Raw genomic sequence first — 65,196 nt, 5'->3', positions numbered from 1 at the left:
GGCAGATGTTAAAGGACCTCAGTCTCCCCAGGAAATAGTGACGGCTCTGGACCTTCTTGTAGACAGCCTCAGTGTTCTTTGACCAGTCCAGTTTATTGTCAATTCGTATCCTCAGGTATTTGTAATCCTCCACCATGTCCACACTGACCCCCTGGATGGAAACAGGGGTCACATGTGCCTTAGCCCTCCTCAGGTCCACCACCAGCCACATCCTTCCTGTAATGAGGTGACCAGAACTGAGCACAATATTCCAAGTGGCTCTGGCCGAGGGCTTATATCGCTGTAAAATTTCCTCCCGGCTCTAGAAATCAATCCCACGGTTGATGAAGGCCAACACACCGTACGCCTTCTCAACAACACTGTCAACCTGCGCAGCAGCTTTGAGTGTCCTATGGACAGGAGGGAAAATGTCTTTACTCAGAGGGTGGTGAGGGTGGGACGAGCTGCCAGCACAAGTGGTGCACACGAGCTCAATTTCAATGTTTAGGAGATGATTGAATAGGAACATGGATGGTAAGGGTATGGAGGGCTATGGTGCAGATCGATGGGAGCAGGCAGTTTAAATGGTCTCAGCATGGACTAGATGGGCCAAAGGGCCTGTTTCTGTGCTGTACTTCTCTGTGACTCTCTGACCAGGCTTAAGGTCAAAATCAGGTTTATCATCACTGACATATGTTGTAAAATGTGTTATTTTGCCGCAACAGTACAGAGCAAAGACATTTAAAATACTGCAAGTTACAATAGAGATATGTTTTAAAGGTAAAGGTACATTTAATGTCAGAGAAATGTATACAATATACATCCAGAAATGCTTTTTTCTCGCAACCATCCATGAAAACAGAGAAGTGCTCCAAAGAATGAATGAGAGTCAAATGTTATAACCACAAAGTACCCCCCCCAGCTCCTCTCCCTCCCGCGCGTAAGCAGCAGCGAGTAACAATCCCACATCCCCCACCAGCAACAAAAATCCATCGGCACCCCTACCAAGCACTCAATCACCAGCAAAGACACAGACTTGCAGTTACCCCAAAGACGTCACGTTTCACCCAGTATTCGACATACCGCAGGCTCTCTCTCTCCCTATTAAGGGAGAAAGAGATGTCTCCATTTCCCAGCGAGCGGGGAGACACAACAAACACTGTTACTAGGCTTTTGAGCAGTCCCATAGTACAATAAGATGGAGTCTTGAGTTCACAATCTACGTCATCGTTTACTTTCTCTGTAACTGTTACACTCTATTCTGCATCGTTATTGTTCAACCTCAATGCACTGTGCAATGATTTGATCTGTAGGAGCAGTTGGCAAAACAAAATGTTTCACTCTGCCTTGGTACATGTGACAATATTGAACCAATTTAACAATTTATTTGCATTCTGTTATTGTTTTACCATGTACAACCTCACTGCACTGTCGTAACTAAATGATCTGTATGGGTGGCAGGTGAAACAAAGCATTCTACTGTTCCTCAGCACGTGTGAGAGTAATACACCAATTATGTGGCTAGTTTAAGTTAAGATTAACTTAAATGAGCATAAATTATACATAATTTACATGACTCATGCTGAAATCCAGGACTGGAAGAGCTCTCTCTGTGCTTTTATACAACCATAAGACAGAGGAGCAGAAATAAGCCATTCAGCCCATCGAGTCTGGTCCACCATTTGATCATGACTGATTTATTACCCATTTCAACACCGTTCGCCTGACTTCTCCCCATAACCTTTGATTCTCTTACTAATCAAGTATCTATCAGCCTCTCCTTTACCAAATGACTTGGCCTCCACAGCCGTGAGGTTCAAAGGTTCTTGATTAGTAAGATGTCAAAGGTGACAGGGAGAAGTAAGGAAATTGGGATTGAAGAGAAATCAGCCAAGGGGGAGCAGGTTCAATGGGCTGAATGGCCTTAATTCTGCTCCTATATCTTGCGGTCCTATGGAAACACGACGGAAACTTTCAATTTTCCATGTCATCCAGACAGATTATTCTGCAAGCAAATACATCCAGGTAGTAAGTCTTCTTCGTCTTCAGTTGTCCATCGAAATCTGTTAACGACGTAGTGAGTAATGTGATTAACACGCACCAACTGCTGGAGGAACTCAGCAGGTCAGGCAGTGCCTACGGAGGGAAATAAGTAGTTAATATTTCAGGCGGAGACCCTTCATCAGGAGTCACGGTCTCAACCTGAAATATTGACTGTTTATTCCTCTCCAGAGATACTGCTGAGATCCTCCAGCATTGTTCCGTGTTCCTCTGTGTTCAGCAGCTGCAGAATCTCTTGTGATTGTAGCAAGTGGGCGGCAAGGGCAGGTTTATGCTGGTGCGGGGTAGCTGCTGGGAAGGCAAATGGCTCTCCAGACAGTTCTGCTGGGATGAAAAGAAGAGTGACATGTGATGCTGGCCCACACACCCTGAGATCGTTGGGAGGGTGAAGAGAGAGCTATGGTGGGTAACACCAAATTATCAAGATCTCTGTTATAAGCTTAAGCTCCTGAGGCCTCGGAGTTATAGGCATCCGTTAGTCTTATGAGACCATGGATCTGTGCCTTGGAAGGTTTCCAGGGTGCAGGCCTGGGCAAGGTTGTATGGAAGACCGGCAGTTGTCCATGCTGCAAGTCTCCCCTCTCCACGCCACCAATGTTGTCCAAGGGAAGGGCATTGGGACCCATACAGCTTGGCACCAGTGTCGTCGCAGAGCAATGTGTGATTAAGTGCCTTGCTCAAGGACACAACACACTGCCTCAGCCAAGGCTCGAACTAGTGACCTTCAAATCACTAGACGAACACCTTAACCACTTGGCCTCAGAGTTAGAAATACGATGCAAGTACAGATCTAGCTGGCACAGGAGTATCACAGGGTGCTGGAAGGGATCAGTCGTCCCAGGCGGAACCTGTCCGTCCTTTCCTGAGGCTCCCACCCCCATCCCCAACTCCTGGTCCCCAGCTCCGACAACAGTGGTATCACATTTTGTTCTTCAAGGTACACTAACACCAATAAACTGGTCACCACCAGAGCCAATCTATGCACAGCAAGATGCCACAAACAGCTGCGTAGTGCCCTGAATCAGATCGTTTATTGCTGCTGACTGCGACACACAAGCCACTGCAGATGCTGCAGAAACACCTCACACTTGGTACAGTAGCACAGCGGTTAGAGTAACACTTCACAGTACCAGAGACCTGGGTTCAATTCCCACCACTGTCTGTAAGGAGTTTGTACGTTCTTCCCGAGGCTGCGTGGGTTTCCTCCAGATGCTCTGGTTTCCTCCCACAGTTCAAACATGTGGGTTAGTCGGTTAATCGGTCATGCGGGTTAGTAGATCACATGGGTGTAACTGGGGGCGTGGGCTCGTTGGTCTGGAAGGGCTTGTTATTGTGCGATATCTCCACATATAAATAAATCTAACCTGATCTGCTCATCACTCACTTGCTCCCTGTTACCACCACCCCACCCCTTCCCCGGCACTGTTTCCCACCTCCTTTTATCTGGTTTCACACTCCACCTTCCTCTGCTATCAGGCTCCACAATCTGCAAACAGTTGTCATCTCCACCCATCACCTCCCAGTCTCTGTCACTATTCCCACTCTCCCCTCCTCTGTCCATCACTCCCCCTCACCTACATCCACCCGTCACCTCCCAGCCTCTGTCACTATTCCCACTCTCCCCCCCTCCGTCCATCACTCCCCCTCACCTACATCCACCCATCCCCTCCCAGTCTCTGTCACTATTCCCACTCTCCCCTCCTCCATCTGTCCATCACTCCCTCTCACCTGGATCCACCCATCCCCTCCCAGCCACTGTCACTATTCCCACTCTCCCCCCTCCATCTGTCCATCACTCCCCCTCACCTTGATCCATCTATCCCCTCCCAGCCTCTGTCACTATTCCCACTCTCCCCTCCTCCGTCTGTCCATCACTCTCCCTCACCTGGATCCACCCGTCACCTCCCAGTCTCTGTCACTGTTCCCACTCTCCCCTCCTCCATCTATCCATCACTCCCCCTCACCTGGATCCACCCGTCACCTCCCAGTCTCTGTCACTATTCCCACTCTCCCCTCCTCTGTCCATCACTCCCCCTCACCTACATCCACCCGTCACCTCCCAGCCTCTGTCACTGTTCCCACTCTCCCCTCCTCCGTCCATCACTCCCCCTCACCTACATCCACCCGTCACCTCCCAGCCTCTGTCACTGTTCCCACTCTCCCCTCCTCTGTCCATCACTCCCCCTCAGCTGATCCACCCATCACCTCCCAGTCTCTGTCACTGTTCCCACTCTCCCCTCCTCTATCTGTCCATCACTCCCCCTCACCTGGATCCACCCATCCCCTCCCAGCCTCTGTCACTATTCCCACTCTCCCCCCCTCCATCTGTCCATCACTCCCCCTCACCTTGATCCATCCATCCCCTCCCAGCCTCTGTCACTATTCCCACTCTCCCCTCCTCCGTCTGTCCATCACTCCCCCTCACCTGGATCCACCCGTCACCTCCCAGTTTTTACTCCCCACCCCCATTCTCCTCTCCTCTTTTTACCAGCTATCACCACCACCATCCCCGTCTATCCAATTTGCCGTTACAAAACAGTGCTTCCAGGTGAGGTGACAGCTCGTTTGCAAGTGAGTTTGAGTCAGCTAGTGTATCTGGTAGCTCCCAGTGTGGTCTCATCTACACTGGTGAGACTGGAGCGTACGTTCAGCAAGCACCTTCACTCCATCTGCCACAAAGGTGGAACTTCCTGGTGGTCACCCATTTCAGCCTGCCCTCCCATTCACATTTGTCTATCCATGACGCCTTCTACTGCTAGAATGAGGTCACTCTCAGGTTGGAGGAGCAACACCTCATATTTCGTCAGGGTAGCCTCCACTCTGATAGCATGAACATCGATTTCTCTAATACCTGGTAATTTCTCCCACTTCCCCTTTTGTCTTTTATCATTCCTCATTCTTGTTACCTTCTCACCTCCACACTCATCTCTTCCCCATCACCTCCCTCTGGTTCCTGCTCCTTCCCTTTCTCCCATGGTCCACTCTCCTCTCCGATCAGATTCCTTCAGCCTTTTACCTCCTTCAGCCCTTTACCTCCTTCAACCATTTGCCTTTTCCACCTATCATCTCTCAGCTTCTTACTTTATCCCCCTTTCCCACTCACCAATCACCTGGCAGCTTGTATTCCCTCCCTCCCCCCTCGTTCTGGCTTCCTCCCCCTTCCTTTCCAGTCCTGATGAAGGGTCTCAGCCTGAAACATCAACGGTCTATTCCTCTCCGCTGATGCTGCCTGAGCTGCTGAGTTCCTCCAGCATCTGCCGTCCGTGCTGCTGAATTCTGACTCCACCTCGTCCAGCCTGCAAGTGACCTCAGGCCCTCTAAATCAAGGGCAAGTAGATCGAGGACTGCACTCAGTGACCACGTTCTTAGGTACAGGAGTGGCAGCTGGTATGGTTATCTGCTGCTGTAGCCTGTCCACTTCAGGATTCAACGTGTTGTACGTTCAGCGATGTTCTGCACACTACTGTTGTGGTTGTTCATCCTGTCTGACAGTGACAGGAACCTGTGCGGGAGAGTGTGTAAAGTGGAAAAGCCGCCGCCTTGGGGCAGTTCCACTCTCCCGACCTCAGAAGTTCAGCTCCAGTGGTACAAACAAGAGTCACAAACTGGGATCTTCCTTGGTTGCAGTGGATGACCATGACGTCTTCTGTGCGTTGTCCTGCCCTTCACTCTCCCCAGAGTGTTGTAGAACCATCTTCCTGGTCGTTGGATCTCCCTCTAGATGTCATCCACCCAGACCACCAATCAGAGCTGACTTTGGATGCTCAGACAGGCATGTCCTCGTGTCACCAGGGTATGAGACCGTCAGCTACCCTCACCTGCTGTAGCCCACCAGTCGAAGTGGTGTGCACCTGTCACATGCAGCCACCTGGAGCCACAGGTGAGATCTCAGTGTCTGGCGGGGAGGGAAGGTGAGTGAGCCTCAGTTGAGATCTCAGTGTCTGGCGGGGAGGAAAGGTGAGCGAGCCACAGGTGAGATCTCAGCATCTGGTGGGGAGGGAAGGTGAGTGAGCCACAGGTGAGATATCAGCATCTGGCGGGGAGGAAAGGTGAGTGAGCTGGCCCAGAATGGACACGACAAGCCCTTCCCCCAGTGGTGCTACCTCTCCCTTGACACCTCATTCACCCCATCACTGTTGTAACACGTGGTTATTTGAGTTACTGTCTCCCTCCTGTCATCTTGAACCAGTCTGGCCATTCTCCTCTTCCCTCTCTCATTAACAAGGTGCTTTCACCCACAGAACTGCTGCTCACTGGATGTTTTGTGTAAACTCTAGAGACTGTAGTGTGTGAAAGTCCCAGGTGATCAGCAGTTTCTGAGATACTCGAACCACCCCGTCTGGCACCAACAATCATTCCACAGTCAAAGTCACTTAGATCACATTTCTTCCCCATTCTGATGTTTGGTCTGAACAACTGAACCTCTTGACCATGTCTGCATGCTTTTATGCATTGAGTTGCTGCCACATGATTGGCTGATAAGATATTCGCATTGATGAGCAGGGGTAGAGGTGTACCTAATAAAGTGGCCACTGAGTGGGTGGCCGGTTGGAGATACGTCTCTACCAAAGGAGGAGAAAGGCTCTCCTTCCCTCCTCTAGCCTGCAGGTCACCCTTGGTCAAGGTGAAACACCTGCCAGCAGCCCCCTCCCCACCCCATTGTCGCATCAGCAGCCGGTGCAGATCACAAGTCCTGGTGATGCGACCACTGTCGCCAGGGAGACGATGTCTGAAGAGTATTGAGGTCACCCATCTTGTAAAAACACTGCCCAGAAGAAGGCGATGGCAAACCACTCCTGTAGAAAAATCTGCCAAGAAAAATCATGGACCCGGAAAGATGATCATACGACATGGCGCAAAACAAATGAATGAACTGAGTTTAAATGTCTGCAACAACTGTGGTATCGGGAAGTCGGTTACCCGTACCCTGTGGTTAAATGGTCACGGTTGCATCTCAGTTAGAGGTATCTCTGCGCATCGCAGTATTTCCACTACTGTAACGCTGTCTGCAGGGCGATCGGACTCGATGAGGCAGGTGCCATAGAAATGCAGCCTCCTGGGAAACTTGTCAATCACTGCAGCGGTTGCGTAGCAACCGGCAAACACACTGTTTCCCGGGGTCGACCATCAATCACGAGCCAAGAGACGCGTTGATTGGTGGCGATGCAGGTTGGAGTCCCGCCTATACGCCGGCCTCCGCCTGCCATTGGTGGGAAGGCCGCTGTCAGTCAGAACGGAGCCGGCGGCCGGCGGGGCAGGTTCGGTTTGGCGGCTGCGGTGCGGAGCCGGCAGGGACCGGAGCCGGGCAGCTGCAGCGTATAGGGACATCCAACAGGTGAGGCAGAGCTAGCGAACATCATCGGTCGGTTTACAGGTAGAGGGTTAATAGACTATGTTCAGGGTGTGGTGTATAGAGAGCAAAGGGTTAATGCACCGTGCATGGCTTGGTTTATGGGGGAAAGGGGTTAATTGACACAGGGTGTGAGCAATAGGAGGGAGAAAGGAGTTAATGGCCTTATAGGGTGTGAATTACGGGGGGAAGGGGCTAAGAGACTTTCAGGGTGTTTGTAAGGACAAGGCTGTGAACTATGGGGGCACGGAGTTAATACACTGTGTACAGGATGTGGTTTATGGGAAGTAAGGGGTTAATAGACTACGCAGTGGTATATGGAGGTGAAAGAAGTTAATAGACTTCAGGATGTGCTTTATGGAGGGCAAGGGGTTAATAGATTATGTTCAGTGTGTGGTTTATGAGGAACAAGGTGTTAATAGACTATAAACAGAGTGAGGTTTATGGGGTGAATGGGGTTAATAAACTGTATACAGGGTATGACCTCTTGATGGCAAGGGGTTAGTTGGCTCTACAGAGTGTGGTCTATTGAGTGCAAGGAGTTAATGGACTTTGTACAAATCTTTTGAGTAGATTTGCAGGGTTATAATATTACTGGATCAGTCTATTGAAGTGGATCAAGGGTTAATAGGACATACGTATTCGATAGAATTCTTTGAGGGGATCAGGGGTTAATTGACAGTATGCACAGGGTGGAATCTGTTGATGAGATTCAGGGGTTAATAACCTCTTTCAATAGAGGAGATTCAGGGGTAAATAACCTGTTTCAATAGAGGAGATTCAGGGGTAAATAACCTGTTTCAATAGAGGAGATTCAGGGGTTAATAATCTGTATCAATAGAGGAGATTCGGGGTTAATAACCTGTAACAATAGAGGAGATTCAGGGGTGAATAATCTGTATCAATAGAGGAGATTCAGGGGTTAACAACCTGTATCAATAGAGAAAATTCAGGAGGCTAATGATGTGTGTAAGATTCAATCTACTGAAGATGTTCAAGTATAGACTGAGAGTGCTCTGTATTGACTGGACTCGATAGTTAATAGACCGAACAGGTTGAAGATGATTGATCGAAGGTGATCACTGGTTAATGCATGGTATTCAGGACACCTGCTGGTAGAATCTCAGCAGATGAATACTCAGGAGTGTTATAATGCTAAAGATTAATGATTAGCTTTATTTGTCCACGCGTACAATGAAATGCATCGTTTACTGTCTGAGGATGTGCTGCATGCATTGTGCTTCTCACACCAACACAGCATGCCCAGAACTTCCTAACCCTAACTTGTACGCCTTTGGGATGTGGGAGGGACCTGGAGCACCTGGGGGAAACTCACGAGGTCACGGAGAGAACGTACAAACTCCTTACAGACAACGTCAGGAATTGAACCCAGATTGCTGGCCCTATAAAGTGTTGTACTAACTGCTACACGACCATGTTATCCCTGAGCTCAAATGCACTTATTGCAGAGTCTCAGTGCGTGATGTTATATTCACGGATGGGTTAAATCACTCAGTGTGAGGAATATGATGGTGCGGTCTCACTCGGTGATGAATTTACCGGACTAGTAACCTATGCTGGCACACACCAGGGTAATGGTTAGCGTAACACTTTATAACAGCACTGAGCAGGGGTCAATTCTTGCTGCAGTCTGTAGGTTTAGGCTAGCACAAGAGGACACAGGTTTAAGGTGCTTGGAAGTAGGTACAGAGGAAACGTCAGGGGTAAGTTTTTTACACAGAGAGTGGTGAGTGTGTGGAATGGGCTGCTGGTGATGGTGGTGGAGGCAGATACGATAAGGTCTTTTAACAGACTCCTGGACAGGTACATGAAGCTTAGAAAAATAGAGGGCTATGGGCAACCCTAGGTAATTTCTATAGTACGTACATGTTCGGCACAGCTTTGTGGGTCGAAGGGCCTGTATTGTGCTGTCGGTTTTCTGTGTTTCCATGTTCTCCCCCGTGACTGCGTGAGTTTCCTCTGGGTGCTCTGGTTTCCTCCCACATTCCAAAGACGTACGGTTAGGGTTAGTGAGTTGTGGTGGGCTATGTTGGCACCAGATGTGTGGTGACTGTTGTGGGCTGCCCCCAGCACATAACTGGAGTGTGTTCATCATTGATGCAATAAAAAAGGTGGATTTTAGTGGCTGTTTGGATTAGTATTGGTAACGATCGGCATGAAAATGAGCAGATTGTGATGAGAGTGACCTACTTGGTCCCCATTACACTGCTGCCGTTTAGAGCAACAATGAAGTCTCTTTGCTGTTTCTGTAACAACTTTTTTTTTTGACTAGCGAGAGTTGTTAGCCCTGAGCCAAACTGCCAAACCTGGAGGATCAGTGGACCATTCTTACTCTGGCCTCTATCCTTTGACCTATTTGGCATGGGTGACCCTACCAAGAGCCAAAGCACAAAGCCCTAACTCCAGCCAACGTAGCTCTCCGGGTCATTGAGGCACACCAGCCTCCAAACCCTATGGCAAAGTTGTGTCCTCTTGGAGGATAAGACTAACTAGTTGTCTCATATCCTCAGGGAAGGGATCTGGTGCCCTCGGCCAGATTAGTTGTGTGAGTGTGAAATAAACAAGTGAGGCCCTCAGTTGTATTGGTTTATTGTTGTCAGTGAAAAACTTGTCTTGTTCATACAGGTCAGATCATTACACAGTGCATTGAGGTAAAACCATAACAATGCAGAATAGAGTGTAACAGTTACAGAGAAAGTGCAGGCAAACAATAAGGTGCAAGGGTCATCATGAGGTCAAAAGTCCAGTTTTATCATACAAGACGTCCATTCAGTAGCAATAAGAGTGGGGTAGAAGTTGTCCTTGAGCCTGGTGGTACATGCTTTTGTTCTCTTGTATCTTCTGTGCCCGTGGGCATGTGGCCAAGTGGTTAAGGCATTGAACTAGCGACCTGAAGGTTGTGAGTTTGAACCCCAGCTGAGGCAACGTGTTGTGTCCTTGAGTAAGGCACTTAATCACACATTGCTCTGCGACAACACTGGTGCCAAGCTGTATGGGTCCTAATGCCCTTCCCTTGGACAACATTGGTGGAGAGGGGAGACTTGCAGCATGGGCATCTGCTGGTCTTCCATACAACCTTGCCCAGGCCTGCGCCCTGGAGAGTGAAGACTTTCCAGGCGCAGATCCATGGTCTCGCAAGACTAACGGATGCCTTTATTTTTTTATTTTTTTTTATCTTCTGTGCAACGGGAGGAGGGAGAGGCGAGAATATTCAGGGCTCATTGACTGGCCCTGCTGGTGTACCGAGGCAGCGAGAAGTGTAGGGTCGAAGGAGGGGAGGCTGGGTTCTGTGAGGTGCTGAGCTGTGTCCGTGACTCTGCAAGTTCCTGTGGTCACGAGCAGAGTTCCTGTACCAGGCAGTGCTGCATCCAGATGGAATGCTTTCTACAGTGCATCAGTAACAGCTGGTAAGGGTCATTGGGGACATGCTGAATTCCTTTAGCCTCCTGAGGAAAGGGGTGTTGGTGAGCTATCTTGGCCATGACCTCTATGCTGTTGGACTCGGGATAGACTATTAGTGACACTCACCTCCAGGACCTGAAGCTCTCAACCCTCAGCTCCATTGACCAGGCGGGAGCAGGTGCACTGCCCCCTTTCCAAAACCAGTGGCCCAGCTCTTCCGTCTTGTTCACACCGAGGGAAGTGTTGTTGTCATGACAACATGCCTCGATGCTGTCCATCCCCTTCCTGCACTCTGACTCATCCTCATTTGAGATTTGCCCCTCTCCCTCTCCGTGTTGGAGCATGCACCTTGTAACAAGTTACTGTTTGTCAATCTGTCCATGAACTTGAAGACTGTTCCGACACGGCGGACTCCCTCCCTGCCCAGTGACCTGCCAAGCACACCTCGCAAACAGCTGGGCACGAGGCCCTGCATCGGCAGAGTGTCCCTGAGACAAGACAAGCCACAACCTGATACATTCACAGCTTCACACCTTGTACTGAGGGGTGGCATAGAGGGATACAGGTGTGAGGGGGTAGCCCTGGGGTCCTCAGAATGTCTGGAAGCTTCAGGAAAACTTTGGTAAGGAAAGTTCCTCCCCAAACTATTGCTTCGTATTCCTCCCTCAGCTGATGGATACGTGTTCCTTCATGTAGGTCAGTGGATAGTGAAAACTCAGGATTAAAGAATCGTACAGCGTGGACTTGGCTCCCTCTACACTGTCCCATCACAGGCTCCCGGGGTCAGACACAGAGTGAAGCTCCCTCTACACTGTCCCATCACACACTCCTGAGGTCAGACACAGAGTGAAGCTCCCTCTACACTGTCCCATCACACACTCCCGGGGTCAGACACAGAGTGAAGCTCCCTCTACACTGTCCCATCACACACTCCCGGGGTCAGACACAGAGTGAAGCTCCCTCTACACTGTCCCATCACACACTCCTGGGGTCAGACACAGAGTGAATCTCCCTCTACACTGTCCCATCACAGGCTCCCGGGGTCAGACACAGAGTGAAGCTCCCTCTACACTGTCCCATCACACACTCCTGAGGTCAGACACAGAGTGAAGCTCCCTCTACACTGTCCCATCACACACTCCCGGGGTCAGACACAGAGTGAAGCTCCCTCTACACTGTCCCATCACACACTCCCGGGGTCAGACACAGAGTGAAGCTCCCTCTACACTGTCCCATCACACACTCCCGGGGTCAGACACAGAGTGAAGCTCCCTCTACACTATCCCATCACAGGCTCCCGGGGTCAGACACAGAGTGAAGCTCCCTCTATACTGTCCCATCACACACTCCCGGGGTCAGACACAGAGTGAAGCTCCCTCGACACTGTCCCATCACACACTCCCGGGGTCAGACACAGAGTGAAGCTCCCTCTATACTGTCCCATCACACACTCCCGGGGTCAGACACAGAGTGAAGCTCCCTCTATACTGTCCCATCACACACTCCCGGGGTCAGACACAGAGTGAAACTCCCTCTACACTGTCCCATCACACACTCCCGGGGTCACATTCATAGAACAGTACAAGCCCTTTGACCCCTAATGTTCTTCTGACCTTTTTAACCTAGTCTAAGATGAATCTAACCCTTCCCCCCCCCCACTGCCCCACGTAGCCTGCCATTTTTCTATCGTCCTTAAATGTCCCTAATGTAACTAAATCTACCACCACCCTGGCAAGGCACTCCACACTCCCACCTCTCTCTCTCTCTCTCTCTCTGTAAATAAAAACTTACCTCTGACTTTCCTCCAATCACTTTAAAATGTCCATTATGCCCTGGGAAAGTCTCTCTGGCTGTCCATTTAACCTCTGCCTCAATATCTTGCACACCTCCATCAAGTCAACTCATGTCGTCCTTCGCTCCAAAGTGAAAATCCCTATTTCGCAAAGAATAAGTTTCCTCCGGCATTTTGTGTGTGTTTGCTCAAGATTTCCAGATTCTGCAGAATCCTCAAGATTCAAGGTTGTTTATTGTCATTCGTCAGTACGCCAGTGTAACGGAGAATGAAATCATTGTTACTCTGGATCCGAAGCAGCTCAAAAACACACAAAAAACATAAAGAACACAATAGAGAAACAGAGAAAAATGCAATAAATATTAAAGCAACCCTCTCAAGCACAATGTCCAAGTAACTCTTTGACTTTGATTGTGTATACTCTCAGTGGTGAGGAAAATGATCCCATATTACATGTATTTGTTGGAAAAAGTATGTGAACCTTTGCTGTCAGTAGCTGGTATGACCCCCCCCCCCCCCCCCACCCGTACAACAATAATTTCAGCCAAACATTTCCGCTGTTGATCACTCCTGCACATCAGCTTGGAGAAATTTTGGGCCATTCGTCCTTACAAAACTGCTTCAACTCTGGGATGTTGGTGGGCTTCCTTGCATGAACTGTTTCCTTCAGGTCCTTCCACAACAATTCTATAGGACTAAGGTCAGGACTTTGACTCCGCCATTCCAAAGAACAAATTTTCTTCTTTTTAAACTATTGTTGTTGATCTACTCTTGTCTTTCAGCTCATTGTCTTGTTGCATTGTCCAATTTCTATTAAGCTTCATGTGACGGACTGCTGCCCTGATATTCTCCTGTAAAATGTCTTGTTACAGTTTTGAATTCATTGTTTCCTCAATAATTGCAAGCAAAGCAGCCCAAAGCCATGATGCTCCTTCCACCATGCTTCACATTTGAGATGAGATTTTGGTGTTGGTGTGCAGTGCCGTTTTTCCTCCAAACATAGCAGTGTGTACTTCTGCCAAAAATTTCAACTTTTGTCTCATCTGTCCACAGAACATTGCCCCAGAAGCATTGTAGAACATCCAGGTGGTCTTTTGCAAACTTGAGACATGCAGCAAATTTGTTTAAAGAGAGCAGTGGTTTCTTCCATGGTGTCCTTCCATGAACACAATTCTTGTTCAGTGTTTATACATGAACAGAGACTTTAGCAAGTTCTAGAGATTTCTACAGGTCTTTTGCTGTTACCCTTGGGTTCTTGTTCACCTCCTTCAGCATTGCAGGATGCAGGATGTGATCTTTGCAGGATGCCCACTCCTAGGGAGAGTAGCAATCGTACTGAGTCTCCTCCATTTGTAGACAACTTCTCTTATTGTGGACTGATGAACAGTCATGTCTTTAGAAATGCTTTTGTAGCCTTTTCCAGCTTCATGCATCTCTACAATTTTTCTTCTAAGGTCCTCTGAAAGTTGTTTTGATCGAGGCATGGTGCACAAAAATGGATCTTTCTTGAGAGCAGGCTCTGTCAGTAACCTGACTTTGTGTGTCGTTTTTATATGGCAGGGTAACTCTGCAATCCACACCTCCAATCTCATCTTATTGATTGGAACACCTGACTCCAAATAACGTTTGTAGAAGGCATTACCTCAGAGGGTCACATACATTTTCCAATAAATACATGTAATATTGGATCATTTTTCTCAATAATTAAAAGAACAAATATAATGTTTTTTGTGTTATTTATTTAATTGGGTTCTCTTTATTTAGTTTTAGGACTTCCATGAAGATCTGATCACATTTTAGGTCATTTATGCAGACATAGAGAAAATTGTACAAGGTTCACAAACTTTCTAGCACCACTGTACGATTAACCTATACAGTGCCTATAAAACGTATTTCTCCCCCTCCCCCGAAAGTTTTGATGTTTTATTGTCTTACAACATTGAATCACAGTGGATTTAATTTGACTTTTTTGACACTGATCAACAGAAAAAGATTCTTTCATGTCAAATTGAAAACAGATCTCTATAAGGTGATCTAAATTAATTACAAATATAAAACAAAATAATTGATTGCATAAGTATTCACCCATTTCAAGCCAGTATTTAGTAGATGCAACTTTGGCAGCAATTACAGCCTTGAGCCTGTGTGGATAGGTCTCTATCAGCTTTGCACACTCGGATATTGCAATTTTTCCCCATTCTTCTTTACAAAACTGCTCAAGCTCTGTCAGATTGCTCGGTGATCGTGAGTGAACAACCCTTTTCAAGTCCAGCCACAAATTCTCAATTGGACTGAGGTTTGGACTCTGACTTGGCTACTCCAGGACATTAACTTTGTTGTTCTTAAGCCATTCCTGTGTAGCTCTGGCTTAATGCTTGGGGTCATTGTCTTGCTGGGAAACAAATCTCCCAAGTGGCAATTCTCATCAGATTTTCCTCCAGGATTCCCCTGTATTTTGCTGCATTCATTTTACCCTCAACCCTCACTAGCTTTCCAGGGCCTGCTGCAGTGAAACATCCCCACAGCATGATGCAGCCACCACTATGCTTCATGGTAGGGATGGTGTGTTTTTGATGACGTGCAGTGTTTGGTCTGATGGCCCAAAAGCTTAATTTTGGTTTCATCAGACCACAGAACCTTCTTCCAGCTGACTTCAGTCTCCCACCTGCCTTCTGGCAAACTCAAAGCCAAACTTTCATATGGGTTTTTTTTTCAACAGTGGCTTTCTCTTTGCCACTCTCCCATAAAGCTGTGACTGGTGAAGCACCTGGGGAACGGTTGTAATATGTACAGTCTCTCCCATCTCAGCCACTGAACCTTGTAACTCCTCCAGAGTTGCCATGGGCCTCTTGGTGCCCTCCCTCACTAGTCCCCTTCTCGCACGGTCACTCAGTTTTTGAGGACGGCCAGCTCTAGGCAGATTTACAGCTGTGCCATATTCTTTCCATTTCTTGATGATTGGTTTAACTGTAGTCCAAAAGATATTCAGTGGCTTGGAAATTTTCTTGTATCCATCTCCTGGCTTGTGCTTTTCAATTATGTGATTTCTAAAATGAATTACCTGCCATCTGTGATGATTTGGTGTGTCATATTAAAGGGGGTGAATACTTATGCAATCAATTATTTTGTTTTATATTGTTACGTACCCCATAACTGGGTTGTCAAACCAGCAGAAATGGAACACTTGTTGGAGTTTGTGATTACTAGGAACTAATAAAGTTTTATTAAAGAAATAAGTAATACAGTACACTAATCACAAGGATATAAATGTAACAGGTTAGCAATGATAGTATACACATATACACAGAAATAGGGTAATAGGAATCAACCAAGCTCTATTGCAGTCTAGGGGTAAAATGATCAGTCTTAAGTGAAGCCGAGTTCAGTTCAGTCTAACACAGTTTGGAGTAATCGCTGTTGTCGTACCATTGGAGAGAGAGAGAGAGAGAGAGAGATGCAGTTGGTTTCAGGCAAACCTTTCGATGCCTTCTGATCCAGCTGTGGTCACCGACTGTGACCCCTCCATCCCGGATGCGATCGTTCTTCCGTGGTGAACCCGGCACCCAGGCAAGGGCGGACACACACCAGGTTCCCACCGATTGTACCTTTACACCCTGTGAGCCTCTGACCGATTCCCACAAACTGGTCCTCTAAACTCCCACCACCTTGTGGGGCACACTGCTCTTTCCAGGGCCTCGTGGCATGTGTGTCCCGTGCCTTAGCAAACCTGCTATTTTTATCCCACTGCTGGGGTATCACCTGTCCATCAAAATTCAAACAGTTCAGGTTCAAAGCAAATGGCCTGTCACAGACGCCAACATCAGAATTGTGTTTCTTTCTCGTTAATCTCTTCTCTCTTATTAGCATTTTGAATATTTCTCCATTGTCTTCCGTTATCTCTCTCATTAGCATCATCCGTCCGGTAGCTCTGCTTGGCGTCACACATGACAATATTATTTGTAATTTTGTGGATCACTTTGTGGAGATCTGTTTTCTCTTTCACACAAAAGAGTCATTTTTTTGTTCAGTGTCAAAAAAGCCAAATTAAAACTAACACAGAATGCTGGTGGAACTCAGCAGGTCAGGCAGCATCTACAGAGGGGAATAAACAGTGGAAATTTCGTGCAGAATTTTGTTTTCATGAAATATCTCCTTGTGTTGCATCTCTGGTTGCTGACGTTAGTTAAATTTTGCTGGTTTATTTTAATTTAATCTTTAGTAGCTTTCAAGTGTTTCCCTTCAAAGAAATTCATGTACCACATCCTGAATGACAAAGTAAGGCAGCTTTAAAGGAAGCCTTCGGCAACTGGCTGCATTGACTCGCAGATGTGATGCTGTAAACACCTGGTTACGAAAGCTCCCATCAGTCCCCAGCTCCACACTGTTCACTAATTGGCTCATCTACATATGAATGTCTTCATGGAGTGTCCATCAGCTACGCGAATGTGCAAACTCGGGATGTTTGGTGTTTTATTGGAATCGGGGGATGGAAGTGCTACAGCTGCCCATTCACCTCCTCCCTCACCTCCATTCAGGGCCCCAAACAGAGAGGCAACACTTTCCCCGTGAATCTGCTGGGGTCCGTTATTATATCCAGTGCTCCCGATGCGGCCTCCTCTACATTGGTAAGACCGGCCAGAAATTGTGGGACTGCTCCTCTGAGCACCTCCACTCCATCCGCCAAATGGAGCCAAACAATTTAATTCCATTTCCCATTCCCATTTCCATCCCAACATGTCAGTCCATGGCCTCCTCTACTGCCACGATGAGGCCACACTCAGGGTGGAGGAGCAACACCTTGTATTCTGCGTGGGTAGCCTGCAACCTGATGGCATGAACATCATATAACCATATAACAATTACAGCACGGAAACAGGCCATCTCGGCCCTTCTAGTCCGTGCCGAACGCTACTCTCACCTAGTCCCACTGACCTGCACTCAGCCCATAACCCTCCATTCCTTTCCTGTCCATATAACTATCCAAATCGATTTCTCCTTCTGGTAAAAATAATTTTCCCTACCCCTCTCCTCCTCATCTTCTATTCCCCACTCTGGTCTCTTACCTCTTCTCACCTGCCTATCATCTTCCCCTGGATTCCCTCCTCCTTCCCTTTCCCCTATGGCCCTATCAGATTCCTTCCTCCAGGCCCATTACCCTTCCTCACCCAGCTGGCTTTATCTATCACCTTCCGCTCCCCCCCCCGCTTCCTTTTTATTCCGGTGTCTTCCTCCTTCCTTTCCAGTCCTGCAGAAGGACCTCGGTCTGAAACGTCGACTGTTCATTCCCCTCCTGCCTGGCCTGCTGAGTTCCTGCGGCATCTTGTGTGCGTTGCTCTGGACTTGCAGCTCCTGCAGAATCTCTTGCGAGGTCACCACCTGCTGTGGGGTTGGTCAAGGGCGACCTTGTTGCAGTTAGTAAAATCACAAAGTTGTTGGGCTGTCCCAGGTCGGTGAGTCAGTGAGTTCAAGGGTCCCACCTTCGGCTCGTCTGGGGGACGACACAAAGGTCAGAGTGCGAAGGTCAGGAGGCTGAAGTACAATAGCTGGAGACTGGAGACCAGTGGCTTGGATGCCTGTCCTGGAGTTGAAGGCGTGTGGTGTGTGTGGGGGGGGAAGGGGTTTTGCTCTTCGGCTATTGTTTTGTTGTGTTCTATGTTGTGCGGTCCAGCACTGTGCGTTTTCTAAGTTGGCACAGGGATGTGTGACGACTCTTGCAGGCTGCCCCCAGCACACCGTTGGTTTTATTGGTTATTAATTCAAACGATGTATTCCTTGTGTCCATGCAATGTATGAATCTGAATCTGAAATCCTGGGGAGCTCAGATAAGGTAGTTGTTCCCGATCTTTCCCTCGAGGTAGGGGGGCCTAAAGCTCGAGGCCGTGGGTTTAAACAGAGACAGCAGGCATTTACAAAGCACTTGAGGTTTTCACCCGGTATATGGAGGTAGACCATGAGACTCAGCAGAATTCGGCCATTTGCGCATCACACCTGCTCCGCCATTCAGAGTCCAAAGTACATTTATTGTCAAAGTCTGTATCAATTATACAACCTTCAGATTCATCTCCTAACTAGCAGCCACAAAACAAAGAGACCCAGAAGGACCCTTATTTTAAAAAAGACTGTCAAACACCTAGTGTACACAGAGAAAAAAAGACATTGTGCCCATAAAAAAAGCCATAAAAAGTAAAAGAACCCATAAAAAAAGACTGTCAAACACCCAACATGCAGAGGAAAAAAAAACACAAGCAAATAGTGTTCCAAACTGAAGTCCTCGAGAGTCACAAAGTTCAGCAGAGATCAACACAGAGCCGAGTAAACCTCATGAAGTAGTGATCTGAACTGGCCTGCCCTCGTCTCGGGCCCTGATACCCTGAGCCTTTCAATCTGACCCTGACCCTTTCAATCTGACCTGGGGCCTGAATCGATCTCCAAACACTGGGTTCAATCGCCTCGATGCGCTGATCCTTCTGATTTGATCATGGCTGATTTATTTTCCCTCTCAACCCCATTCTCCTGCCTGTTCCCTGAAATCTTTGATTAATCAAGAAACTATCAACCTCTGCCTTAAATAAACCCCATAACTTGGCCTCCACAGCCGTCTGTGGCACAGATTCACCACCCCATGGTGAAAGAAGTTCCTCACATCTCTGTTCTAAAGGGACGTCTCTCTAGTCAGAGATTGTTCCCTCTGGACCTACGCTCCCCCACGATAGGAAGCATCCTCTCCACATCCACTCTGTCTAGGCTTTTCAATATCTGATAGGGTTCAATGAGATTCCCTCGTTCTTCTAAAATCCAGCGAGTACAGGCCCAGAGCCATCAAATGCTCCTCATGCATTAACTCTTTTGTTCTGGGGATTATTCTTGTGAATCTCCTCTGGACCCTCTCCAATGCTGGCACATCTCTTCTTAGATAAGGGCCCAAAACTGCGCACAATACTCCAAGTGCAGTCTGACCAATTCTTTATAAAGCCTCAGCATTACATCCTTGTTCTTTTATTCTAGTCCTCTTGAAATGATGCTAACATTGCATTTTCCGTCCTCACCACCGACTCAACCTGTGGGAGTTGAGGCAGGTACATTAACAGGATTTAACAGGTACATGCGTTGGAAAGGTTTGAAGGGCGATGGGCCAAACACGGTCAATCGGACCAGCTTAGATAGGAATTTTCAAGATTCAAGATAGTTTAATATCATTTCCTGTGTAAAAGTAGAAAGAACAAAATAATTGTTATTCCAGATATGATGCAACACAAAAACACACAATAAGATAATTAACACAATAATAAAAAAAACACAATAAATGTAAATACATAAAATAGTTTACATTGATTATATTCATGGGTTGTACACGTACATAGGTTGGCAGATAATAAAGTCATGGTGAAGTTAATGGATGGTGGTGTTGATCAGACTTGCTGCTTGGGGAAAGTGACTGCTTATGTGTCTGGTGGTCCTGGTGTCGATGCTATGTAGCCTCCTCCCTGATGGGAGTGGGGCAAATAGTCTATGAGCAGGGTGGATGAGACCCTTCATGATGTTACTGGCCCTTTTCCAGAACCCCTCTGTGTAAATGTCCTTGCTGGGGGTAGAGCGGTGCTGGTGATGCGTTGGGCAGTTGTGACTACCCGTCGTAGAGCCCCCTTGTCCGCTGTGGTGCAGTTTCCGTACCAGTGGTGATGCCCTGTAGATCTGTAGAACTTTGGTCAAAGTGGACCAGTCGCTGTCAGAGTTCTGAAAGGTCCCTTCTCATTCATCCTTTGCTCTGGTTATTGATTTTTGTAAACGGCGGTCTCTTCGATGCTTTGCACCGTGCTGATGTTCCAAAGCAACAGCTTCTTATTCGATGCAAAAAACACATTAGATTAGATTATGAGGACACTCAGTCCTCATTTATTGTCATTTAGAAACACATGCATTAAAAAATGATACAGTGTTCCTCCAGTATGATATCACAAGAAACACAAGAGAGACCAAGACTAAACCTGACAAAAGCCACATAGTTATAACATACAGTTACAACAGTGCAAAGCAATACCATAATTTGATAAAGAGCAGACCATGGGCATGGTTAAAAAAAAGTCCCGATAGCCCTAAGATCTCACGCAGACGGTTGAAGGGAGAAACCCTCTCTGCCATGAGCTTCCAGCACCGCAAACTTGCCGACGCAGCACCCTGGAAGCACCCGACCACAGTCCGACTCCGAGTCCATCCGAAACTCACTGTATTTCACTGTCTGTTTCGATGTACATGTGACAAATAAAGCTCCTCTAAATAAAAGGGAAGATTTAATCTTTAAATCTTTCTCTTTCTTTCACGGCATATGTCACTGATGATAAACCTGGCTCTGACTCTGGCTCTGGGGAGATTTCTCTTGGTCCTGGTGAATGGCGGCTCAGGAAGAGGAGCCGAATGAGTCCTTGCCGCGCTGCTCTCTACTGGGGGAGGCTGTCGAGGGGACTGGGGGTACAGTGGCCAGGGACATCAGCCATGACATTATTCAATGTCCTTACTGGGATAGGTTCAAAGGGCAGAATGGCACATCTGAACTCTCCACATCCCTCACTCTCTCTCACCCCCTCTCCTTCCCTCAGTCTCTCTCTCCCTCAGTTTTTCTCTCTCTCCCCTTCCTCAGTCTCTCCCTTCCCTCCTTCCCTCAGTCTTTGTGTGTGTGTGTGTCTCTCTCTCTCTCTCTCTCTCTCTCTCTCTCTCTCTTACCCTCGATCTGTCTCTCTCTTCCCCCGTCCCTCCCTGTTTCTCTGTCTCTCTCCCTCAGTCCCTCTCTTGCATCCTCTGCACGTCTCTCTCTGTCTCCCTGTCTCACTACTCTGGCCCTTCTCCCCCCTGTCTGTGCCATATCCTGTACTCTGGGACAGTGCGGTCGTTGGGATTATCGCATTATTTACTGACCATTCCCTTGCCAACGGTGATTCCTCTGTCACCTCACTAACCACTGTTATCCACTGGAGATTAACCTGTGCTCGGAGCAGGTCGATGAGGGATTGTCTAACACGGCTGAATGTGAACCTTCAGATCCTCATCCCCTCGAATCCCCCTGCCTTGTCAAGGAACAAGCAGAGGTCAGGGGTCAGGGGTCACTGTATGGTGACCCATGACACGCCTCTGTCCTCGGCCTCACGTGGGTCAGGGGAGAGAACAGTCGGAGCTTCTTGCTCGTGCAAGCAGACAGGCGAGGGTTAACCAGCAACTCCTCATGGCCCTGTGTGGCCAATGGATTAACAGACAGCAGAGGGAAGCATCTGATCTCCCTCACAGAACCACCCCCCAAGGTACAGAATCGTTTTATTTGTCGCACGTGCATCGAAACATTGGCACATACAGTGAAATGTGCCGTTTGCATCAAGGACCAAGGATGTGGTGTGGCAGCCCGCGAGCGTCTCCGTGCACCCCTTGCCTGCAACATAGTGACCCTAACCTGTGTGTCTGTGGGACGTGGGAGGAAACCAGGGCACCCGGAGGAAACCCACACGGTCACGGGGAGACCATACAAACTCCTTACAGGTAGGGATGGGAACTGAACGGGTTGCTGGTGTGTTAGCCGCGACCCCGCTGTGCTGTCCCATTTGTAAAGTAGTTATTAACAGGAGGCTTTATTAATGTGGGATATCATCAATACCGGACCGTCATTGATATGAGGTTATCACTGATACGGGAATCATTCACGTTGGAGAGTCACTGCTGTTGTACAATGGGAATGAGGAACAGGGCTGTTTTGTTTTAGATCATGAGAACACTCAGTCCTCTTTTATTGTCATTTAGAAATGCATAGATGCATTAAGAAATGATACAATGTTTCTCCGGAGTGATATCACAGAAAACAGGACAAACATAGAAACATAGAAACATAGAAAATAGGTGCAAGAGTAGGCCATTCGGCCCTTCGAGCCTGCACCGCCATTTATTATGATCATGGCTGATCATCCAACTCAGAACCCCGCCCCAGCCTTCCCTCCATACCCCCTGACCCCCGTAGCCACAAGGGCCACATCTAACTCCCTCTTAAATATAGCCAATGAACTGGCCTCAACTGTTTCCTGTGGCAGAGAATTCCACAGATTCACCACTCTCTGTGTGAAGAAGTTTTTCCTAATCTCGGTCCTAAAAGGCTTCCCCTCTATCCTCAAACTGTGACCCCTCGTTCTGGACTTCCCCAACATCGGGAACAATCTTCCTGCATCTAGCCTGTCCAATCCCTTTAGGATCTTATACGTTTCAATCAGATCCCCCCTCAATCTTCTAAATTCCAACGAGTACAAGCCCAGTTCATCCATTCTTTCTTCATATGAAAGTCCTGCCATCCCAGGAATCAATCTGGTGAACCTTCTCTGTACTCCCTCTATGGCAAGGATGTCTTTCCTCAGATTAGGGGACCAAAACTGCACACAATACTCCAGGTGCGGTCTCACCAAGGCCTTGTACAACTGCAGTAGTACCTCCCTGCTCCTGTACTCAAATCCTCTCGCTATAAATGCCAGCATACCATTCGCCTTTTTCACCGCCTGCTGTACCTGCATGCCCACTTTCAATGACTGGTGTATAATGACACCCAGGTCTCGTTGCACCTCCCCTTTTCCTAATCGGCCACCATTCAGATAATAATCTGTTTTCCTATTTTTGCCACCAAAGTGGATAACTTCACATTTATCCACATTAAATTGCATCTGCCATGAATTTGCCGACTCACCCAACCTATCCAAGTCACCCTGCATCCTCTTAGCATCCTCCTCACAGCTAACACTGCCACCCAGCTTCGTGTCATCCGCAAACTTGGAGATGCTGCATTTAATTCCCTCATCCAAGTCATTAATATATATTGTAAACAACTGGGGTCCCAGCACTGAGCCTTGCGGTACCCCACTAGTCACCGCCTGCCATTCTGAAAAGGTCCCGTTTATTCCCACTCTTTGCTTCCTGTCTGCTAACCAACTCTCCACCCACACCAATACCTTACCTCCAATACTGTGTGCTTTAAGTTTGCACACTAATCTCCTGTGTGGGACCTTGTCAAAAGCCTTCTGAAAATCCAAATATACCACATCCACTGGTTCTCCCCTATCCACTCTACTAGTTACATCCTCAAAAAATTCTATGAGATTCGTCAGACATGATTTTCCTTTCACAAATCCATGCTGACTTTATCCGATCATTTCACCACTTTCCAAATGTGCTGTTATCACATCCTTGATAACTGAAACCAAAGACTAACACTGACAGAGCCACATAATTATAACATATAGTTACAGCAGTGCAAAACAATACCATAATTTGATGAAGAACAAACCATGGGCACAGTAAATAAAGTCTCAAAAGTCCCCGAGTCGATCGACTCCCGAGTCCCCGATAGCAGGCGGCAAAAGGGAGAAGCTCCCTGCCATAAACCTCCAGGCACCGTCAACTTGCTGATGCCTTGGAAGCAGCCGACCCTGAGTCCATCCGTCCGAAAACTTCGAGCTTCCATCCAGCCTCTCCGATACAGCCTCCCGAGCGCCATCCTCTGCCGAGCGCCTTTGACCTCTCCCCGGCCGCTGAAACACGCAAAGCGGAGGATTTCGGGGCCTTCAGCTCCGGAGATTCTGGTTAGCACACAGTAGCAGTGGCAGCGAAGTGGGCATTTCAGAAGTTTTCCAGATGTTCCGCTGTGCTCTCACATCTGCTCCATCAAATCAGGATTGTGCACACTAATAAATAGCCCATTTGCCTCAGAAGCACACTGGGTAACCCGGCCTCTTACAGCACAGGGCGTTGGAATTTGGAGTTTAATTCCAGCGCTGTCCGTATCCGTAAGAAGTTTGTACGTCCCTCCTGTGAGTGCATGGGTTTCCGCCCACAGACCAAACTGATGTACTGTACAGGTTAGTAGGGGTGGCATTGTGAATCGTCCTGTGACCAGGCTGGGGTTAAACAGGTGGGTTTCTGGGCAGTGCGGCTGGGTTCGTTGGGCTGGTTTGTTCCACATCATATCTCTAAATCAATATGATATTGACAGGCGACAGTTAACAGTCCGGACGAAGGGTCTCGACCCGAAACGTCAACTGTACCTCTTCCTACAGATGCTGCCTGACCTGCTGCGTTCACCAGCATTTTGTGTGTGTTGACAGTTAACAATAATCACAGAGCACTCCGGTTCTGAATCAGGTTTAATATCACCGGCACAGGTTGTGAAGTCTGCCGTTTTGCAGCAGCACTACATTGCAATACGTAATAATAAAAGCTGTAAAGTATAACATGTGTAACTTAAAAAAAATAAATAATGCAAAAAGAGAGGGCAAATTAGTGAGGTAGTGTTCATGGGTTCAATATCCATTCAGAAATCTGATGGCAGAGGGGAAGAAGCTGTTTCTGAAATATCAAGTGTGTTTCTTGGGGCTCCTGTATCTCCTCCCTGATGGTAGCAATGAGAAGAGGGCAGGTCCTGGGTGATGGGGATCCGTAACGATGGACGCTGCCTTTTTCAGGCATCACTGCTCTATGAAGCTGTCCTGGATACTGGGGAGCCTAGTGCCGATAGTTAACAAATTTCACGACACACACCATTGATAATAAAGCTGACTCTGATTCTGATGATGGAGCTGAATGAGTTTGCAACTTTCTGCAGCTTTTTCTGACCCTGAGCGGTGGCCCCTCCAGACCAGATGGTGCTGCAGCCAGTTAGAACGCTCTCCACTCATTAGTGATAAAGTTAACAATTTAGATGTTGTCATCAAAGGGCTGAAACACACACAAAATGCATCTGTGGGGAAAAAGCACAGGTCCTGCCGAAGGGTCTTGGCCTGAAACATTGACTGGTTAATCTTTTCCATAGATTCTGCCTGACCTGCTGAGTTCCTCCAGCATTTTGTGTGTGTTGCTCTGGATTTCCAGCATCATCGGATTTTCCCTTGTTTATTAATGAAGGGCTGTCATTAATACAGGAGGGTGATTGGTGCTGGCTGTTATTTAAACAGTGGCTCATTAACAGAAAATTGTTATTGAGAGTGAGAGGGCAGTCATTAGTACGAGGCATGGATAACAACAGGGGAGTCCTTAGTGTTGGATCTTCACTAACCAAGGGGAGTACAACGTCATCACAGAGTAGATGCTGGGTGTAACATGAATGTAAGGAAGGACAAGCCAATGACTGGGTACAAATGCAGACAGAGCAAAAAGATTGTACCACAGAGGCAAAATTCAAATGGGTGAAGAATATAGGGCTGAAGTGTGCTGCATTTAAATGCACGTAGCATTCGGAATAAGGTGGATAAACTCATGGTGCAATTACAGATTGGTGGGTATGACATTGTGGGCATCACTGAGTCGTGGCTGAAAGAAGGCCAGAGTTGGGAGCTTAATATCAAAGGATATACTGTGTATCAAAAGCATAGGTGGTGGAGTGGTCTGTTGATAAGAGGTGGAATTACATCTTTAGAAGGAGGCGACATAGGGTCAGAGAATGTTGAATCTTTGTGGGTGGAGTTAAGAAAATGCAAGGGTAAAAAAAATATTCTGGGAATCATATAAAGGTCTCCAAATAGTAGTCAAGATGTGAGGTTGAGATTGCAAAGGGAGCTGGAAAAGGCATGTAATAAGGGTAATGACACAATTGTAATGGGGCTTCAATATGCAAGGGGATTTGGAAAATCAGGTTCGTGTCAGATCACAAAACAGAGAATTTGTTGAATGCCCGCGAGATGGCTTTTTAGAGCAGTTTGTGCTTGAGCCTACTTGGGGGAAAGGCTATCTTAGATTGGGTGTTGTGTAATAACCCAGATCTTATTAGGGAGCTTAATGTAAAGAAATCCTTAGGAGGCAGTGATCATAATATGATTGAATTCGTACCGCAGTTTGAGAGGGAGAAGCATAAGTCATGTGTATCAGTATCACAGTGGAATAAAGGGAATTACAGAGGCGTGAGGGAGGAGCTTGTCCAGGTGGATTGGAGGAGAATACTGGTGGGGATGATGGCAGAGCAGAGATGGCTGAAGTTTCTGGGAATAGTTCACAAGGTGCAGGATAGAAATGTCCCACAGAAGAAAAAGATCTCAAATGTCAGGGCTAGGCAACCATGGCTGACAAGGGAAGCTAAGGCCTGCATATGAAGAAAGCTTTTGGTATGCTGGCCTTTATTAATCAGAGCATTGAGTATAGGAGTTGGGATGTAATGTTGAAATTGTACAAGGCATTGGTAAGGCCAGATTTGGAGTATTGTGTACAGTTCTGGTCACTGAATTATAGGAAAGATGTCAATAAAATTGAACGAGTACAGAGGAGATTTACTAGGTTTCATCTCCTAAGTTACAGAGAAAGGTTGAACAAGTTAGGTCTTTATTCTTTGGAGTGTAGAAGGTTGAGGGGGGACTTGATAGAGGTGTTTAAAATTATGAGGGGGATTGATAGAGTTGACATGGATAGGCTTTTTCCATTGAGAGTGGGGGAGATTCAAACAAGAGGACATGAGTTGAGAGTTAAAGGGCAAAAGTTTAGGGGTAACATGAGGGGGAACTTCTTTACTCAGAGAGTGGTAGCTGCGTAGAACGAGCTTCCAGCAGAAGTGGTTGAGGCAGGTTCGATGTTGTCGTTTAAAGTTAAATTGGATAGATATATGGACAGAAAAGGAATGGACGGTTATGGGCTGAGTGCAGGTCGGTGGGACAGGTCGGTGGGACTAGGTGAGAGTAAGAGTTCGGCACGGACTAGAAGGGCCGAGATGACCTGTTTCTGTGCTGTGATGGTTATATGGTTATATAAAAACCAAGAAAAAGACATGTAAGGTAGCAAAGGTGAGTGGGAAGCTGGATGATTGGGAAGCTTTTGAAATCCAACAGAAGGCAACTAAAAAGCTGTAAGAAGGGAAAAGATGAAATATGAGGGCAAACTAGCTGTTAATACAAAGCAGGATACTAGAAGTTTTTTCAATTATATAAAGAAAAAGGAAGGTGAGAGTTACTATTGGACCACTGGAAAATGATGCTGATGAGGTAGTAATGGGGGACAAAGAAATGGCAGATGAACTTAATAAGTACTTTGCTTCAGTCTTTACAGTGGAAGACACTAACAGTGTGAAAGATATCTGAGTGTCAGGGAGCAGGAGTGAGTGCCATTGCTGTTACAAAGGAAAAAGTGCCAGGCAGACTGAAAGGTCTGAAGGTGGATAAGTCACCTGGACCAGGTGGTCTACATCCCAGAGTCCTGAGAGAGGTTGCTGAAGAGATAACAGATGTATTGGTCATAATCTTTCAAGAATCACTTGATTCTGGCATGGTCCTGAAGGACTGGAAGATTGCAAATGTCACTCCACTCTTTAAGAAGGGAGGAAGACAAAAGAAAGGAAATTATAGGACAGCTAGCCTAACCTCACTGGTTGCGAATGTGTTGGATGATGTTTCGGGGTACTTGGAGATTAACGATAAAATAAGTCAAAGTCAGCGTGGTTTCTGTCAAGGGAAATCTTGCCTGACAAATCTGCTAGAATTGTTTGAGGAAGTAAGAAGTAGGGTGGACAAAGAAGAGGCAGTAGGTGTAATTTTCTTAGGTTTTCAGAAGGCATTTGATAAGGTGGGTCACATGAGAGACTTAACAAGATAAATTTCTATGGCGTTACGTGAGAGATACTGGCATGGTTAGCAGAATGGCTGACAGGCAGGAGGCAGTGAGCGGGGATAAAGGGGATCTTTTCTGGTTGGCTGCTGGTGACTAGTGGTGTTCCTCAGGGGTCAGTATTGGGACCGCTACTTTTCATATTGTTTATCAGTGATTTAGATAATGGAATTGATGGCTTTGTGGCAAAGTTTGTGGATGATACAAACACGGGTGGAAGGGTAGGTAGTGCTGAGGAACCAATGCAATTGCAGCAGGACTTAGACAAATTGGAAGAATGGACAAAAAAGTGACAGATAGAATACAGTGATAAATGTATGTAAGTAATTTTGGTAAGAGGAACAATAGTGCAGAATATTATCTCAATGTGGAGAAAATTCAAACATCAGAGGTACAAAGGGACCTAGGAATCCTCGTGCAAGACTCCCAGAAGGTTAATTCATAGGTTGAGTCTGTGGTAAAGAAGGCAAATGCAATGTTGTCATTTATTTCTAGGAGAATAGAATATAAAAACAAGGAGAAAATGCTGAGCCTTTATAAGTCACTAATCAGGCTGCCCTTGGAGTATTGTCAGTAGTTTTGTGCCCCATATCTCAAAAAGGATATGTTGTCATTGGAGAGAGTCCAGAGGAGGTTCACGAGGATGATTGTGGGAATGAAGGGGTTAACATACGAGGAACGTTTGGCAGCTTTGGGCCTGTACTCACTGGAATTTAGAAGAATCTGTAGGGATCTCATTGAAACCTACCGAAGTTGAAAAGACTAGATAGGGTGGATGTGGAGAGGATGTTTCCTGTGGGGGGGTATCTAGAATGAGAGGGCACAGCCTTGAAATTGAGAGGTGACCTTTTAGAATGGCAGTAAGGAGGATTTTTAGTAAGTGAGAGGTGAATCTGTGAAATGCTCTGCCACAGACTGCGGTGGAGGCCACGTCTTCAAAGCCGAAGGTGATAGTTTCCTGATCGGTCAGGGCAGCAAAGGATCTGGTGAGAGGGCAGGTGTATGAGGTTGAATGGGATCTGGAATCGGCCATGATGAAATGGCAGAGCTCATTCGATGGGCTGGATGGCCCAGTTCTGCTCCTGTGTCTTAGGGTCTTGTGGTTTTGAGACGAGACCCTTCATGAGTCCTGTTGAAGGGTCTTGACCTGAGATGTCAGTGTACTCTTTTCTGTGGATGCTGCCTGGCCTGCTGAGTTCCTCCAGCATTTTGTGTGTGTTGCTTTGGATTTCCAGCATCTGCAGATTTCCTCTTGTTTGCCAGGATGCTGCCTGGGTTGCAGAGGATTGGCTTATGAGTAGAGGCTGTACGAAGGAACACACAGAGAATGCTGGAGGAACTGGGCAGGTAAAGATGTGTTTATTGGGAGGATCCCTCTAGAGATGGCGGAAGTTGTGGAGAATAATGTGTTGGACGTGGTGGCTCATGGGGCTGGACAAACCTGGGTTGTTTCCCCTGGAGCTTCAGAGGCTGAGGGTACCTGATAGGTTATAAAATTAGGAGAGTGTAGAGAGGCTAGATGGTCTTTTTCCTTGGTAGAAATGTCAGATGCTGTGCTTAAGGTGAATGGAGCGGTTTAATGGGGATCATAACCACAGGAGATTCTGCAGGTGCTGGAAATCCAGAGCAACACTCACGAAATGCTGGAGTAACCCAGCAGGTCGGGCGTTGTCTGTGGAGAGGAATAAACAGTCAACGTTTCGAGCTGAGATCCTTCATCAGGGCTGGAAAGGAAGGGGTAAGAAGGTGGGGGAGGGAAGGAGTACACGCTGCCAGGGTAAATGGTGGAAACATTGACGTGTAAGGCACATTCAGACAGGCCAACAGGGTCTTTTAAGAGCCTCTTAGATAGGTACATGGAGCTCGGAAAGGACTATGCACTAGGGAAATTCTGGGCAGTTTCTGGAGTAGGTTACATGGTCGGCACAATATTGTGGGCCGAAGGGCCTGTAATGTGCTGTAGATTTCTATGTTCTGGGTATGTTCTAACAGGGAGGGGTATGGACCTTGCGCAGTTAGGTGGGAATAGTTATGACTGTGACAGACATTGTGGGCCAAAGGGCCTGTAATGTGCTGTAGATTTCTATGTTCTATCAGGGAGGATGTGGAAGTAGGTGGGACAGACATTGGGCTGAAGGGCCTGTAATGTGCTGGACTTTTCCAAGTTCTATCAGCGTTGAAACGGCCTTGTCCCATCTGTGGAAATGTGACGCTCTAATCAAACAGCAAATTAACCCGGAGCATGAACAGTGCAGCAAGTGAGGGGAAGAGGCTGATGAAACAAGTAATTATGTAGTGACAGACTTCACAGTGCAGGAAGAGATTGTTCCACCCGATCCAACAGCAACATTAATCACCATCAAATCAACTGGAAGCAACAAGATTTAATTTGCGCAGCAAGGGTGTTCATCGCTATTTCCGGAGGAGACGCCGGTTCAGGGGTAATAACTGTTCCTGAACCTGGTGGTGTGGGGCCTGAGGTTCCTGTACCTCCTGCCCGATGGTCGTAGAGAGAAGAGAGCGTGGCCTCGACAGTAGCCACTGGCAGATGGTGGGGCGGAGAGTGTGAACGGATCCCATCTTCAGCCCTCTGTTACCTCTACCCAACACCTCCCAGATTACAGCAACTGTCCCACTCTCCCCCCACTCACTTAGTGACCCCTGGACCCACTCACCAGCTCCCACTCCCCCCCCCCCCACCTATTTACACTGGCTCTCTCCCATCCCTCCCTCCCTCCAGTCCCGATAAAGGGCCCCGACCCGAAACACCAACGGTTTATTCCCCTCCTTAGATGCTGCCTGACATGCTGAGTTTGTAACTTAAAATTCAAAGTCAATTTATTATCACAGTACATTTATTTCACCATATACAACCCTGAGATTCATTTTCTTGTGGGCATACTCAGTAAATCCGTAGAATTATAATCATAACACAATCAGTGAAAGACTGCACCAACTGGTTGTTCAGCCACTGTGCTAAAGACCACAACCTGTGCAAATACAAAAAGAAAGAAATAATAATAATAATAATAATAAATAATGAGAACATGAGATGAAGAGTCCTTGAAATTGAGTCCATAGGTTGTGGGATGGGCCAAGTGAACTTATTCTCTTTGGTTCAGGAGCCTGATGATTGAGGGGGTAATAACTGCTCCTGAACGTGGCGGTGTGGGTCCTGAGCTCCTGTACCTTAGATTATGAAGACACTCAGTCCTCTTTTATTGTCATTTAGTAATGCATGCATTAAGAAATGATACATTATTTCCTCCGGTGTGATATCACAAAACACAGGACTGACCAAGACTGAAAAAACTGACAAAACCACTTAATTATAATATATATACAACAGTGCAACAATACCATAACTTGATGAAGAAGTCCATGAGCACAGTAAAGTTCAAAGTTTCTCAAATGTCCCACATCTCACACAGACGGGAGAAGGAGGAAAAACTCTCCCTGCCATGCCGACCACAATCCGACTCTGAGTCATCCGAAAACTTCGAGCTCTGATCAACTCTCCGACACCGAGTACTGAGCACCATCTCTGTCCGAGCGATTCGACCTCCTTCTCGGTCGCCAAAAGCAGGCAAGGCTGGGGATTTTGAGGCCTACCCTCCGAAAGGTTTCCGACCACACAGCGAACGGGCATTTCAGAAATTTCTCCAGATGTTCCTCTGTGCTTTCAGGTCTGTCTCCATCAAATCAGAATTGTCCATGGCCCCTATTTAACAGATACAATATCATTTTTCACCAGAGGGCTGCTCACACACAGGCGTGCCGCCATCTTCCTGATGACAGAGAGAATGGGACTGGGTGGTGGGGAGGTGGGGAGGGTGTCATTGATGATAGGAAGCTGCAACATCGTATTGTGTAGATGTGCTTAATGGTGGGGAGGGCTTTACCCGTGATGGACTGGGCTGATCTGCTACTTTGTGTAGGGTTTTCCATTCAAGGGCATTGGTGTTTCCGTGCCAGGCTGTGACGCGGCCAGTCACTATACTCTCCCCCACACATCTGAAGTTTGTCAATGTTTTAGATGTCATGCTGAGTTCCTCCAGCACTTTGTGTGTGTGTGTGTGTGTGTTGCTTGAGATTTCCAGCACTTGCAGAATCTCTTGTGTTTATCAATTGGTACGGTGAAAATCTTTGTTTTCCATAGAGATCAGACCGTTACAGAGTGCAGTGAGGTAGAGCAGGGGGAAACAGCAGCAGACTGCAGAATGAAGTGTGGCAGTTACTGAGAAAGTGCAGCGCAGGTGACAAATGAAACCCCCGTGAGGTCACAGGGAGTACGTAACACCATAGACTTAGGAGCAGAATTAGGCCATCTGGCCCGTACAGTACCCTGAAAAAGTCCAGGGCACATACATATAGTTAGGGTGCCTGAGACCTTTGCACAGTACTGTATTTGTCAATGTGGAGTGAAGAGCGAGTCTGTAAATCTGGCAGGAGCAAAGGATATTGGGAATGGTGAGGGTGGAGTGCCGCGGGAGGGGTGTGGGACAGGTGGCGGAGAAGGAGTGCCAGGGGTGGGGATAGTGACGTGGGTGCAGACACCAGGCAAGGTCATTTGATTTCAAACAATTGGTTTATTGATCAATACAGAATGTCTCTCTGGTGCTTCCCACTCCCTTCTCTCTCCCTTCCCCTTTTCCCAACCATGATTCTCCTCTCCCTGCCCCCTCCCCACACTCAGTCTACAATAGAGACCCATATCAGAATCAGGTTTATCATCGCTCACATACAGAATGTCATGAAACTTGTTTTTTCTTTGCCACAGCAGTTCAGTGTAATACATAAAATTAATACAGTACTGTGCAAGAGTGTTAGGCACCCAGCTATATACTGTATATGTGCTGAGGAGTTTTGCACAGAACGGTACGAACTCCTTGGCACAACGGCGGGAATCGAACCCTGGTGACTGTGCTGTATAGCTTTGTGCTAACTGCGGCTACACTACTGCGGCGCCCCCTAATGGTCAAAATTAATTCAGCCACCCCTTCTCACATACACAAGCCAGTCTCCACCGGGCATTGCCATTTGTGGCCCTCGTGTAAATCCCAAGAAACCTTGTTTGTTCTGAAGTTGATTCTTATCAGTACAGATTTACTGAATTTCATCTGCTTTTTTCTTCCCCCAGGGGGAAACGTCCTTGTGTCTGCTTGGCCTGAGATCGGCACTACAGACAGACCATCAGAGGAGAGTGCGGGAGGAGGGAGCTGGTTCATCCACCCATCCTCGGCCACAGAGATCTGCAGGGAGACAAGACCCTTTGGCCCATCGAACCGTGCTGGCTCATGAAGGGTTGCGGAATCAGTGTGAGAGAAACCTCTCCCCATCCTAACTCTACAGGCCAAACCTCATCCACAACCCAAATTCCTCCCTTGAGGGTCCTCAAAACTGGTGTTGGTTCACTCTCAGACCCGCAGGGTGATGGCTGGATTTAGGACGAGGTCGCCGGAAAAGCTGGAAAAGGAGTGAGGCGAGGGTTTGGGGAGAGGAGGAGGGCAGGACTACCGTGAGAGGCCTCTCCCAGCCGGACTACCCGATTTGACATCCAGGAGGGCTTTAAACCGCCTCACGGCTGGACCAGTCGGCCGAGTCCGGCTGGCGCAGTTCCCGTTGGTCAGCTTCCCACCTGTTCCCAAGCTGAGGAAATGCTGGGAGGAGGAGAAGCCAGCGGAAAAGACCAGTGGGAGGGTGAAGTCAGCCCTTCGCTGGCGGCTCGCCACAGGTCTCCATCCTCGACTAGCTGAGGGCCAAGGCCGGAAGGGATCGCTGTCCCGGGGGACGGCGGAAATCCGTGTGGAGGTGGGGTCTGAGGTTCCCGGAGCTCGCGCCAGGCCAGGCCTGCAAAGGGAGCAGCATTGTGTAGTGCCCTACCCCCCCATCCTGCCAACTTCCCAGGGAGTCTCGTAGACAGCATCTCACTGGAGTAAGAAACGGTATCCTCGAGATTTTCCACGTGATGTAAAATCAGTGTCTAGTACGTCCCAACACTCCCAGGGGCCACAGGAAAGTGCAGTAAGATCCCACTGAAGACAGTGTGATAAATGGCCGGGTGAACATTGACACCATCGGCGGTCGGACGCGCACCCCAGACCTCTGTGGTTGAACCCACCCGCGCCAGGACACAATCTAGACCACCCCCAACGTGACCCCTGTGTGAGATTGAAGCCCCCTTCCCGGTGCGATGTAAGGCAGGAAGACGGAGCTGGTTCCCCGGGCCATGACAGCGGTCTTCGCCATCGGCACGACCATGGTCAATCACCGGTACGCCGGCTGGCCCGAGGACCGCCCGCGGCCCGAGGAGAAAGGGGCCGGCGAGCCGCGGAGGCTGACCCCGCTGGAGATGCTCTCCCACCAGCTGGCCCATGACGAGCAGACCGTCAGGGAGGTGACCCTGGGCAAGAGGATCGGCTTCTACCGGCTACGCGGACAGATCGGCGCCGGCAACTTCTCCCGGGTCAAGCTGGCCGTCCACTCGCTGACCAGAGGTAGTCCTGGCGTTGTCTTCTCACTCTGCCCCGCTACACCCTCACTGTGGGACATAGAACACTACACCACAGTACAGGCCTTTGAACCCATGGTGTTGTGCCAACCTTCTAACCTTCTCCAAGATCAACGTGCTCCTCCCTCCCACATAGACCTGCATTTCTCTATCATCCATATACCTGTCGAAGAGTCTTTTAAATATCCCTAATGTATCTGCCTCTATAACCACCCCGTAGGGTGTTCCACACACCCTCCACTCTGCTTTTAAAAAAAAATTACCTCTGACCTTCAGATATTTACTCAGGGCTGTGACCTCATTTCTTCTCCTCAGCTCCCTCTGGGTCCCCTCCTCCTCCCCCTTCCCCCATGGTTCACTCTCCTCTCTTATCAGATTACTGTTTCATCCCTTCACCTATCATGTTCCAGCCTCTCACTTCATCCCTCCCTTCCCCACCCACCTTCAACCTCACCCTCACCTGGTCTCACCTATCACCTCCCATCTCTCACTTCATCCTACCCACCTTCACTCCACCCTCACCTATCTCCTGCCAGCTTGTACTCCTTCCCTCCCCTCACCTTCTTATTCCCCTTTCCATTCCAGTTCTGATGAAGGGTCTCGGCCCAAAATGTTGTCTGTTCATTCCCCTCTGTAGATGCTGCCTGACCTGCTGAGTTCCTCCAGCATTCTGTATGTGCTGCTTACATAGCCTCCCCTTATTCTTCTCGTGCGCACCTGCCTGCCATTGTGTCACCAGCAGATCTGGCTGTGGGGCCACTCAGCAGTGGAACAGGCCATTTGGCCTGTCTAGTCCATGCCAGCCATCTACGCTGCTCCTGTTTGCCCACATTCGGCTCACATTCCCTCCCCATCCACGTGACCATCCAAGTACCTGTAACTGTACTTGGCCAATAGGAATCGTGTTGACCTGCTGTTGGAAGCATAGAACAATAAGCTCACTTACAGGCCCTTCGGTCCATCTGACTATGCTGACCAGCCAGCTAGTCTCAATTACAGTCCATATCCCTCTCCATGAACCCGTTTCTTAAATGAGATCATTGTTCCCCCCCAAACAACTTCCTCTGCAACTTGAAAAAAGACTGTGCACTTTCACCCTATCCCTGCCCCTCATGATTTTATATACCTCTGTAAGATCACCCTCATTCTCCTACACATCAATGGGAGAAGTCCCAAGCTGTTCAACCACTCTATAACTCAGCCAGTCCCTCGTGTTCAGTACCGTGGTCATAAATCTGCCCTGCACTGTTTCCAACTTGATGGCAACTTTCCTACAGCAGTGTGACCAAAACTGAAGACAGTATTCCAAATGTGGCCTCGCTAATATCTTGTACAACTGCAACATATCCCAGCCTCTGAGGATGTCCTGATTAATGGCAGGATACTTGGTTGTGTGGAGGAGCAGAGGGATCTAGGGGTACATGTCCACAGATCCCTGAAAGTTGCCTCACAGGTGGATAGGGTAGTTAAGAAAGCTTTATGGGGTGTTAGCTTTCATAAGTCGAGGGATAGGGTTTAAGAGTCGCGATGTAATGATGCAGCTCTATAAAACTCTGGTTAGGCCACACTTGGAGTACTGTGTCCAGTTCTGGTCGCCTCACCATAGGAAGGATGTGGAAGCATTGGAAAGGGTACAGAGGAGATTTACCAGGATGCTGCCTGGTTTAGAAAGTATGCATTATGATCAGAGATTAAGGGAGCTAGGGCTTTACTCTTTGGAGAGAAGGAGGATGAGAGGAGACATGATAGAGGTGTACAAGATAATAAGAGGAATAGAGAGAGTGGACAGCCAGCGCCTCTTCCCCAGGGCAGCACTGCTCAATACAAGAGGACATGGCTTTAAGGTAAGGGGTGGGAAGTTCGAGGGGGATATTAGAGGAAGGTTTTTTACTCAGAGAGTGGTCGGTGCGTGGAATGCACTGCCTGAGTCAGTGGTGGAGGCAGATACACTCATGAAGTTTAAGAGACTACTAGACAGGTATATGGAGGTATTTAAGGTGGGGGGTTATATGGGAGGCAGGGCTTGAGGGTCGGCACAACATTGTGGGCCAAACGGCCTGTAATGCGCTGTGCTATTCTATATATTTTATATGAAGGCCAGTGCATCAAAAGTCTTCTTCACCACCTGTCTGCCTGGGGCTCCACTTTTGGGGAACCATGTGCAATGCACCTGTACTCCTCGGACCCCCAATCTACAACTCTCACCAGGGCCTTAGTGAAGTCCCTGTCAAGTTCATGTTTAATTGTCATTCAACCATACATGAATACCCATGATTACAGCCAAACAGAACAGTGTTACATAGGACCAAGGACCAAGGTTCAAAACACAGTACCAACACTCTCACATGGCACAAGGCACATATAAGATACGTATTAGTAAAATACAGTCAGACAAAAACAACCCAAGTCCCTGAGTCCCTGACTGTTGTGGCAGTCTGCTGAGCAAACACTGGAGGGGCAGCACTGACTAACATGTGCACCTGCCTCACTGCGTCCAGCACTCCAGTGGGGTGAACCGACTCTAGCGCCTTACCCCTGGGCATCCACAAACCAGCGGCACTGCGGCCTGAGGTCTAGTCCTTGTCACAACCGAAACCGCCCAGCTCCTTTGCTGTTCACCAAAAAACTAGTGAATCGGACTTGCAGCATTGCACATTAACAACGTCCAACAGGGTCTTGCGATCACAGGGAGCGCGACTAAGACCAACACTCGCCGATAGACTGCACGCCTCGCACATCCACTCCAACGTCTCTCCGATGCAGGCAGGATCACGGTCCACACCAAATCCAGCTCCTTACGTTCCTCCGCCAACAAGCAGCTCACTGATGGGGTGGACATGCAATACATTAAGTTCTTAATATCCAGCAGGGTGTTGTGATCGTATGTTTAAAAATGACAATAACATCTTTGGTTGACCCCATAAAAGCTGCTATGTCCGAATACACTGCCGTCTTATCCTGATTTGTCTTTCCAAAGTACAAGATCTCACATTTATCCAGACTAAACTTCATATGCCATTCCTTGGACCACATACCCAGCTGATCAAAAATCCCTGTCTACATCCCGATAACTACCTTCACTGTCAGTGAGAACACATCTTTCAGTGTGATCTGGAATCTTACTAACCAGATAGACCAATGGCCCGATTCTTCATAGTGGGGAGGAGCAGAGGGGCCCACATCCACGGGTCCCTCAAAGTTTCTGTGCAAGTTGATAGAGTGGGTAAGAAGACATATGATGTGTTGGCTTTAATTAGTCAAGGGATTGAGTTCAAGAACTGCAAGAGTTCTATAAAACCCTGGTAAGACCATACTTGGAGTATTGTATTCATTTCCAGTCACCTCATTATAGGAAGGATGTGGAAGCTTTAGACAGGGTGCAGAGGAGACTTAGCGGGATACTGCCTGGATTCAAGCCTGTGTGTAATGAGGAAAGGTTGAGTGAGCTCTTTGGAGTGAAGGAGGATGAGAGGTGACTTGATAGAGAAGTTCAAGATGGTAAGAGAGATGGATCAAGTGGAGAGCCAGAGAGTGTTTCCCGGGGCAACAAGGGCTTCTAGCGGAGGACATCTACTTAAGATGTTTGGAGAAAGGTCCAGGGTGAATGTCAGAGCTAGGTTCTTTATACAGAGAGCGGTGGGTGCGTGGAACCTGCTGCCAGGGGCAGGTACATCAGGGATAATTCAGGGACACATGGATGAAAGGAAAATGGAGGGATATGTAGGAGGGAGTTGCAGTTGTACAAGACTTTGGTCAGACCACACTTGGATAATGGGCACAGTTTTGGTCACTCGTGTAACATGGTTAAACCAGAAAGTACGCGGAGACGATTTACCAGAATGTTGCCGGGCGGCCTGAGTCATGGAGAGGCTGGGCTGATGAGGTTTTATTCTTTGGAGCGTAGGAACAGGGGGTTGTAAAATCCGTAAAATAGGATGAATGCAGAGTCTGGTTCCTGGTGAAGGGAGCCCCACACTAAAGAGCAAAGGTGAGAGGTGAGAGCTTTAACAGGGAAGTTGTTCACCCAGAGGGTGGCCATTATATGGGATGTGCTGCCGGAGAAAGTGGTGGAGGCACTCGGACAGGAATGTGGTGTCGGGGAATGTCGAGGAGGCTTGACCCTAAAGCAGAGCGACAGAGACAATTCAGCCGTGAACAGTAACTTTAACACTGGACTGCAAAAGCCACGAGGGGCCACAAAACAAGAGAGAAACAGAAACAGGCAACAAGGTAAACTTTAGACAGGGAGAGTGAAGGCTGGGAATAACTATTTCAGGTCAGCTGGTTTGATGAGTGAACAAGGAGTGTGGATGAGAACTGGGTTTAAATAGGCTGCCGGTGATGAGTCTGGAGTGATCGTCAGGTGAACCCTATTGGCTGGGTGGAGACTGTGAGGTGCCTGTATTTGCAGGTGTGACACATAGATAAAGACGGTGTAGAAAGGTTTGGGCCAAATAGCAGCAGTGTGTTTGGCATGGACAGGCTGGGCTGGAGGCCTGTTCCCATGATGACTCTACGATGGGGCTTTTCCCAACAGGAGGTCAACATTGCCGGGGTGGGCGGCTGGTCGAATGCTCCCTGCGGTTCTGATTGATGAATTCGGAGATGGGTGCCATGGGATGGGTGGAATTAACCCTTCCTTCCTGTCCTTCTCATCAGAGAAAGTTGCCATCAAGATCCTGGACAAGACCAAGTTGGACCAGAAGACGCAGCGGCTGCTCTCGCGGGAGATCGCCAGCCTGGAGCGACTGCACCACCCTAACATCATCAGACTGTACGAGGTGATTGAGACTCTGTCCAGGCTGCACCTGGTGATGGAATACGCTGGCGGTGGCGAACTTTTCACCAAGATCAGCACCGAGGGCAGATTATCAGAGGCCGACAGCAAGGCCATCTTTGCTCAGATCGTCTCGGCCGTCAAGCACATGGTGAGCCACTGGTGGTCAGCCAGCCTCTCCTCGGTCACCAGCTTGGTGTCACCGCACGTACTGAAGTACAATGAGCGGCTTTTGTTTTGCTTGCCAACCAAAGAGATCATTTCAGACTTTATAAATCATTGCTCAGAACTCACTTCCAGTATGGAGAGCAGTTCTGAGTCTCTTATCTAAGAAAGGACGTGCTGGCATTGCAGGGGGTCCAGAGGAGGTTCACGAGAATGATCCTGGGAATGAAGGGGTTAACGTATGAGGAGCTTTTAGAAACCATAGAAACCACAGCACAGAAACAGGCCTTTTGGCCCTTCTTGGCTGTGCAGAACCATTTTCTGCCTAGTCCCACTGACCTGCACACGGACCATATCCCTCCATACACCTCCCATCCATGTATCTGTCCAATTTATTCTTAAATGTTAAAAAGGAACCTGCATTTACCACCTCGTCTGGCAGCTCATTCCATACCCCCACCACTCTCTGTGTGAAGAAGCCCCCCCCTAATGTTCCCTTTAAACTTTTCCCCCCTCACCCTTAACCCATGTCCTCTGGTTTTTTTCTCCCCTTGCCTCAGTGGAAAAAGCCTGCTTGCATTCACTCTATCTATACCCGTCATAATTTTATATACCTCTATCAAATCTCCCCTCATTCTTCTACGCTCCAGGGAATAAAGTCCTAACCTATTCAACCTTTCTCTGTAACTGAGTTTCTCAAGTCCTGGCAACATCCTTGTAAACCTTCTCTGCACTCTTTCAACCTTATTTATATCCTTCCTGTAATTTGGTGACCAAAACTGAACACAATACTCCAGATTCGGCCTCACCAATGCCTTATACAACCTCATCATAACATTCCAGCTCTTATACTCAATACTTTGATTAATAAAGGCCAATGTACCAAAAGCTCTCTTTATGACCCTATCTACCTGTAACGCCACTTTTAGGGAATTTTGTATCTGTATTCCCAGATCCCTCTGTTCCACTGCACTCCTCAGTGCCTTACCATTAACCCTGTATGTTCTACCTTGGTTTGTCCTTCCAACGTGCAATACCTCACACTTGTCTACATTAAACTCCATCTGCCGTTTTTCAGCCCATTTTTTCAGCTGGTCCAAGTCCCTCTGCAGGCTCTGAAAACCTTCCTCACTGTCTACTACACCTCCCATCTTTGTATCATCAGCAAATTTGCTGATCCAATTTACCATATTATCATCCAGATCATTGATATAGATGACAAATAACAATGGACCCAGCACTGATCCCTGTGGCACACCACTAGTCACAGGCCTCCACTCAGAGAAGCAATTCTCTACTACCACTCTTTGGCTTCTTCCATTGAGCCAATGTCTAATTCAATTTACCACCTCTCCATGTATACCTAGCGACTGAATTTTCCTAACTAACCTCCCATGCGGGACCTTGTCAAAGGCCTTACTGAAATCCATGTAGACAATATCTACTGCCTTCCCTTCATCCACTTTCCTGGTAACCTCCTCGAAAAACTCCAATAGATTGGTCAAACATGACCTACCATGCACAAAGCCATGTTGATTCTCCCTAATAAGTCCCTGTCTATCCAAATGCTTGTAGATTCTGTCTCTTAGTACTCCCTCCAATAACTTACCTACTACTGACGTTAAACTTACTGGCCTATAATTTCCCGGATTACTTTTCGATCCTTTTTTAAACAACAGAACAACATGAGCCACTCTCCAATCCTCCGGCACCTCACCCGTAGACAGCGACATTTTAAATATTTCTTCCAAGGTCCCCTGCAATTTCAACACTAGTCTCCTTCAGGGTCCGAGGGAACACCCTGTCAGGTCCTGGGGATTATCCACTTTAATTTTCCTCAAGACAGCAAGCACCTCCTCCTTTTCAATCTGTACAGTTTCCATGGTCTCACTACTTGATTCCCTCAATTCCATAGACTTCATGCCAGTTTCCTTAGTAAAAACAGATGCAAAAAACCTACTTAACATCTCCCCCATTTCCTTTGGTTCCGCACATAGCTGACCACTCTGATCTTCAAGAGGACCAATTTTATCCCTTACAATCCTTTTGCTCTTAATATACCTGTAAAAGCTCTTTGGATTATCCTTCACTTTGACTGCCAAGGCAACCTCATGTCTTCTTTTAGCCCTCCTGATTACTTTCTTAAGTATTTTCTTGCACTTCTTATACTCCTCAAGCACCTGATTTACTCCCTGTTTCCTATACATTTCATACAACTCCCTCTTCTTCTTTATCAGAGTTGCAATATCCCTTGAGAACCAAGGTTCCTTATTCCTATTCACTTTGCCTTTAATCCTGACAGGAACATACAAACTCTGCACTCGCAAATGTAGAATGCGAGGGTTTCCTCCGGGTGCTCTGGTTTCCTCCCACAGTCCAAAAGCGTATCCGTTGGTGGGTTAATTGGTCGTTGTAGATTGTCCCGTGAGTACACTAGGGTTAAATCGGTGGTTGCTAGGGCAACACAGCTCGGTGGACCAGAAGGGCCTGTTGCCCTCAGTAACTTTAAATAAAGAAATTAAAAATGTATAGATTGAGGTAGTGGTAGTGTGCAGGGTGGTGGTGGTCAGCTTCAGACCTCGGGCTAACAGACTGTCTTTGCCTCTCCCCACACCACCCAATCTCCCCTCCCACCTTCCTTCCCACTCTGCTCTCACACCCCAACTCCCTCCAACCCACCTACCTCCCTCTCCCTCGCCCTCCCCCACCCTGCAGCACGATCAGGGCACCGTCCACCGGGACCTGAAGGCCGAGAACATTTTCTACGCGGAGAGTGGCTGGGTGAAGGTGGGCGACTTCGGCTTCAGCACGGCCTGCCAGCGGGAGCAGAGCCTGCGCACCTTCTGCGGCTCACCGCCCTACGCCGCTCCCGAGCTCTTCCGTGACGAGAGCTACGCGGGGCCCTCAGTGGACGTGTGGGCGCTGGGCGTGCTGCTCTACTACATGGTGGCCGGCGCACTGCCCTTCCGGGCGGACACAGTGGTGCGGCTGAAACGCTGCATCCTGGCCGGGGCCTTCGCCGAGCCGGCCTACCTCTCAGAGGCCTGCCTGCGGCTGATCAGGGCTATCCTGCGGCCCGAGCCCAGCCAGCGGCAGACTCCGGCACAGATCCTGGCTGGCGAGTGGATGAGGGGCACCCGGACCCCTCAGCCCCTGAGGCCCTTCCCGCTGGAGCCAGGGCACCTGGCCAGCACGGGGCTGGGGCCTAGGCTGCTGCTGGAGCCTGAGCACGCTGAGGTGAGGCAGTCGCTGGCCGGCCTCGGGGTGACCGACAGCCAGCTGAGGGAGAGCCAGGGCCGTGGGGCCCGCAGCCCCCTCACCGGCACCTACAGGATCGTCTTGCACAGGGTGCAGAGGAGGCAAGGGCTCGAGTTGGCGGCAGCCATGGGCCCCGACCCTGAACCGGACCTGGTCCCGCCCCAGTGCAAGGAGCCGGGGAAGGGACAGGCAAAACTCAGCGCAGCAGCGAGGCAGACCTCCAGGTTCTGTTCCATCCTGTAGGGGTGGCCGGCCTGGGGACCAGCGTTTGGCGGCTCACTCATCACACCATCACGCAACTCCTGGCCCACATCCTCCACACCCCCACCCACCATTCCGACCTCCTCCTCACACCCTCTCGACATCCATCTTCCCCTCCCACCCATCCCCTCTCTAAGCTCCTGTCCGAAAACCGCCCCAACTCCCCAGGAGTTTCTACCTCACCTCCCCTCTCAGCCCCTACCCATTCCCTCCCGACACTCTCTTCACTACCCTCCTCACCTCTCCCCTCCCTTCAGCCCCTCCCACTACCACCCTCCTTCCTCCCCCCCCCTCCCCCCTCCTCCCCCCCTCCCCCTCCTCCCCCTGCCTCCCCTCCACCTCCTCCCCAGTGTGTGCCATCGCTCCGCACTCTGTCTGTGCCGGACGCACGGAGATGGGAGACCCGGTGACTGACTCCCTGGCCGTGGACGGGAGGACAGTCATAGCAGATGAGTGGTCACCCTTGGAGGCGCTGCTGAAGACATTGCTCCAGTTCTCCGATCCCGACAGAATAAGGACCAGTACCTCGCCTGTGGACCCTGCATCCTACGTCCCTCAGGACCTTGCGCCCCGCAGGACGGATAACCCGCCCCACCTGTACTGTAGCAGACACCGGTCCGTCCTGATGGCAACTTTTTAACTCTTAATACCTTCTCCCCGTGGACGCTGCCCGACCTGCTGAGTCTTTCCAATAATTTCCGTGTCCAATCTCCAGTCAGCATCGGCAGTGGTGTCTCCCCTCCACTCACCCCAGCTGAGCTGCGAACAGGCCCTTCGGCCCTTTGAGCTGTGCCAGCGGCAACCCTGGCCTAATCGCAGGACAATTTCCTAACCCATACACCTTTGGACTGTGGGAGGAAACCAGAGCTCCCAGAGGAAACCCGCACATTCATGGCGAGGACATACAGACTGCTTATGGATGGACTCTGAACTCCGACGCCCCAAACTATAATGTCGTCACGCTAACCGTTATGTTACCATGGGGCCCATTCAGCACCCTCTCTCCGCAGGCAACCCTCCCTCCCCCGTCACCTCGTATTTCATTGACTCTCCACCCCGTCCACTTTCCCTTTCTCCGTTACATTGAAATTCCTGTTTTGGTGAAGTTTCGTTCAGAGGATGCCTGACCTGATCATTCCCACTTTTATTTTAAGTGCTCAACTTTGAGTTCAGACCCCCTTCCTGGCCGTGACCCCCCTACACCATACCTTCCGTCCCTGATGTTTAATGACTGTGCCCTCGGTAACCTCAGGCCAAAACCCTGGAGCTGACTCTCTCCTGCGCTACTACGTTGACTCAGGCCTCGGGGCACCTTTCTCCTGCAGGGCACCAATTAAAACTTGCTCAATTAAAACTAATCCCTCTGCCTCCTGTTGTAACTGAGACATCATCCAGTTTAAAGGTGCAGACAGCTGACGTTCAAGTGGGAGGTTGGAGGCAGGGGGCCTGGTTAGGGTGACGGTCAGTCTGGGACGTATTAATGCGGGGCCCTGACTTGCATCCAGGATATTCACGGTTCACCTCATTCCTGGTGGCCACGGTTCTCCTGATTCGATGTTAACTTGTGGTTAAAGATTAAAGATGAAAGATTTATTCATCACATGGACATTGAAACACACAACAAAATGCACTGTTTACATAAGGGGTGAGCTGGGGCCCACAACTCACTAACCAGTAAATCTTTGGACTGTGGGAGGAAACGGGAGCACCCGGAGGAAACCCACGCAGTCACGGGGAGAACATACAAACTCCTTACAGACCGTGGTGGGAGTTGAACCGGGGTCAGTGATCGCTGTGATTGTGATACCACGCCACCCTCTTTGCTTGTAGCAAAGAACAAAACAATTGGGAAGACGAGGTAGCCATTCTGGGAAAACTGATCTCCAAGTCCTTGAAAGTCACATGGGGTGATAAAGAAAGCTTTCAGCACATTGGCCTTCATGAATCAATGTATTGAGTACAAGCGTTCGGATGGTGTGATGAAATTGTATATGATGTTGGTGGAGTCTAATTTGTATTGTGTTCATATAACCATATAACAATTACAGCACGGAAACAGGCCATCTCGGCCCTTCTAGTCTGTGCCAAACTCTTACTCTCACCTAGTCCCGCTGACCTGCACTCAGCCCGTAACCTTCCATTCCTTTCCTGTCCATATATCTATCCAATTTTACTTTAAATGACAATATCGAACCTGCTTCAACCACTTCTGCTGGAAGCTCGTTCCATACAGCTACCACTGTCTTGAGTAAAGAAGTTCCCCCTCATGTTACCCCTAAACTTTTGCCCTTTAACTCTCAACTCATGTCCTCTTGTTTGAATCTCCCCCATTCTCAATGGTTAAGGGGAGATTTGAGAGAGGTATACAGAAATATGAGGGGTATTGACAGGGTAAATGCAAGCAGGATTTTTCCACTGAAGTGAGTTACTACTAGAGGTCATTGGTTAAGGGTGAAGGGTGAAATATTTAAGGGGAACCTGAGAGGGAACGTTTTCACTCAGATGGTGGTGAGAGTTTGGAACAAACTGCCAACAGGTGGTGGTTGCAGGTTCGATTGCAACATTTGAGAGAAATTTGGATAGGCACATGGATGGGAGGGGAGTGGAGGGCTACGGTCCAGGTGTGGGTAGGTGGGGTGAGGCAGAATAACAGATCGGCACAGACTAGATGGGCTGAAGGGCTTGTACTGCCACACTCTATTCAGCCCCTCGAGGATGCCTTGCCAATTTAATAAGGATCTTTTACCTCAGCTCACTTACCCCAATCCCCTCCATCCTTGTTCCCTGAACATTCAGAAATCTGTCCATCTTCTTTCTGAATGAACGCAGTGACGGGACCATTAGTGGAAATCACCACAGGTCCACAACCATTCTCCTCGTCTCAGTAGTCACCGGCTGTCTGAGACAGCAAGCACGATCCTAGATTCCTCAGCCAGAGAAAGCAGGCAGTAGGGTATCGTAGCGGTTAGCACCATGCACAGTCACCGATCTGTATGTTCTCCCCGTGACCGTATGGGTTTCCTCCGGATGCTCCGGTTTCCTCCCACAGTCCAACGATGTACGGGTTAGGGGGTTATGGTCAGTGAGCTGTGGGTGCCAGAAGCGTGGTGACACGTGCTGCCCCAGCACAATCTGTGGATGTGTGGGTCGTTGACACAATGGTTGTATTTCACTGTCTGTTTCAGTGTACTGTACATGTGTCAAAGCTAATCTTAATCTTAAACAGATTAAACAATCTCCTGGTATCTAATCCACAAGAACTGAGACCTGCAAGAATCATGTTCTACTATTGAGTTCTCTCTCATTCTTGTAAACTGGAGCACTCATCTGCCCAGCTGTCCTGGGGAGCTTTGGGCCTGTGTCAGTGGAGTTAGTAGACTGGGCCATGGGGGATCTCATTGGAACCTGTTGAATATTGAAAGGCCCAGATAGAGTGGAAGTGTTTCCTACACTGGTGAGTCGAGAACCAGAGGGCACAACCTCAGAATAGAGGGACGTCCATATAGAACAGAGATGAGGAGGAATTTATTTAGCCAGTGGGTGGTGAAACTGTGGATTCATTGCCACAGACAGCTGTGGAGGCCAAGTCATTGGGTGTGTTTAAAGCGGAGGCTGGTGGGTTCTTGATCAGGCGGGGATTCGGAGGTTACGACAAGAAAGCAGGATAATAAATCAGCCATATTGGAATGAGGTGAGAATAGTTGATGGGCCAAATGGCCTAATTCTGCTCCCCAGTTTTATGATTCTCTAGTGGTGGACCACCCTTGAAATGTTTAAATCTGGAAGTTCTCCCAGTCTGCCCTGCAACTTTGCGAGGACACCAGATGGGCCAAAGAGTACCCTGTGAACTTCCATGGTGATAAAGCAGGGTTCGATTCCCACCGCTGCCTGTCATTCTCCCTGTGACTGGGAGGGAACGATGGAACACAAGTTCAACGTATAGTCAATATATCAAGGGCAAACTGAGCACTCTGGGTAGCACTTATGACCCACTGAGCTACAGACCTGTTTACCCAATGAAGCAAGCGGTGTCCTTTCACTTGTTCTACACATTAAAGATTAAATCCAGCGAAGAGCAGGGAGAGAGATAAAGTAGATGGGTGCGGTGGTGCGTGGCGAGGGCTGTGTGATTTGATTTGAGAGCGTTAAGGAGAAATAGTGTCTTCTATTACTGGAAGTCCTTTAAAACAGAGAGTTATCTCCAGGGGGCACACAGAGAGCAACATCAAATTTAGTCTGACCACTGTAGGTCGTATGGGAATATAGAACAGAGAATGTTGGCGAGGCACTGTACCGGTTAGGGTAATGTTATTACAGTGACCTAGGTTCAAATCCTGCCGCTGTCTATAAGGAGTTTGTACGTTCTCCCCGTGACCACATGGGTTTCCTCCCCTATTCCAAAGACATATGGGTTAGGGTTATGGTTAGGGCACTCTTGTATTTGTGGAGTGCTTTCCATGGCTTTGAAATGCCCCAAAGACAGCCCAGTTGGAAGAGCAGTCAGACCACAGGAAGAAGAGGGGTATAAATATTGGTCTCGATGCTTGGGAAAAGGGCTAGCATGGATTACTGGGCCAAAAAGCCTGTTCCTGTGTTGTAAAACTCTGTGAGGGAAGATGCCCTTGCAAGTCCGGGTGGGTTCTCAGGTAATTAATTAACCCGAGCGGTTGCTGGTCAGCTAGATCTTGGGATCACATCACTGGGGTGGCAGATGAACTCAGACTCGTGAGCAGAAAACTCCACCCTTCCCACTGCTGTTGGTTCATCGATCGCCACCCCCTCCCCCTCATCCACAGAGCTTTTCCCATGTGCTGGACCATCTCAACAGTTAAATGTTGCAAAGTTCATGAAAATAGACTTGTCTGCGCCACACCAACAGGGAAAGGTTGAATAGGTGAGGACTTTATTCCCTGGAGTGTAGGAGAGTGAGGGGGGATTTGACAGAGGGATAAAAAATCATGAGGGGCATCAATGGGGTAAATGCAAGCAAGCTTTTTCCACACAAGTTGGGTTGGACTAGAGCTAGAGGTCATGGGGTTAAGGGTGAAAGGTTTAAGGGAAACCTGAGGAACAGCTTCTTCACTCGGAGGGAGAGAGTGGAACAAGCTGCCAGTAGAAATGGTGGATGTGGGTTCAAAGAACGCATTTAAGAGAAATTTGGATGGGCATAGACTAGACGGGCTGAAGGGCCTGTACTGCTACACTCTATGATTCTATTCAGCCCCTCGAGGATGCCTTGCCCATTCAATAAGAATCTTTTAACTCAGCTCAGTTTCCCCGATCCCCTGCATCCTTGTTCCCTGAACATTCAGAAATCTGTCCATCTCTCTAAATGAACGCAATGGTTGAACCATTAGGGGAAATCTCTGCAGGTTCTCGACCGTTCTTCTCGTCTCAGTAGCAACCGGCTGTCCTGGATGGGTACATGGGTGGGAGAGATACGGAGGGTTATGATCCAGTTGCCAGTTCATAGTTTGGCATAGCCTAGACGGGCCTGTTCTGCGCTGTGGTTTTCTATGCCTTCAGAGCACACCGCTCAAGTCCATAGCTCCGCGTTCGCAGAGTCGGCACTCGATGGCGACCCAGGCAGATGTGAACTTTATCTGGTGACCTTACAGCCCCTGGAGACCAAGCAAATTAATTTGAAGGTAGGTGTCCAAGTGTCTCTTAAACGTTGTAACCCTACCCACTTCCACTGGCAGCTCGTTCCGTAAACCCACCATCCTCTGGGTGGCAGATGTTGCTGCTGAGGCCCCTCACATCTTAACCTGTGCCCACTTCCACTGGCAGCACTGGCATCTTACACCTGTGCCCATTAGTTTTAGACCCCATTGCCTCTGAGAGAAAGACTGACCACCCACTGGTGTAGTGGATAGCACGAAGCTTCACAGCACCAGCAACCCGGGTTCAAATCCCACCGCGGTCTGTACAGAGTTTGTACGCTGTCCCGGTGACTGTGTGGGTTTCTTCTGGGGTACGGGTTAGGGTCAGTAGGTTGTGGGCATGTTATATTGGGGCTGGAGGTATGGTGACACTTGTGGGCTGCCCCCAGCACATCCTCGGACTGTGATGGTCGTTGTGCAAACTGTATGTTCCGATGTACGTATGACAGATAACCTTTCATCTTCACCTGTGACCCAACACAAGAAGGCGAGAGATTTTCAGCCTCCACAGAGACAGGAACAATAACACCATTTAAGAGATACTCGAGAGATTCTAGAAGATTCACTTCATTTGTTGTGTTTACAATGAAACGTGCCATTTACGTCAAGTATAATCAGCGAGGGTTGTGCTGGGAAGCCCACAAGTATCACCACGCTTCCTGTGCTTACAACTTATTAACACTAACCTGTACGTCTTTGGGACGTGGGAAGAAACCGGAGCACCCGGAAAAAACCATGTGGAGAACGGACAAACTCCGTACAGACAGCAGCGGGTATCGAGCCCGTGTTGCAAGGCGGTTGCACGAACCGCCACACCACCGAACTGCCCCACCGTGCCAGGGATATGGGCCGAGTCCAGGCAAGTGGGACTGGCATAGAAGGTTCATTTTGATTGGCGGGGCAGAGTTGGACCGAATGGCCTGATTCTATGCTGTATCAATGTATACCGCCTGACTCGCTGAGTTCCTCCAGCACGTTATTATGTTTTTAAACCTTCGAGTAATGACAATCCCTAATTCTCCCAACTGGAAAATACACGGCATTCCTGTTTCCAGCCACACAGGACGCTGGGAGGAACACCTGCGTGTGTGTGTGTGTGTGTGTGTGTGTGTGTGTGTGTGTGTGTGTGTGTGTGTGTGTGTGTGTGTGTCGGAGGGGGTCTGGAGGGTGGTCATTCCATGTTATGGGTCAAGACTCTTCATCCACACTCAGCACTGATGTACTGTAGTTGGTTTAGCGAAGGAAGGAAGAGTTGGGAGTGGATTTGTTTTGTCTAGCACTCAAATACCACCCTCTTCTCCACCAAACTCTGGGAGCTTTTGAGACAAATTCCAACAGCCGACTCCCTGGGAAGGGAAGGAGGCCCTTTGGTCCAATTTGTCCATACTGACCCACACCCACAACCTCCCTTTTTCACTCCGTGCCCAAACCTGGCTGAGAAAGGAGGAGGGAACGGCTTGGGGCTAGCAATCCCATCCCATAAAAACCCAGAGCTACAGGCTGGAGCTCCAAAGGTCAGGCCGCACTTGGAGCATTGAAAGCAGTTTTCGGCTCCGTATCTAAGAAAAGATATGGGAGCATTGGAGAGGGTCCAGACGTTCACGAGAATGAACCCGGGAATGAAAGGGTTAACACATGAGAATCCTTTGAAGGCTCTGGGCCCGAACACGCTGGAGTTTAGAAGAGTGATGGGGAGATCTCATTGAAACCTATCGGATATCGAAAGGCCTCAATAGAGGATGTGGAGAGGATGATTCCTATAGTGGGAGAGTCTAGGACCAGAGGGCACAGCCTCAGAATAGAGGGACTCCACAGAACGCAGGTGAGGATTTTTTTCATCCAGAGGGTGGTGAATCTGTGGAATTTATTGCAGACTGTAAGGTACAGGAGCAAGTCATTGAGTATATTTAAAAGAGGTTGATAGATTCGTGGTCAGGGCGTTAAAGATTACAGGGAGAAGACAGCAGAATGAGGTTGAGGGGATAGTAAATCAGCCATAGCAGAATGGCAGAGCGGACTCGATGGGCTGAATGGCCTAATTCTGCTCCTGTGTGGTATGTAAACTAACCTGGGGCAGAGGACCCTGGGGAGCTGCTGTCGGCGGCCCGTGAGATGGGCTTAGACAAGGAAGCAAGTTCCCCTGTGTGCTCAAGGCCTCTGGAAACAGCTCAGAATCACGGGGAGCGGAGCGCTGATCAAACCGTCCCGGCCTCGGCCACCCGGGAGAACGTCCCGTCTGATCCACCACAGCACAGGAACAGGCCCACAGATGGCTGTGGAGACAAAGTCATTCGGTGTATTTAAAGCGAAGGTTGATAAGTAAGTGCTGCCAAGGTTCCAGGGAAAAGGCAGGAGAGTGGGTTTGAGAGGGATATTAAATCAGCCATGTTGGAATGGCGGAGCAGACTCGATGGGCCGAATGGCACGATTTGCTCCTGTACCTTATGGTCTGCTGTGGTGCTTTCGAAGGTGGCTATTGAGTCCGAGTTGACAGCGACATGGACATCCACAATAAAATATAAAAACCGTCCGGGAGATTATGGAAACTGCACCAAGAATACCGTGCAGGAGAGTGTTTTTCCCCCAAGTGGACAATTACACGGGGGCGGTTCCACTCTCTCGGCCTCGGAAGTCCGGGTCCAGTGGTACAAGTAGTCGCCACAGACTGGGGACTTCCTTGATTACAGTGGGTGACCGCGACTCTTCCTCTGTGCGTGGTCCTGCCCTTCACTGTTCACGGAGCGCTGCAGAAACCCTTCTTGGCAGTGGCATCTCCCTGTAGACCTCACCCGCCCAGTCCGCCGGAACAATGAATTCCGGGTTTCCTCGGTCGGGCAGAATCCTGTGCTCTGCCGTTCTGTGGACGGGGCTGCGTAAGGAAGCCTATTCCGCGACCCCCTAACCCCCACCACCACTTTGTCCAATGTTCCACCGCTCGGTTTTGTCTGTCTCGTTACCATTAAGTAACAGAAATCTAACATCCTACCGAATTAGACCAGCTACGTCGAACAGCAATCCGAAACAGAACCCAGCAGCAGCGGCAGAAAGCCAGTTGGCCCATCGAGCCTGCCCCGCCATTCAATACAATCGGGACGGGTCTGCGGTAGCCTCATCTCCGCTTCTTCGCCACTTTCCCCTCACCCCTCGGATCACTCGATCTTTCAAATATTTTTGTCTGTCTCCACCTTAAATATCTCTAATAACCCGGCCTCTCTCCCCCCACGCCCCCACACCGGGGAAAAGAGATTCAGCACATACAGAGACATTTCTACACACGCCAGTTTCGGATGAAGCGCTCTTTACTTTGCTCCTAGTCCGCGACTCTCCCGCGGGTGGAAACATCTCTACAACTACCCAGTCAAGTCTGCTAGGTCAGAAAAAGGCCATACGGAATAGAAACGGGGCCGGCCAATCAGCCCGATGAGCCGGTTCCGCCGTTCGATAAGATCACGGCTGATCTGGCCCCGCGTTTCCCCCCGTAACACCTTATTTCCCCTGCTATACAAAAACATCTTAAATATATTTAATGAGGCACCCTCTACTCCTTCCCTGGGCAGAGAATTCCACAGATTCGCCACTCACTGGGGAAAGCAGTTTCCCCTCATCTCCATCCTAAATCTGTTCCCTGAATCTTGAGGCTCTGTCCTCCCGTTCTAGTCGCAGCTTTCGCCGGAAAGAAGAAACAGTTTTCCTGCCTCTATCTTATCTACTCCTTTCTTAATTTTAATCAATGAGGTAAATAAACATGTTTGTTTAGCGATACCGCCCCAGAAACTCCGAATCTAATCACATGAACATTTACAACGGCTAATTCGTCTGCTGCTTTAAACTCCCGGGGAAACCTCACTCATTCCACGTGGAGGACAGGACGGGAACGCAGCGGATTGAACTCCAAGCTCACGCCACCGAGCTGCAATTAAACTACTAAAGTACTGTGCATTTACTGCGCCCAAAAATGCAGCGCCCGAACAGGGACTTGAACCCTGGACCCTCAGATTAAAAGTCTGATGCTCTACCGACTGAGCTATCCGGGCTCTTGTACGTAGACCCACACTAATATACATATATATATGATACCTTTATGTTTCCACAGGATATTGTATTATTCTAATGAATTTTAGTCATAAGTTAACCCCCTCATATTCGGAATCAACCTGATGAACCCCCTCCGAAGCCAGTATACCTTTCCTCGAGTAAGGAGACGGGAACTGCACATACTACTGTACTCCAGGTGCGGCGTCGCCGGTGCCTGTACAGTTGCAGCAGGATTGAACTGCCGCATCCTCCATTCACTCCATTCCCGGTCAACTGCGTGGCTGCGCGGCCGCACACCAACTGAAATACTTCTACACACACAGCCTTTGTTACCGCGCAGCTGGCATTGGACACAGCTAGAAAATGTTCACAACATTCTAAATACTCATAGTATGCATATTACAAAATAAAAGAGCCGCACATTTTATGGGCTGTGTAAAATTTCCTGCTCGGAACAATGGTTGTTCTGCGCAGCTGTGAAAATAAAGAGGGAATATTTGGATAGATGACGTGAAATTCAACCATACTGTGACCAGTCTTTCCAAGAGTATCCTGATCGTTAATTTTACCTGTCTCACTGCACAGGACCCCAGCTCGAAGGTGCCATTTTCCCTCGTAGGCACACGAACTATTCAAGGAAGCTATTGTGGATACATTCCAAAAAGTCCTCCCAAAGACTGTCTCGACCAACTCGATTCAACAAATCTATGTGCAAGTTGTGCTTTGTGCAGAGGAGGTGCGCGAGAATTATCCCAGCAATGAAAGGGTTAACGTATGCGGCGCGTTTGATGGCTCTGGGCCTGGACTCACTGGAGTTCAGAAGAATGGCGTGTGGAAGGGAGGATCTCATTGAAACCTATCAAATATTGAAACGCCTAGATAGAGTGGGTGAGTCTAGGACCAGAGGGCACAGCCTCAGAATTGAGGGACATCCATTTTGAACAGAGATGAGTTCATAATTTATTTAGCCAGATGGTGAATCTGTGGAATTCATCGCCACGGGCGGCTGCAGAGGGAGGCCAAGTCATTGGGTATATTTAAAGCAGAGGCTGACAGATTCTTGATTAGTCAAGGCATCAAAAGTTATGGAGAGAAGGCAGGAAATAGCGTTGAAAGGAATGATAAATCAGCCTTGATGGAATGGTGGAGCAGACTTGATGGGCCAAATGGCCTGATTCACTACCTGTCTCTTCTGGTCTTAAATTTTCCTTGACAAATGCCAATCTACTCGCACATGCATCAGATATTTCTTGGTTTATTGCCCATGTCACTGCCATGTTATTATTTGGTGGCCTGTACTAATTCCAGCGGTGACTTCCCCCTTTACTGTTCCTAATCTCCACACAGGTAGACTCAGCGTTCTGTTCTTTAGATCTTGCATCACCTCTCACTGCCGCCCTGAATTAAAAGTGCTACCTCAGCTCCTCCCTCCTCTGTAACCTGATATTTAATTGTCAGCCATCTCCACCCTGTGGCCATGTTTCTGTAATAACCACTGAATCGTACTCAGCTTGTTTCGAATACAGTACTACAGACACTCAGATAAGCGCCCTAGCACTCGGTGTCCTTTTAGAACTTAGTAAGCTGTACATGAGACTTTACTGTATTCCTCTCTGACCTTTTCTGACTTGGGCTTCGGTTTCTGCCTGGAGTCCCACCCCGCCATATTAGTGTAAACCATCCCTAACAGCACTCACAAACAATTCCCCCAGCCCGACACTGATCGCCATCCTGTCCAGGTGTAGACTGTCCAGTTTGTACTGGTCCCCTCTCCCCCACAACCAGTTCCAATCCTCCAGAAATCTGAAACCGCGGCTGAAGCCTCACATTCATCCGAAACAATGGAGAGCTGTCTGTGTGATTGAAGTGTTATTGATGTTACAGGGGGTTAAAAGTTTGGCACAAAGGGTCAATACCACTCTATGCACTATGTCCAACATATTATTCTCCATAACTTCCGCCACCTCCAACGGGATCCCACCACTAAGCACATCTTTCCTTCCTCCCCTCTCTCTGCTTTCCGCAGGGATCGCTCACTACGCGACTCCCTTGTCCATTCGTCCCCCCCATCCCTCCCCACCGATCTCCCTCCTGACACTTATCCTTGTAAGCGAAACAAGTGCTACACATGCCTGTACACTTCCTCCCTTACCACCATTCAGGGCCCCAGACAGTCCTTCCAGGTGAGGCGACACTTCACCTGTGAGTCGGCTGGGGTGATATACTGTGTCCGGTGCTCCCGATGTGGCCTTCTATATATTGGCGAGATCCAACGCAGACTGGGAGACCGTTTCGCTGAACACCTATGCTCTGTCCGCCAGAGAAAGCAGGATCTCCCAGTGGCCACACATTTTAATTCCACATCCCATTCCCATTCTGACATGTCTATCCACGGCCTCCTCTACTGTAAAGATGAAGCCACACTCAGGTTGGAGGAACAACACTTTATATTCCGTCTGGGTAGCCTCCAACCTGATGGCATGAACATTGACTTCTCTAACTTCCGCTAATGCCCCACCTCCCCCTCGTACCCCATCCGTTATTTATTTATATACACACATTCTTTCTCTCTCTCTCTCCTTTTACTCCCTCTGTCCCTCTGACTATACCCCTTGCCCATCCTCTGGGTCCCCCCCCTTTTCTTTCTCCCCAGGCCTCCTGTCCCATGACCTCTTCATATCCCTTTTGCCAATCATCTGTCCAGCTCTTGGCTCCATCCCTCCCCCTCCTGTCTTCTCCTATCATTTTGGATCTCCCCCTCCCCCTCCCACTTTCAAATCTCTTACTAGCTCTTCCTTCAGTTAGTCCTGACGAAGGGTCTCGGCCCGAAACGTCGACTGTACCTCTTCCTAGAGATGCTGCCTGGCCTGCTGCGTTCACCAGCAACTTTGATGTGTGTTGCTTGAATTTCCAGCATCGGCAGAATTCCTCTTGTGTGACCGTACTATGCTGCTGTTCCTACTTTGACCAGCATGTGGCTTGGGTACGGGTTATTGAGATTTTACCTTTGAGCTCCTATTTATTTTATCTCTGAGCTCCCGGTGTTGGAGGACATCTTCCCACTTTTTCCTCCTTTTCTTTGGAACCTACATGCACCAAGATAACTGGCAGTTTACCCTCCCCTTTCAGAATGGCCTGCAGCCGCTCTGAGACATTCCTGACTCTTGCATCTGGGAGGCAACAGACCAGCAGGGGGTCTCGTCTGCGGCCACAGAAGCTCCTGTCTATTCCCCTTACCATGGGATTCTCTACCACAATAAATCCGCCACTCTTTCTCCTTCTCTCCTCAGCAGCAGAGCCTTTGACGGCGCCATGATCTTGGTTGCTGCTGACTTTCCCCAATGAGCATCTTCCCCATCTTATAGATAGATAGACAGATAGATAGATATACTTTATTAATCCTGAGGGAAATTTGGTTTAGTTACAGCCGCACCGACCAAGAATAGAGCGTAAATATAGCAATACAAAAAACCCCAACAATCAAACAGCAAAATGCAAACTATGCCAGATGGAAAATAAGTCCAGGACCAGTCTGTTGGCTCAGGGTGTCTGACCCTCCACAGGAGGAGCTGCACGTTCGATGGCCACAGGCAGGAACGACCTCCCGTGCCGCCAAGTGTTGTATCACGGTGGAATGTGGCTGAAGTCCAACAGTAAAAAGTTCAATATCCAGTCTGCAAACACGTTCCTCGATCATAATATGACCTGGATTGCACCATCTGTTGTTCACCAGGTCAGAAAGCACCCAACTCCTTTACGCTTACTGCTGTCAGTGCACTTCCGGTCAGCCGGAACGGTATTACCCACCGAACTCCTCTTCTCCAAAGGTCTCTGTTGTCTCGACCCGGTCCTCTTTCCTCGGCTTTGTGATCCCCCTCTGCGTGTTTTCCTCCGGATTTCAGCAGGGGTATCCACCGCTCTGCTCGCTAAGCCGGCCGGTATTTGCTGGTCCGTGGAATATACAATGCGACCTTGCTTCTGTCCCGCGTGTCCGGATGTAACCATTTCCAACGCTAAAGAAAACCCAAATAAAACTCTCTCTACCAGCATGTTAGTGAGGGTGCAGCTTCACCCTCCTCCTTCTGAACTCAAAGGAATACATAGAATACAGGCCCTTCAGCCCTCGATGTTGCACCCCTTTTAAATTACTCCAAAATCGATGTAAAATCCCTTGATAGGACCTCCCTCTTGTCCTAGAAGGGGCACCTCGAGTCCACAATCGCTAATTTGTTTCTCAGTAATTTTTCAAAGTCAATGCATTGGTCTGCATTGTCAGAGATAGTTGTCAGTCTCTGATCTACCAGAAGGTTTTTAACCCAGTGTCACCCCTCACTTGCCATCACCGGTGTACTATTAGCACAGGATTTATGTGAAAGTCCAACAAGTTATGAATCAGTTTGCTCCCTTGCTGTTGAAAAGGGGCACCCTGTACATCACCTCTCTCACACACACACACACACACACACACACACACACACACACGCAGGGACAGGGGGCTTGGTTTCCAATGCTATCAGAATCAGCTTTAACATCACTGGCACATGTACTCAGTACACCTGCTCGTTAATACAATTATCTGATCAGCCAATCATGTGGCAGCAACTCCATGCATACAGTAAAAGCATGCAGACGTGGTCAAGAGGTTCAGTTCAAACATCAGAATGGGGAAGAAATGTGATCTAAGTGACTTTGATCATGAAATGATTGTTGGTGCCAGGCGTATCTCAGAAACTGGTGACCTCCTGGGATTTTCATGCCCAACAATCTCTAGAGTTTATAAAGAATGGTGCGAGAAACAATTTTTAAAAAAAAAAATCCAGTTAATGGCAGTTCTGTGCACAAAAATGCCTTGTTAATGAGAGGTCTGAGGAGAATGGCCAGACTGGCTCAAGCTTTGATAGGAATTATATACATTTAATTTTATTTTATTTAAATATATATGAATCTTGTCACAGCTTGAGCCTCTATAGATAGACAGATAATATATATGTGTAGATAATATATATAGGTTGGGCAGAATCTATGGAAATGAATAAAGTCGATGTCTTAGGTCAAGACTCATCATCAGGGTTGGAAAGGAAAGGGGGGGATGCCAGAATAAGAAGACTAGGAAAGAGGAGTACAAATTGGCGGGTGAATTGGTGAGATCAGATGAGGGAGATGGTGGGTGAGGAAGGGGGAATTAAGTTGGGAGGTGTTCAGTGGAAGAGGTAAAGGGCTGGAGGAGGAGGAAACTTAGAGGAGAGTGGACCATGTGAGAAAGGGAAGTGTGGGGGGGGAGAACCAGGGGAGGTGATAGGTAAGTGAGAAGAGTTAAGAGGCGAACCAGAGTGGGGAACGTAAGAAGCGGGGGTGGGGGGGGAGGGAAAATTACTAGAAGTTAAAAGAAATCAATGTTGATGCCATCAGGTTTGAGGCAGAATATGTTGTGTGGCCCCACCAGACTGTAAGTGGCCTCACTGTGGCAGGAGGAGGCCATGGCTGGCATCTCAAAATGGGATTTGGGGATTGGAATTAAAATGGTTGGCCACCAGGAAATCCCGCTTGTGGCAGATGGAGTAAAGGTGCTCGACAAAGCGATCCCCCAATCTACATCAGGCTTCACCAACGTAGAGAAGGCCGCATCAGGAGAACCGGATACAGTAGATGACCCCAGCAGATTCACGGGCAAAGTGTTGCCTCATCTGGAGGGCCCTGGATGCAGATGAGGGGTGAGGTGAATGGCTGGGTGTAGCTCTTCTTCCACTTGCAGGATTAAGTGCCAGAAGGGAGGAATGGACAAAGGAATCACGGGGGTGGGGGGGGGAGCAATCCTTAGGGAAAGTGGACTTCACCCTTGTTCACACAAAGCAAATGTTTTGCAATCATTGGAAAACTTCTGGAGTGCTTTGGAACATTCTCCACCTGTCTATATAAATCAAAGTATTATGTGCAGGAGGTGGGAAGTTATGATGAAGTCGTATCAGACATTGGTGAAGCTTTATTTAGAGTATTGTGTGCAGTTTTGGTCACCTACCAACAGGAAAGATGTAAACAAGGTTGAAAGGGTACAGAGAAAGTTTACAAGGATGTTGCTGGAATTCGAGGACCTGAGATATAAGGAAAGGTCGAATCGGTTTGGACTTTATTCTTTAGAGCGTAGGAGAATGAGGGCAGATTTGATAGGGGTATACAAAATTATGAGGGGTATAGATGGGGTAAATGCAAGCAGGCATTTTCCACTGGGGTTCAGTGAGAATAGGATGAGGTCATACGTTAAGAGTGAAAGGTGGAAAGTTTAGAGGAACAAGAGGGAGAATTTTTTCACTCAGAGGGTGGTGAGAGTGTGGAGCGAACTGCCAGCAGAAATGGTGGATATGGGGCTGATTTTGGTATTTAAGACGAATTTGGATAAGTACATGGATGCATATGGTCCAAGTGCAGATCAATAGGATTAGGCAGAACAACAGTTTGGCAAGGAGTAGGTGGACTGCAGGGCCAGTTTCTGTGCTGCAGAGCTGTATGACTCTAACACTTAAGCTTGAAACTGTACAAGACATAGCAGCCCACTTGATAGACACCTCATTGCAACCATTCACACACTCCACAATGACACACAGTTTGTACCATCCAGAGGACACGCCGCAGTAACCAAGACTCCTCAGACAGCACCTTCCCAACCCATCACCTCCACCAGCACCCTCCAAACCACCATCTTTACCAGCACCTTCCCAACCCACCATATCCACCAACACCTTCCCAACCCACCAGCTCCACCAGCACCTTCCCATCCACCACCTCTACCAGCACCTTCCCGACCCACAACCGTCACCAGCACCTTCCCAACCCACGACCTCTACCAGCACCTTTCCAACCCACCATCTCTATCAGTACCTTCCAGACCCAACATCCCCACCAGCATTTTCCCAACCCACCATTTCGACCAGCACCTTCCCAACCCACCATCTCCACCAGGAAATTCCCAACCCACCACCTCCATCAGCACCTTCCCAACCCACCACCTCCACCAGCACCTTCCCGACCCATCATCTCTACCAGCACCGTCCCAACCCTCCGTCTCCACCAGCACCTTCCCGACCCAACACCTCAATCAGCACCTACCCAACACACCATCCCTACCAACACATTCCCAACCCAACATCTCCACCAGCACCTTCCCAACCCATCATCTCTACCAGCACCTTCCCAACCAACCATCCCCACCAGCACCTTCCCGACCAACCATCTCGACCAGCACATTCCCGACCCACCACCTCCACCAGCACCTTCCCAAACCACCATCCCCACCAACACCTTCCCGACCCACCATCTGGACCAGCACCTTCCCAACCCACCACCTCAACCAGCACCTTCCCAAGCCACCATCTCTATCAGCACCTTCCAGACCCACCATCCCCACCAGCATTTTCCCAACCCACCATTTCGACCAGCACCTTCCCAACCCACCATCTCCACCAGGAAATTCCCAACCCACCACCTCCACCAGCACCTTCCCAAACCACCATCCCAACCAGCACCGTCACGACCCACCATCTGGACCAGCACCTTCCCAACCCACCACCTCAACCAGCACCTTCCCAACCCACGATCTCTAACAGCACCTTCCCGAACCACCAACTCCACCAGCACCTTCACGACCCACCATCCCTACCAGCACCTTCCCAACCCATCATCTCTACTAGCACCTTCCAAACCCACCACCTCCACCAGCACCTTCCCGACCCACCATCCCCACCAGTGCCTTCCCGACCCACCATCTCGACCTGCACCTTCCCAAAACACCATCTCCACGAGCACCTTCCCAACCCACGACCTCTATCAGCACCTTCCCAACCCACCATCTCTATCAGCACCTTCCAGACCCACCATCCCCACCAGCATTTTCCCAACCTACCATTTCGACCAGCACCTTCCCAACCCACCATCTCCACCAGGAAATTCCCAACCCACCACCTCCACCAGCACCTTCCCAACCCACCATCTCCACCAGTACTTTCCCAACCCACGATCTCTAACAGCACCTTCCCGCCCCAACACCTCAATCAGCACCTTCACGACCCACCATCCCGACCAGCACCTTCCCAACCCATGACCACCACCAGCACCTTCCCAACCCACCACCTCCACCAGCACCTTCACAAACCACCATCTCTACCAGCACCTTCCCGCCCCAACACCTCAATCAGCACCTACCCAACACACCATCCCTACCAACACATTCCCAACCCAACATCTCCACCAGCACCTTCCCGACACACCATCTGGACCAGCACCTTCCCAACCCATCACCTCTACCAGCACCTTCCCAACCCACCATCTCCACCAGTACCTTCCCAACCCACGATCTCTAACAGCACCTTCCCGAACCACCAACTCCACCAGCACCTTCACGACCCACCATCCCTACCATCACCTTCCCAACCCATTATCTCTACTAGCACCTTCCAAACCCACCACCTCCACCAGCACCTTGTCGACCCACCATCCCCACCAGTACCTTCCCGACCCACCATCTCGACCAACACCTTCCCAACCCACCACCTCAACCAGCACCTTCCCAAGCCACCATCTCTATCAGCACCTTCCAGACCCACCATCCCCACCAGCATTTTCCCAACCCACCATTTCGACCAGCACCTTCCCAACCCACCATCTCCACCAGGAAATTCCCAACCCACCACCTCCACCAGCACCTTCCCAAACCACCATCCCAACCAGCACCGTCCCGACCCACCATCTGGACCAGCACCTTCCCAACCCACCACCTCAACCAGCACCTTCCCAACCCACGATCTCTAACAGCACCTTCCCGAACCACCAACTCCACCAGCACCTTCACGACCCACCATCCCTACCAGCACCTTCCCAACCCGTCATCTCTACTAGCACCTTCCAAACCCACCACCTCCACCAGCACCTTCCCGACCCACCATCCCCACCAGTGCCTTCCCGACCCACCATCTCGACCTGCACCTTCCCAAAACACCATCTCCACGAGCACCTTCCCAACCCACGACCTCTATCAGCACCTTCCCAACCCACCATCTCTATCAGCACCTTCCAGACCCACCATCCCCACCAGCATTTTCCCAACCTACCATTTCGACCAGCACCTTCCCAACCCACCATCTCCACCAGGAAATTCCCAACCCACCACCTCCACCAGCACCTTCCCAACCCACCATCTCCACCAGTACTTTCCCAACCCACGATCTCTAACAGCACCTTTTCGCCCCAACACCTCAATCAGCACCTTCACGACCCACCATCCCGACCAGCACCTTCCCAACCCATGACCACCACCAGCACCTTCCCAACCCACCACCTCCACCAGCACCTTCACAAACCACCATCTCTACCAGCACCTTCCCGCCCCAACACCTCAATCAGCACCTACCCAACACACCATCCCTACCAACACATTCCCAACCCAACATCTCCACCAGCACCTTCCCGACACACCATCTGGACCAGCACCTTCCCAACCCATCACCTCTACCAGCACCTTCCCAACCCACCATCTCTACCAGTACTTTCCCAACCCACGATCTCTAACAGCACCTTCCCGAACAACCAACTCCACCAGCACCTTCACGACCCACCATCCCTACCAGCACCTTCCCAACCCATTATCTCTACTAGCACCTTCCAAACCCACCACCTCCACCAGAACCTTGTCGACCCACCATCCCCACCAGTACCTTCCCGACCCACCATCTCGACCAACACCTTCCCAACCCACCACCTAAACCAGCACCTTCCCAAGCCACCATCTCTATCAGCACCTTCCAGACCCACCATCCCCACCAGCATTTTCCCAACCCACCATTTCGACCAGCACCTTCCCAACCCACCATCTCTACCAGGAAATTCCCAACCCACCACCTCCACCAGCACCTTCCCAAACCACCATCCCAACCAGCACCGTCCCGACCCACCATCTGGACCAGCACCTTCCCAACCCACCACCTCAACCAGCACCTTCCCAACCCACGATCTCTAACAGCACCTTCCCGAACCACCAACTCCACCAGCACCTTCACGACCCACCATCCCTACCAGCACCTTCCCAACCCATCATCTCTACTAGCACCTTCCAAACCCACCACCTCCACCAGCACCTTCCCGACCCACCATCCCCACCAGTACCTTCCCGACCCACCATCTCGACCTGCACCTTCCCAAAACACCATCTCCACGAGCACCTTCCCAACCCACGACCTCTATCAGCACCTTCCCAACCCACCATCTCTATCAGCACCTTCCAGACCCACCATCCCCACCAGCACCATCCCGACAAATCCTCTCCAACAGCACCTTCCCAACCCATCTCCACCAGCACCGTCCCAAGCCACAATCTCTAACAGCACCTTCCCAAACCACCATCTCTAACAGCATCTTCCCAACCCACCGCCTCTACCAGCTCCTTTCCAACCCACCACCTCTACCAGCACCCTCCCAACCCACGATCTCTACCAGCATTTTCCCGACCCACCACCTCCACCAGCACCTTCACAACCCACCATCTCCACCAGCAAATTCCCAACCCACCACCTCCACCAGCACCTTCCCAAACCAGCACCTCTACCAGCACTTTCCCAACCCACCAACTCCACCAGCACATTCACGACCCACCACCTCCACCAGCACCTTCACAACCCACCATCTCCACCAGCAAATTCCCAACCCACCACCTCCACCAGCACCTTCCCAAACCAGCACCTCTACCAGCACTTTCCCAACCCACCAACTCCACCAGCACATTCACGACACAACCCCTCCAGCAGCACCTTCCCAACCCATCATCTCTACCAGCACATTCCATACCCACCATCCCCACCAGCACCTTCCCAACCCACCACCTCCACCAGCACCTTCCCGACCCACCATCTCCACCAGCACCTTCCCAACAAACCCTCTCCAACAGCACCTTCCCAATCCATATCCACCAGCACCTTGCCAACCCACAATCTCCACCAACACCTTCCCAAACCACCATCTTCAAAAGCATCTTCCCAGCCCACCACCTCTAGCAGCACCTTCCCAACCCACCACCTCTACCAGCACCTTCCCAACCCACGATCTCTACCGGCACCTTCCCAACCCACCACATACACCAGCACCTTCACAAGCCACCATTTCCACCAGCAAATTCCCAACCCACCACCTCCACCAGCACCTTCCCAACCCACGATCTCTACCAGCACCTTCCCGACCCACCAACTCCACCAGATCCTTCACGACCCACCACCTCCACCAGCACCTTCCCAACCCATCATCTCTACCAGCACCTTCCCAACCCAAGATCTCTACCAGCACCTTCCCGACCCACCACCTCCACCAGCACCTTCACAACCCACCATCTCCACCAGCACTTTCCCAACCCACCACCTCTACCAGCACCTTCCCAAACCACGATCTCTACCACCACCTTCCCTACCAGCACCTTCCCGACCCACCACCTCCACCAGCACCTTCACAACCCACCATCTCCACCAGCACTTTCCCAACCCACCACCTCTACCAGCACCTTCCCAAACCACCATCTCTACCAGCACCTTCCCGACCCACCAACTCCACCAGGACCGTCCCACCCCACCACCTCCAGCAGCACCTTCCCGACCAACAACCTCTACCAGCACCTTGCCGACCCACAATCTCCACCAGCACCTTCCCGACCCAAGACCTCTACCAGCACCTTCCCAACCCACCATCTCCACCAGCACCTTCCCAAACCACGATCTCTACCAGCACCTTCCCGACCCACCAACTCCACCAGCACCGTCCCACCCCACCACCTCCAGCAGCACCTTCCCCACCAACAACCTCTAACAGCACCTTGCCGACCCACAATCTCCACCAGCAACTTCCCGACCCAAGACCTCTACCAGCACCTTCCCAACCCACCATCTCCACCAGCACTTTCCCAACCCACAACTGCTACCAGCACCTTCACAACCCACCATCTCCACCAGCACCTTCCCAACCCACCACCTCTACCAGCACCTTCCCAACCGATCATCTATACCAGCACCTTCCCAACCCACCATCCCCACCAGTACCGTCCCAACCCATGATCTCTATCAGCACCTTCCCGACCCACCAACTCCACCAGCACCTTCCCAACCCATCATCTCTACCAGCACCTTCAAAACACAACATCCCCACCAGCATCTTCCCGAACAACCATCTCTACCAGCACCTTCCCAACCCATCATCTATACCAGCACCTTCCCAACCCACCATCTCCACCAGTACTTTCCCAACCCACGATCTCTACCAGCGCATTCCCAACCCATCTCCACCAGCACCTTCCAAACCTACAAT

At 49.3% G+C, this 65,196-nt stretch overlaps 1 protein-coding gene and 1 non-coding gene across 2 annotated transcripts; one reads left to right on the top strand and one right to left on the bottom strand.

Moving 5' to 3' along the window:
- Positions 1 to 7,289: 7,289 nt before the first annotated feature.
- Positions 7,290 to 45,751, top strand: LOC140192281 (serine/threonine-protein kinase NIM1-like). Its single transcript, XM_072249944.1, has 4 exons — positions 7,290 to 7,375; positions 33,340 to 34,696; positions 39,370 to 39,638; positions 42,368 to 45,751. Exons 2-4 carry the CDS (start codon positions 34,429 to 34,431, stop codon positions 43,151 to 43,153), a joined length of 1,323 nt encoding a protein of 440 aa, XP_072106045.1. The 5' UTR covers positions 7,290 to 7,375; positions 33,340 to 34,428; the 3' UTR covers positions 43,154 to 45,751.
- Positions 45,752 to 52,795: 7,044 nt separating this feature from the next.
- trnak-uuu (transfer RNA lysine (anticodon UUU)) lies at positions 52,796 to 52,868 on the bottom strand. Its single transcript has one exon. It is a non-coding gene; the product is annotated as a tRNA-Lys (tRNA).
- Positions 52,869 to 65,196: the final 12,328 nt, after the last annotated feature.

The sequence above is a fragment of the Mobula birostris genome, unplaced genomic scaffold, assembly GCF_030028105.1.
Source record: "Mobula birostris isolate sMobBir1 unplaced genomic scaffold, sMobBir1.hap1 scaffold_1036, whole genome shotgun sequence".
In the NCBI taxonomy this organism is placed as follows: Eukaryota; Metazoa; Chordata; class Chondrichthyes; order Myliobatiformes; family Myliobatidae; genus Mobula; species Mobula birostris.
The sequence above is the reverse complement of the archived record's forward strand: the minus strand, read 5'-3'. Positions and strand labels throughout refer to the sequence as shown.

Bases quoted from the DNA above. Each gene is read 5' to 3' on its own strand.
- LOC140192281 (XM_072249944.1), top strand. From the start codon at position 34,429: ATGACAGCGGTCTTCGCCATCGGCACGACCATGGTCAATCACCGGTAC. The intron at 34,697-39,369 runs GTAGTCCTGGCG...CCTTCTCATCAG, and splicing joins CGTCCACTCGCTGACCAGAG to AGAAAGTTGCCATCAAGATC. The intron at 39,639-42,367 runs GTGAGCCACTGG...CCCACCCTGCAG, and splicing joins TCTCGGCCGTCAAGCACATG to CACGATCAGGGCACCGTCCA.